Genomic DNA, 72,089 nt, shown 5'->3' on the forward strand with positions numbered 1-72,089 from the left:
TCAAGGAATCTGGGGCTCAAAGGGTGGATCCCACCTGGGAACTCACCATAGCCACTCCCCAGGCCTCTCCTGCACAACAGACTGTCTTGGGAAACACTTTCTTTCCCAAGCTGTGTGATTGACTCCCTGGCTTCCATCACAAGCCACTTGTGTGGATGAAATGACACTCCCCTCCAGGGACCAATGCAACAATTTGTTTTGGCTGCTTTCAAAGTCAGGCTCAGTGGTGGAGCCTGATTTCCCACCCTGGAGTGACTCAGTGCATCAGAAAAGAGATGAGAGACGTTTTGAAGAAGACACAGTGCCTAAGTCTACATATAGACGTGTCATGCCAGGATGTTTACCACTGTGTTTCCCGAGGGTAAGAACACAGAGACACCCCATGACTTTGACATAGGGGCTTCCCATCAGCCACTATTTTGCACCTATTTCAAAATATTTCTGTTCACTTATTCTCCCTTCTGTTTACTTATTTATTCAGCAAATATTTATTGACCCACTACCATGTACTGTGTATTTCATCTCCTTTCAACCTCAGGAGGACCTGTGAGAGAACCTCTGCTATTATCCCATTTTAAGAAAGACACTGAGCAAGATCTGTCAATACAGCAAAGAACAAGATGGCAGTGTCCCTGCTTTGGGGGGGCAGCCAGCCAATCAGAGCAATTGATGGGTAATTCCAACTTGCATGGGATTAGGGAAAATACAGGTGGCTGCCCCGTCAAGGGGCCTCCTAGCATGATTACAGGGTAAACGTTAATGATATGGGAAAACCCTTATGTGAAAACGCTAAGTGAAAGAACAGGCTACGGAATTTTGTATAAAGTGTAATTCCAACTTTATTATAAAAATATATGTGTTCCTGAATAAGGAAAAAGACCATGAAGAAATACATTAAAATGTCAACAGTGGTTATTGCTGAGTTGTGGAAATTAAATAGTCCTCTTTTTTTTTTAACCTTAATGCAAGGCTCAGGTTCCCAACCACAAGTAGGTATTCATTTCATTTTATAGGTTTATATATGTTTTAATTATAAAAGTAATTTATGCTCTTTGGAAAACTTGAAAGTACTTAACTCCCCGTTTCCCACTCCAAACTCTATTATTTAAAAGTTGGATGTGGCTTCAGGCATCACCCACAAGTATTATTTTGTCTCTGTTTTGATGGGTATTCTGCTTGTAATGTTGGTATGTTTCTTAAAGAAACGAAGGGCTGGGAGCAGTGGCTCATGCCTGTAATCCCCGCACTTTGGGAGGCCAAGGTGGGCAGATCGCCTGAGATCAGGAGTTCGAGACTAGCCTAGCCAACATAGTGAAACCCCCTCTCTATCAAAAGTACAAAAAATTAGCTGGACGTGGTGGTGGGCACCTGTAATCCTAGCTACTCGGGAGACTGAGACAGAAAAATTACTTGGACCCAGGAGGTGGAGGTTGCAGTGAGCCAAGATTGTGCCATTGACTCCCAGTCTGGGCAACAAGAGCAAAACTCCATCTCAAAAAAAGAGACACACACACACACACACACACATATATATACATATGTTTCATATATATGTTTTCCTAAATTATATGTATATACATATATGATTATATATGTGTCTATATATGTATATACACATACAATTGCTGCAACTTTCTCTTAATAACATATTTTGGACATTTTGTAACACTACATGGAAATCTCCTCCCATTCTTATTCACGGCTAAAAGGTATTCCAGAATATGGCAGCAGAAAATCTACTAAACCCCCCAAAAATGATGGGCATCCTTAAGTCAATATCTTTGCACACCTACACAAAGATCTTCCTTCTTTCCTTTTCATTTCTCTTTCTTTTTTCTCCTCCCTCTCTCGTTCCCCTTCTCTCTCCCTCTCCCTCTCTCTCTTTCTCCTTTGAGGAGTATTGCTCTATCACCCAGGCTAGCGTGTAATGGCACAGTCATGGTTCACTGCAGCCTCGAACCCCTGGGCTCAAGAGATCCTCCCAAGTAGCTGAGACTACAGGTGCATACCACTCACACCCAACTAAAGCACAAATATTTTAGAGGACAAGTTCTGCAGGCAAGCTTCCTGAGTGTGGCATATTTTCAATCAGTCATTAAATTAGCATTGAAATAACACCCATGATATTTGAGTTAGTGGCAGAACAGGGCTACAAACTCACAGGATTATTTTCTTGGTCCCATTAGCTCTTGGTCGAGGTCATGGGTGAGTAGGTGCCATGACCAAGTCTAGAATCCAAGACTAACTCTCATCGGGGCTCTGTTCTTTCCCCTGGGCCCCATCCAATACTCACCTCTGCTGGGACCCAAGAGACTTCTTTGAGTCTCTCCCTTCAGGCCAGTCTGCCTTTGACCATAGTCAGGTTATTGACTGCACTTTCAATGTGTGGCCTTGTGGGTGGAATTACTGTTCCTTAATTGAATTGAAAACAAAAGGAGATTGAATTTTATGGGGAGCAGGAGGCCATTGGAGGGAGGAAATCAAATGCAGAACAAGCATGAAAGGTTCTTGGAGGAAGATCAGCTGCAGGTGGGAGTGCAGGGCTGCCTGGGCTGTTTATGGGTCTAAGGAGGAAAGGGAGCTGCGCATTTAAGGTCAGTCCCTCCCTGCGGGCCCTCTGTTCTCTCACTCCCCTCGCTCCAACCCGATGCTGTCCTGATATGCATCCTGCAGACACAGAAGCACCCGGATTCCCACGCAGCCGGCTGAAATGGCACTGGCTTTTGGTGACTCTGGGATCTTGGATCTGGTTGTCCCAGGCAAGGGACGGAGGCCAGCTCCTCACTGCAGATGCCCATCCCGGGGAGAGAAAATGTTTGCATCATCAATTAACTCCATGCCTGTTCACAGCCCCTCCATAAGGAAGACAGAGCAGAGGGTGGGAAGAGTCCGGGGAGGTTCCACCACCAGGTAGGAGCCAGCAAGGACTTGGACCTAGGACTCCAACCTTCCAATCCTAGCCCTCCTCCCTCTCCGTCGCCCTCCATTCATCTCTCCATATGGTATGTCTTTCTGTGTCTGCAGACTGAGGCACGTGAAAGTTAAGCTTAGGGACTATAGATGATTTATTTCTGCTTCCCAGGCTTCAGCTCACTGCCTTCCACATCCTCAGTTCTTGGAAAGCTTTGCTTAATGAATATATTTGTGTTTATGGAAGTAGATAAATATTCATGGAGCTGAGGAGACCTTCCAGAGGGGTGGGATGAGGATGGACTAGTCTCTCTAAGGAGGCGTCTACTAACAGAAGAGAGCTTGGTGGACATAGAGGGAGGGGCATTTTGGGCAAAGGGATGGTGTGAGCAGAATCAAGGAGGCTGGAATCTCCGGGCTGTTGGAGGGGAAATAACAAAGAGCATCTGCTCAGTCAGAGAAGGATGGCGGGAGGTGAGAACGGAAGGGACGTCGAGGCTAGATTGGGAAGAGCCCTACACACCAAACCAAGGGCTAGCCTTTGACTGCAGATTTTGATGCTTAAACTGTTGCTGCAAGGGGCATGTGGCACACTTTTGTGAGAAGACGAATCCACTGATAAACACAGCTTCTCGTTCTGGTGTGTCAACTAATTTTTCAGGGTTAATTATTCTTACCTACAAGATCTTCATTCTTGCGGGTGGTTAAGCATGAAGCCCCTGGAGTGACTGCCTGGGTTCAAATCTTGATTACAAGGGCTGGCTGTGAGGCCTCGGGCAAGTCACTTCCCCTTGCTTGCCTCAGTTTCCTCATCTGCCAGGTGCAGATCATCACGGAAAACCTTTACATGAGTGTTCACAGCACTTTATCCACAACAGTCACAAACTGAAAACAACCAAATGTCCTTCGACAGGTGGGCAGATAAACCACGGGACATCTACACAGAGGAACACTGATCAGCAACAAGAAGCAATGGACTATGGATACCTGCAGCCACGTGGATGGACCTTAAGGGCATTATGCTGAGTGAAAAAGGTCAACCTTCAATGCTGCATACTGTATCATTCCATTTATATGACATTCTTAAAGTGACTAAATTATAGTGACAGTGAGCAGCTCAGTGATTTCCAGAGCTTAGGGTTGAAGGGAGCGTACTTTTATGACGGGGTAACCCAAAGGAATTTTATCATGGGGATGGAAACATTTTACATTCCGATGTGGTAATGGTTGGTCCCATCTAAACATGTGCTAAAATATCATAGGACTATTTTTTAAATGCATGCACACACTGAATAATACCTGCTTAAGGTGAGCGGCATTGGATAAAAGTCGATTTCCAGGCTTTGACTATGTCCTATAGCCATGTAGGATGTCATCGTTGGAGGATGCTGGGGGATGGGAACCTGAGAACCCTTTGTTCTGACTTTGAAACGTCTTGTGAGTCTTCGACCATTTCAAACTAAAACATTAGCTTTAAAGTGCAGACCATCACTGTCCCTGCTTCCCCGTGCAGATGACAGGAGGTGATTTGTAGAAGTATCTGGCACCCAGTAAGTTTTTGATAAATGTTAGCCAGTGTTACTGTTTGCTCTCAGAAAGGAGGAAGGACAGGATTCTGGGAGCACTGCTGAAACTGACAGCAATTCCTGATGGAAACTCTTAAGGCTGAAAGAGGATTCAGATTTAATCTCTCAGGAAAGAAAAAAGAAAAAGAAAAAGCGAGAAAGACAGGAAGGTACGACTCTGGTTTGTATATGAGCCTGTGCTGTTCTGTCGAGCAATGCCTCCCAATGCTTTGCAAGTTCCTTGCGCAACATCTGTTAATCCCGTGATGTCAAATCCCCAACTCACTGAGCCTGGGAAATCGCTGCTGTGTTTTACTGACTTCCCCACACTTGGCAGTTTCGCTTGGAATCGCAGTGTTAATCAGAAACACGCCGTCCCTTTTGTCAACACTTTGTTTAACCACTTCTATAAATTCAGCAGTACTGTTGGAGCGATCCTGAGTTGATGGATGAAATCGTCGGCGGCCCCAGACAGCCAAACCCCATAAAACAAAGTCCAGGGCACAAGGCGCTAAAGCAGGAGACACTTGACTTTCACTGAGACACGTGACGCGTGGATGACTCACCTCTGAGCTTGAAAGAGCTGTGGGTCCCAGAGGGGAACGATGGCTTCAGGAGCAGGGGATAAGTGAGAACACACGGGGTTCTCCTCGTGGGACTCTGCGGGGAGTCTGTCGAAGTCTCTGTCCCCATTGGATTCTCAAAGGAAGTCAGGGAACAAGTCAGAAGAAAGTATCCTCGAGGAAGAAGGGCGTCCTTGGGATGGAATGACTGGTCTTCTTCATATACCAGATAAAGCTCTTTCTTTTGAGGGACTTGGCCTCTTTTGGCTGGGACCAGCACATAATGAAGGTGGGTGGGATATATTTATCCCTGGAGTGTGGCTTTCTGCACAGTCTTAAGAAGTGCAGAACTCATTTCTATATGTCCGTCATCTGTCTGGTACCTGCCTGGTGTCCTGGGGTCCAGCAGGCCATATCCGAGCTCTGCCCTTGGGTTGAGGCACACATTGATGTGAGCCTTGCTTGGGAGGTGTTTCCATTCGCCCACTGAGCACCTTCTGTATATCAGGCCAGATGCCAGGAAACCACAGTGAATGAGAAGGATGTGGTTACTCTCCTCATGGACCTGAGAGTCAGCGAGAGAGGTAGACACTGGACAAGTAATTATAGAATTAACTTGTGAAATGTGCTCCAAGGAAATACAGAATGCTAGAACAACGTAGAACAATGGAGGCCCTGGCTCCATTTGGGAAATCAGGGAAGGCTTCCTGAGGAGGTGATATTCAAGTGGTGCCAGGAAGATGAGACAGAAGTAGGTTAGGAGCCAAGAGAAGGGTTCCAGACGGAGGGGAAGACCATGGGCTTTCAGGGGTCCAAGGGAAGGTCAGTGGGGTTGGAGCCCATGCATGGAAGGAGGAAGAGAGTGATGTGGAATGAACCTGGAGGGCCAAGAAAGGACTGGGTCACACAAAACATGCTCAAAGCTCTTGAGCCCAGTGGGGAAACTGAGGCACACAGTGAGTCAGCGATGTCTAGGCAGCACTCCATGAGAAGCAACCCTTAGCTCGGTTGGCCTAAAAGTCAACCAAGATGGTGTCTGTCTGCCTCTCCTCTGCCGTCATCCCTGCTCCAGGCAAAAGCCAAGTGGATGAAGCATACCCCTCAAGAGTGAGTCCACAGAGACTGCAGTCTGCTCTCCTCTTCTAGCAGCCTCTTCCCTTGCTCAGGGGTGACCAGGCTCCCAAGGCCCAGCTCAAGAAGAGACTGAGGAAAGGGTGCCGACCCTTCTCCCCACTGCCTCCTCCGTCCCCTCCCCCCGGGCCCACAGCTCTCCATTCCACATCCTGCCTGCCTCAGCCAACTCTTTCCAAGCGCCTGTTTTTCCAGAAACACGAGTTGAGCAAAACAGTCCCCCTCCCTGAACTTGAGTCTGAAAAAATAACCCCAAGAAACACACGCTTTCTTGGAAAACCCTTCAGAGCCTCCCGCTGCCTTTGGACACGTCAGCACTGGGTTTGTTAAAATAATAATCTTTAGGAACTAGAGTTTCTCTGCCGCCAAATGCCTTGCATAAGAGTATCACACACCACCCCTGTCCCTGACCCAGAAAACCGGGCCATGAGCTAACGTGGCCTGGTATCCAGGGTGAAGTCACTTGATTTCATTCTTTTTCTTTATTACTTTTCTATTATTATTATTATTTAAGGTATAGATGACTTCCTGAATCTTGCAAGATCTGGAGAAGCTGGGTGGTGTGTTTCAGAGATAGGCTGTTATGAACGGGGCTGTGGTTGAATGTGGGGGACTAGGCTGAAAGTTCTGGGAAGTGTGGAGTCCCTGGACCTGTTGTCCCTTGAGATACAAATGCCCTGTAGGAAAACAAAGAAGCATCCAGTCTAGCTGACTAGCTGTAACCAGGCAGGGCCAGGCGGTGACCCTCTGTCCAGGGCAACGAAGCTGTCTTCAGTATCTTCATCAGGTGTTTGGAAGAAATGTGCATTTCTTAGCTCAGGTGATGGTGGATGGGCTGTTGGGCTCCCGGGCTCCATCCTGGCCTCCTTTGCTTGCCAGCTGTTGTAACTTGAAGGAAGGATCTTGCCTCTCTGACCTCTACTTGTTCACCCGGAAAATGGCAAAGCTAAGAGATCTCGCTGAGGGGTTGAAGCTAAGACTCTGTAGGATAAAGCATGTAAGGTGCTTAGCACAGAACCAGCATGCTGTGTGGTGACAGCCCACTGGATGGAGCGACCCTGAGGAAGCTGTCTGCTGCCACGCTCCAGGCAGTGACTTGGAATTTCCTCTAAGCAACCTTGGAAGGAGGAGGAGGCTCCTGATGGGGGTTGCTAGAGAGGGCATGGAAGTCTGCAACTAGATTCGACTGGCCTCTTACATCGGCCCCGCGCAACAGCTGGGCTTGCACCACTGAAAGCTCATATATTTTCTACCTCTGAGAGCCTCCTGTGAATTATCAAACCCCCTAGAGTTGATGGAATATTTATGGCAGATCAGTGAGTTTCTCTAAAGCCTTGACGCCATTCAAATATTAGATCAACCCGGGGAAGAATGTACTACTTGTGTCCCCATTTTAGAGATAAGGAAACTGAGTCCCAGAGACGGCACATCGCTCGACTAAAGCCCTACAGCTAGTGAAAACTGAATGGCCGGGAAATAAAGCAGAAACTCTGATGCCAGATGGCCTGGGCTAACCACTGGCTTCCACTGCCTCCCAGTGCATCTCCAGACAACTTTTATTCCTGTAGCCTATGTTAGGGAGGCGACTACCAGCATAAGCGCGGGATTCAGTGCCGGGTCCTCAACCCGGCTCTGACCATTCTTCACTGTGTCCCTCTCTGAGCCTTCACTCCTTCATCTCTAAAATGGAAATAAAAATAATAACACCTATTCTTAGGTGGCTGGGTGGAGGGACAGCAGCAGGCTCTCCAGGTAAAGTGCCAGACATTTGGGAGGTGCTGTAAATAGTTATCTAAATAGTAATTCTCTTCTTTTTCCAGGTTAATAGATACACTCATAGCCCAACCACTTAGAGTGAGTATTTTTTGCTCAACCCGAAGGAATCTTCCTCCTCCCCCTCTTTCTTTTAAACCTCTACCCCGACGCTAAATCAAAGCTGAGTGCCGGTCCCTGACAGTACTCGCCTTCAGCCAGCCGCCAGCAGACGTCCAAAATGCTTTATGGGTCTTCTACCTTTGCAATTAGCACCACGGCCTCTGCGGGGTGCACAGGCCTGAAGGACAGGCAATGTCCTCCTCTCTCGGTGGCACCAGCTCCTAGAACCCACACAGTCACCCCATGCCCTTCCTGGAGAAGAAGGAAATCTGGGGTGCTTCTTTGGACAGCTGGTCACCCCATTGTCAGCCTTGGAGGAGAACAAGGGTCTGGGAGTCCCAAGGCGGGGTGGGGGCAGATCAGGTCCTTGGTTTTCAACCTGAATTATTATTATTGCTGTCAATGCCATTGTTGTTGTCGTCATTGTTATTATTTTAGCAGAAGGACGCTTTTTAACTGAAGCCTTCCAGGGATGCTGTAAAGATGTAGTGGGCACCCTGACCGTGTCTGCTTGTCCCTCACTCTTCCATGCCCACTGACCCTACTACTGCCTTTGCCCAGGGGCTTTCTCCGGCCCACTGAGTACACTGGGCATGTGCAAGGGATTAGGACAGAGATGTAGGGGAGCTGGAGGATAAATATCCCAACTCCCCCACCCCTGGGAGAGACAACTCCCAGCTGTGCCCCGTGCAGGTTCCCAGAGTCCCCAGCTGTATTGTGCTCCACGTGCCTGCAGCAGTCATCTGCTCATTCTCCCACCCTGTACTGGTGTCTCCCTTTCCTGTCTCCCTGGCTATTCCTCTACTGGGGCTTCCTGGGTTCACCTCCCAGAGGAACCACCTGCCCCAAAGTCATTATCTCAGGCTCCGTCCCTGAGGGAGCCCAAAGACAGATGCCTAAAAATGACCATAACTACTCATCTTTATTTCGCAGTTTCTGTGTGTTAGGAGGCTCTATGCTAAGTGCTTTTCAAGGATAGAGTCATTTAAAGACTACAACAGTCCTACCTAGAGAAAGGTATTTTTTTTTTCTCTCCCCCTGTATAGGCAAGGAGATGCAAGATCAGAGAGGTGGAGTACCTAGCTCAGAGTCACACAGCCAGGAAGTGTCAGAGCCTCTCTGTTGGAAACAGGAGTGGGTACCTGAACTCCACTGGCTGAACCTGATCTTGACCCTCTGAGTTGCTCCACTGCTCAGCTCTGGAACTCTGTGAACATTTGTCCTGACATCAACTCACTGCATACAGACATGGGAGTCTCAGCCCTCAACAGCAATGGGAATAATGGTGTGTTTGTTTACAGGGCTGCTGAGAGGGTTAAAAGAGGTGCGGCTGGTGATGTGCCCGTGTGCTGCTTGCCGTAACCTGGTAACCCTGTACTCTATTCTCAAGAGACACATGCCACAGTTACCCCCATTCCATCTATTTGTGTGGCTGACAAAGCAGTCTAGAGGAGGGTTGAAGCCAGACAGCCTGCTGCCTGGGTCTGAAGTCTTATTCAGCCATCGATGAACCTGTGTGACCTTGGGCCAGTCTTAGTCCTCAGTTTCCCCATTTGCAAACTAGAAATCGGAGTAATAGTTTAGCAATAGTGTCTACTCACAGGGTTGATGAGGTCATTTAAGGAGGCACCCCTTGCAAGGCACTCAGAATAGCATTCCTCTATCAGCAATCCAGGTCACAGCTCTAACCAGTGTTTAACCTGTGGAGTGCTGAGACTCTCAGAAGTAAAATGGGGACAATGACATCCCCACATTGAGTGATGTGATGACAATGAAGTCATGTGAAGGACCTGCCTGGAGCATAGTAGCTACTCAGTAAGTGATGAGTTCTAATATTCGTGTGGATTAATATTAATTAACTATATGAATAATCGTTAATAATATAGTGATTGATATTAACAAATGAAGGTTAGCATGTAATATCTGGTATTCCTGGTGTGGCACTAACAGAGATGGGACTCTGATCACTTTCCCTGGGGCGAAGCACACCATGAAGGATGTGTACACACCATTTCACTTTATTGTTACAACATTGAGGGTTGCCAGATCAAATATAGAATGCCCCATTAAATTTGAATTTCAGAGGAACAAAGAAAAATTTCTGGGATAACTGTGTCCCAAACATTGCACAAGCTATTCTTATACTAACAAATGCAATTCATTGTTTATCTGGCATCGACATCTCACTGAGCTTCCTGTGTTTTTATTTGCTGAATCTGGCAACCTTTACAACAACTCATGAAACAGAGGAGGAAGAAACAGATACTAGGAGCTGGAAAGCTTTCCCAAGGCTCAAAGAGTCAGACACTAGCTAGGTCTCTTAGGTCCACGCTCCCTGGGCTCATTCATTTTCCTGTGTTGGCTGCAGCTAGCAGGGAGATGTGTTCTCTTGGATGATGTTGCTATTTTGGTCAATTGCACTATCTCATTAGGTCATGATGGGGGTGCAGTCTGCTGGTGTTTTGAAAGGACTGCTCCCATTTTCTCCCTTCCCCCTCAAGACCCCAGGGCTCTCCAGCACTCACTGCTGTCTATGTACCCCACACCATCTCGCTGGCTCCCAGGTAGGCCATCTGTTCTACACACACCCTGGGTTAGGCTCTCTGAGTCCAGCTGTGCAGAGAACAAGACCAAATTCGGGGCTGGCTTGTGTCAGGCAACCCTGAAGGAAACAAACAAATGCAAGTGGAAAGGAAAAACAAATCCACCAATTACTTAATGGTTTGCTGGTGTCCAAATAGTTCGCCTTGTGTGAACTGAACGCTGAGACCTGGCTGGGAAAACCAGATGGGGCAGGGACCAGACCTTTTCTATGCAAATCCGGGGGGATAAAATAGCACTTTCAGATCCAGAGAGGTGGACTGGGTATCTCTCATCTGAAAACATCTTGAGGTGAACAACCAAGGTCAAGGACGGGAACTGGGACCACCTGGAAATGAAGGGCCCCTCAGGCTGCTCTCTCCAGCCCCAGCCTTAGCCTCCATTTCCTGCTCCAACCTGGCTCCCCTCCTGTTCCTCCGCCTGTATGGGTCCTGCTCTCCTTTCCTGGCCTGGAATGTTTTCCTCTTGACCCACGTGAGCTTATTTTCCCTGTGAAGGTGTTCCTGAGCATGCCCAGAGACCTAGACACTCACTATGGAATCTGGTTGCAGCCCCACTTTACAGAGGCAGAGGCTGAGCCCCAGAGAGGCAAACAGGGCACTTTGGAGATTCAGAGATTGAGGCCCAGAGAGGCAAACAGCGTTTCTCCAAGCTTCAAGCCAGGTCTCTGGGCCCCAAATTCAGGGCTCACTTCACTGCCAAATGCTGTCTTACTTGGACAACATAAATGACACCAACACTGGACTCTGCTTCTTTCCTGCTGGGGACCTCAGGGAAATTGCCTAACTTCTCTGAGCCTCATCCAGATAATGTTGTAAAAAGCACACTGGTGGGAAAGAATGAGACCCACGTTTTTATGCCAAAATTCATTCATTCATTCATTCACTATAGTCATTCATACAAAGATGCCTCTGAGTATCTCTCTGTGCTGTCATTACCCTACAGCCTAAGGGCATGGAGTGAATGGTGCCCACACCAAGTCTCCAAGGACTTTCTGGTCCATGGGGAGAAGCAAACATGCAAATAGACACAGACAACCTAGAGACAGACTTATCAGGGGTAAGGGGAGTCCAGAGGTCTCTAGGAACACAAAGAAGCCCCCTTCGCAACCCAGACAGAAGAGGCCTTCCTGGAACATGATCTGGGCTTAAGACCTGAAAGATGAGTAGAAATCTGGGTAAAAAGGGATCTGGGCAAAAAGGGATGAGTAAAGATCTGGACGAAAAGTGAGTGGAAGGGAATTTTAGGAATAAGTAGCAACATATGCGAAGGCCAGTGACAGCCAGTGTCATTCTGAGACTTTACAGAGTTCAGGATGACTTGAGAATGAAGAACGAGGTGAGGAAGGAGCGTGGGGCTGGTCCTGAGGGATCTCGCATGTCCACCAAGCTTCTCAGTCTCCACCCAGAGGACCCAACACTAGCCCCTCCACGTGGCTTCACTGAGTTTCTGGTCTCCTGATATGGTTGAGACCAGATGAGTCACCAGCCTGCAGGCCCCCCAGTCCAAGATCTCTGGACTAGACCAGCTCTAAGAACCTTGCGGTTCTAATGTTCTGATGGAAAAAGGGGTGGAGGGACGCCACTCACACTACATGCAGGGTGAAGATTAAACAGGATAAAGTGCAGAGCCTGCCTTGTAATCCACAGAGCTCTGTGGAAAGAACATCGTAAAGACATCGGTTGGGAGGAGGAATCCTCTATCTCCTTACATACCACAAAGACTGTGACTCAATAACTGAAAATTGCATCTGATTTTCCTTGACTTGTTCTGGGCAGAATCCTTCCTTCTCTCCCCTGCTGACTCATGTGCAGGCTCACAGCATCCTTCTTGAATGATAGCAGCCAATCTTTACTAGGCACCCACACTGCCCATGTGATGATCCCAACAACAACCTTGGAAGTATTTTTAAGCTCCACTTGATAGGTGAGGAAATGGAGGCTCAGAGAAGTGAAGCAATCTTCCTGGGATCACGAAGCATACAAAGAGCTCAGTGGAAATTAGAAGGCAGGTCTGTCTTATTCCAGGATCACCAGAGCCACAGTAGTTCTTGGTTAATAAACTTTGAAGATGCAGTTAACCTTGAGAATCGGCAGTTCTGGGATGGGGAGGATGGTGTTTAAAAATGTCTCATTCACTGCCCAGATGAAATTTAAATAATGATTATCTCTTTCTTGAGGAAGAAAGACTGCTAGCTCCCCAAGACACCCTGGGTTCACAATCAGCATCTTCAACCCTCCAGAGTGCACTTGGTTTGTTCACGGCTGCCAGGTGCTGTCTGGTGTACCAGCAAGAAGCCAAAGATGACCTGTGGTAGCAAGGGGAGCTGGTTCTCCAGTGGTGTGATGCCCGGCTGATAGGAAACTCAAAAGAAACCTTGTACAAGCACACACACACACACACACACACACACACACAATTATAGCACATTCTACAGTTTATAAAGCCACTGCATTACTGAGTTCACATGGAAGTCATTCAAGATGGTTTTACCAACATTGTCCCTGTTTCCCAGCAAAGAAAACTGAGGCTCATCTGGAAGTCTAAGATTCCAGTGGTAGAACCAGAACCAGGTGTCATGATCCAGCCCTGTCACATCATGAATCTCTAGAGAGCAGAAATTTTTTCTCAGTTCAGGATCTCCCATGAACAGCTCCTCACCTGAATTCCAGAAATTAGTGGGGTGAAGTGCATGCAGGTAGGAACCAGGTCCTAAGCCTCCACCTCCTAATTCCAGAGCCTAACATAGCACTTGGCACAAAGTAGTAAATACTTGTAAATACTCAGGGAGGTCTGAATTGAAGGTTTAGTGAATTAATGAATTTAAATATATAATAAATAGACACATGGTTAACTAAATAGATTCATTAATTCACATCAGGGCATTAGAATATTTGGATTAAATGAAAAGTATATCAATGGATAATGGATGAATGCAGGATGGGTGAATGGATGATGGATAAGTGGATAGATGGGTGGATGAAAGGATAGTTGAATGAATGGGTGAATGAATGGATAATGGATAAGTGGACAGATGAGTGGATAAATGGATGAGTGGATGGATGGATGGATGGATGGATGGATGACGAATGGATGGTGGATGGATGGGTGAATCAATGGATGATGGATAAGTGGATAGATGGGTAGATGGATGGGTTGGTGGATGAACAGATGGATGGACGGACAAAAGAATGGGTGGATGAATGGAAAGATGGGTGGATGGTGGGTGAATGGATGAATGATGGATAAATTTATAAATGGAGTATAAATGGATGGTAGATGGAGAGTGGATGGATGGATAAATAGTTGAGTGCATGGATGGATAAATGGATTAATTAATAAGTGTAAATATAGGATAGGTAATGAATTAAGAGATACACATTAGTAGATATAAATAGATAAGCTAATAATAAATAGAGAATTAATCAATAATTGACTGGGTGAAGGATGGATAAATGAATAAGTGAGTACAATTCGTGTGTGGATAAGTGATCAGACTGGGGCTGCTCAGAGAGAATAGAGCTGCCTCAGTCTTCAGCCACACAATATCTGCACTATTTTCATTCCTATTGCAAAAGAACAAGGTTTTTCTCTTTTTTGGACACAGCTTATTAGAGGAGAAAGCATACAGAGCCCTTCCTCCCACAGATGCCTCTTTAGCTGCATAAACCCACCCTCTGTCAGGCAGCCAGGAATAAGACTAAGCAGAAAGTACAAGAAACCAAATGCAGAAAGACAAAAAAAAAAAAAAAAAAAGTTAGGCAAACTTTACTGCTCTCTCTAGAGAGATCCATAGGAGGAGATTTCTTAGGCTGAGCCTGAAATGGCTGATCTCCATTTACACATGCCTGAGTTACTTAGTGAGCTCCATACACCAGGCTGTGAGGACACGGGGATGAACCACACAGGCATAGCCACTGCCGTTATGGAACTGAACACCTAGTGGGAGAGATGGAGGAAAAAATTAGCAAACAAATGTATAGTATGGCATCAGAAAAAAGTAACAGTGAGTGTATTGGTTATCTATGGCTGCATAACGAATTACCCAAAATGTAGTGGCACAATTTCTAAGGACAAAGAATCCATCTGCATGGCTCTGGCTTAGGGTCTCTTGTGAGGTTGCAGTCCAGATGGTGGCCAGGACTGCAGTCTCATCTGAAGGTTCAGCTGGGGCTGAGGGTTCCCCTTCCCAGGTGGCTCACAAACATGCTTGGCAAGTTAGTGCTGGCTGTTGGCAGGAGGCCTCAGTTTCTCTCCATACATACATGTCCAGAAAGCTCCTTGAGCACCCTCATGACATGGCATCTGTCTTCCTCTACTGTGAGTGATCCAGGAAATTGCTGGGGGAAGCTGAAATGCCACTTATGACCTAATCTCAGAGGTCACACACCATCTCTCTCCACCACATTCTATTCTTCAAGAGCAAGTCAAAAAGTCCAGCCCACACTCAAGGAGAGGGGAATGAATCACTGCCTTTCAAAGAGAGGAGTGTCAAAGAATGTAAGGGCATATTTTAAAACCACCACAAAGAGTCCCAGAAGGCTGGAATGATGTGACAAGTAGATACCATCAAAGTCTTTGGAAAGAGCCCCCCAGGGAGACGATCTGCAAGGACAAAGGCCTAGAGATGGGAGTGAGCTTGTGTTTAGAAACAAGGTGTGGATGAGGCTAGAGTGTGTGAAGAAAGCAGGGATCAAAGAAGACTTGGTTGGAGAAAGGCAGGAGGGGGGTTGTGGAGACCAAGGTATGCAGTGCGGATTCTAGCCCACTGGAGAGTTTATGGAGTGCTTGCCTGTGGCAGTTTTTCGACTCCCTGCAGAACTTCATGTGAGAAGTGCTATTGTTATTCCCACTGTATAAAGGAGGATGCTGAGGCCCAGAGAAGTTAAGGAAGGTCACACACCTACCTGTGAATCCAGAGCTCAGGTGTGCACCCAGGTGGGCCAGCCTCAAAGGCAACAGTGCTGATGTATTCCAGAGGAAATGCGGCAAGGAACATACAGAGACATTGGGGCAAAAATGCCTCTGAGGAAAAAAATAGGTAGAGGAAAACAGAGAAACTGAGGACGTGGACCTGAGATACCAAGAGATACAATGACAGAGAAAGACAGCAAGGGAGATACAGGAGGATTAAGCATGAGAAATCTTTAGGCAGGCAGGCAGGCACAAGGAGGTGGAGAGAAAAATAAAGTAAGAGACAGATCTGGAGACAGGGGAGGCAGGGGACGGAGGAGGTGAGCCGGCATGTGCATGGGGGGCGTGAGTGCAGTGCCTGTGCGCTGGGTGGAGCCAGGTCCCTGCTAACTCTGACCATCCATCGCTCCTGTCTCCCATCAGCAGGAGGGCCGGGGGAGGGAGGGAAAGCTGACAGGAGACAGTGTGATTCCAGTAATTCCAGATGAAATCACAGCCAGAATGCTTGCCAGGAAGTGGGGCGGGGTGGTCAGGGAGAGGGAGGGAACGTCCAGAGAAAGTTTAGCAAATAGCTTTACAATTCTCTCCTCCATATCCTCAAAGTGCCGCAGATACGGGGTGGGGAGGATGGCTCTGAGTTTCAGGCTGGAATCAAGGCTTCTGGGAGGAGAGCTTGTGCCCACTGACAAGGAGGACGTCTGCCTCCATCAATCCACGTGAGGATCCAAAGCAGGATCACACGTTTTCATGGTTGGTTTTCATGCCTCTTCCCTCTCCCTCGATCTAGAACAGCTCCTCGCCTTTTTCCTTCCCTTTTAATGGCATCGACAGTTTTGAAGAGTCTGGACCAATTGCGTTTTGAATGTCTCACAATCTGGGTTTCTCCAATGACATCCTCACCAAATGATTCAGGGTAAGCCTTTTGGGCAGTCATATCACAAAGGTATGTGTTTTCATTGCATCTCTTCGGGGAACACACGACGTCACTTGTTCCCATTACTGGATATGCTAAGTATTTGGTCAGTTGGTTAAGGTGGGACCCACTAGATATTCCTATTGTTAAACACTCTTTCCCTATGTAAATAATATAATCCATGGGATAGCACTGTAGCACTCTGGGAGTATGTAAGCACCCTTTTCTCTCGCAAACTTTCAATCCATAGTCTTGGGATTCATTAATGATCCTTGCCAGAGTCAGATATTTTACAGGGACGGTTGCAGCATGGACTTTTTAAAATTAATCATTTTGTTTTACACTGTTAACATTCTTTGGTAAAGAAGTGTTTTCTACTGGTCTCCTCTTATTTTCTATAGTATGCATGAGTGTTATTTTAATGCTCAAATTGTCCCAGGTTTAGCCGAGGGGACTCCCTGCAAGCTGGTCTTTGCATCCTTGTGCATATGCCTCCTTCGTTCTGTGAGAACGTCCTTACTTTCTGACACAATAGAATGTTCCAGACTCATCTTCTATTTTCCTTGCTCAAATCCTTAACTCATCCATTTCTCCAACATGACCCGATCCCCTTTCAGTGGAGAATGGCATTTAAAAGCCATGATATCAAGGCAGGAGAATCACTTGAGCCCAGGAGTTCCAGACTAGCCTGGGCAAAATGACAAAATCCCACCTCTACCAAGAAAAATACAAAAATTAGCCAGGCATGGTGGTGCGTGCATGTAGTCACAGCTACTCGGGAGGCTTGAGCCCAGGAGGTCAAGGCTACAGTGGGTGGAGATGGTGCCATTGCATTCCAGCCTGGGTGACAGAGTGAGATCCTGTCTCAACAACAAATACAATAAAAGCCAAAATATGTGTTCTGGGTATGCTTATTACTATAAGGGTATTGCTGTTTCTAGTTTCTTTCGGTAAACAGAAGACATACTTGAGTTCATTCTGATGCCTCCAAATGAAATCCAACATCACAAAGTTCTTTCATTCCATATCATATCTCTCTGATTTCACTGTGAGAACCCCTTTTTCCCCAATATCAAGATATTTGCACAATAGTTTCAGAATTACACCAATCCTGCTATCAACAACAATATATTCATTAAAGTTTAAGATTTCTTTGAAGTTCCTGTCCTTAGAACGTATTCAATGGAGAGCATAGTTAGGGAACTGTGTTCAAAGGTCACTTGAGCTGCTTTCCTTCCTACGTGGTTACAGCTGTATTATTATTGATTCATGCTTAACAAACTATCCCAGAACTTAGTGGCTTAAAGCAACATCTATCGTCTCCCAGTTTCTCTGGATCCAGGTGTGACTTACCTGGGTCCTGTATTTCAGGAGCTCTCCCAGGCTTCGGTCAAGGTGTCAGCAGGGCTGGGTGCTTCTGGGGGCTTGACCCGGGGGGATCTACTTCCACGCTTATGCACATGGCTGCTGTGGGATTTGATTCCTTGAGGGCTGCTGGATTGTGCGCCTCAGTTCCTCACTCAGTACATTGCCAGGTGACCTTCAGTTCCTTGCCAGGTGACTGTCTCTATCAAGCCCAGCACCTGAAAAACACCAGGAAGACAGGCTACCAACAAGACAGAAGCCATAGCCCGTTGGAACCTAACTGTCAGGAGTGACTCTCACCACTTTTTCCATATTTCATTCATTAGAAGTGAGTCATCAGCACCAGACAAGGTACAAGGGAAAAGGGTCATACAAAAGGTGGGAGTACCAGGAAGTGAGCGTCACTGGGAGCCACTTTAGGCGTCTGTTGGTAGCAGAGTTATCAACGTGATGTGTAGTTAGGCTTGTTTGTTTCTACTTGCATTCAATTTTAGGGTTTGATATCTTTTTCAACATCTTTAAGTTTCATCTTTGAATCTGTAAAATATTTATATGATTCAAAAGAATTCGTTATAGACAAAGAAGTCCCAAGAGAAGTCTCATTCTTATCTCCATGCTGCCATCCCATTTTCAATTCTCTTCCACAGTCGCTTCTGCTGATAAGTGAGTCCTGCCAGTGTTTACTTTATTATTATTCTTACACTTTAAGTTCTGGCATACACGTGCAGAATGTGCAGGTTTGCTACATAGGTATACACGTGCCTTGGTGGTTTGCTGGGCCCATCAACCCATCATCTACATTAGATATGTTTCCTAATACTATCCCTGCCCTAGCCCCCCACCCCTCAACAGGCCCCGGTGTGTGATGTTACCCTCCCCGTGTCCATGTGTTCTCATTGTTCAACTCCCACTTATGAGTGAGAACATGCAGTGTTTGGTTTTCTGTTCCTATGTTAGTTTGCTGAGAATGGTAGTTTCCAGCTTCATCCAAATCCCTGCGAAGGACATGAACTCATCCTTTTTATGGCTGCATAGTATTCCATGGTGTATATGTGCCACATTTTCTTTATCCAGTCTATCACTGATGGGCATTTGGGTTGGTTCGAAGTATGACTCTATATTCATGTATTTTTATTTTTCATATTTTCTAGATAAAAGAGAACATACCATAGTTACTCGCTTGCACTTTGCTTTTTCATTTAAAGCAAAAAAAGATTTAGAAGTAATTTTTGCTTGTAAAAATTGTCCTCATTTTTTGTAGCTGTTGAGTACTTCACTATCTGGAAGATGCCTAGATTGCTTAGCCGGCCTTCTATGAGTAGGCATTCAGGTTGTTTCTGATATTTCGCTACTATAAATAATATCATAATGAGTAACCACATGCATTTGTTGTTCTGAGTTTGCAGAAGAATATTTTTAAGTAAATTCTAAAGTGTACAACTGAAGGGCTAAAAGATAAATGCATATGTGATATTGTTATATATTTTCAAACACCCCATTTGCATTCCCACCAGCAGTGTATGAGATCATCTGTTTCCCCACATTGGTGCCATGTTCCAACAGACTGTGTGGTCAAGTTTTCACCTCTTGTTCATCTAAGAGGTAAGAAATACTATGTTTGGCTAGCTTTAATTTGCATTTTTCTTGTGCATGGCATTGAATGTCTTTTCACATTTTGAGGTCCATGCCTACACCTCTTTCAGTGAACCATCTATTCATGTCTTTTGCTTATTTTTAAAAACTGAGTTTTTTTGTCTTCATTCTTGATTTTTAAGAACTTTTTATTTTTTTATTTTTATTTTTTTTAAAAGATGGGATTTCACCGTGATGGCCAGGCTGGTCTTGAACTCCTGACCTCAGGTAAGACATCAACTACTTATCTGTGACATACATTAAAAATATTTTCTTCCAGCTTCTCTTTTGACTTTACTTTAGATGTGTGTTACAAAAAGGTTATGCATTCAAATTTACCAGTCTTCTTTATTACATTATGTTTTGAATCACCATTAGAATGGTTTCTCCCATACTTTAGTCATACAGGAATCTATCCACACTTTCTTCTAGTATTCACATGGTTTTGTTGTTATTTTTACATTTTTACTTTTAGATCTCTGGATAATTAATTTAAATCTGGTATAAAAAGACGATTCTCATTTTATAATGGAGAAAATCTCTCAAGCTCATAGGATTCATGTGAGTTTTTCAAGTTCACACAGACAGTAACAAAAGTATTTGTTTAATATCTCCTATAAACCAGGCACTAAAGCATGCATTTTAAATTTATTATCTTATTTAAATACACCTTGTATTTATTATCAATAATCTTTTAATCTTTACCAAAACTCTTTGATGTAGGTTGTGCTCCTAGCTTACATATAAAGTAACTGAGACGTAAAGACCTGAGGTGACATGTTCAAGTTCACAGGGCAGCAAAATGAAGTCAGGCAGAGAGAAAAGTACTATGCGCTAGTTGTCATTTAAGAAAGATTTGTAGGAGCTACAATGAAACATCTTAACTTACGTCCAATAGGACACGATGTAGTCATGTGACATAACTAGCTGCAAGGGAGTCTGGGAAATGTAGTCCTTATTCTGGGTGTTCATGTGTCCCACTAAATTCATGCAGGCTGTTACCATGGAAAGAAGGGAGAACAGATTTTACATTTCAGCAGGGGTTGGGTAATTGTATGATATCTTTGGTAAGCAACACATAATGGGACCTAGAAAATTAAGTGTTTATTGAATTTAGGGCTCAGATCCCAGTGCCCCTGAACTTTAACTCCACACACAGGTTCTGTTTATAGACTGTGGCTCATGGATCCAAGGTGTGTATGCTCAGAACCTGCTTCCAGGTCTTCACTCATGATGCCCATCCCTGCCTTATCCCTGGAGTTAACCCTCTGTCTCTTTCTGACTTGTATTTTGTAGGTGTTCATTCAAGATAGGGAAGTATACAAATCTGTTCATGTCCCAAGTTGAAAAGTCAAAGAATGGCCTGTTTCCTAAAGAAGAGAGATAGACCTAGTAACCTAGTGGAATAAACTCAAGCTTGTTTTTTGTGTGTTTGTTTTGTTTAGTATTTTGACCCAACTATAGTGAAAATAATTGTGGCTACTGATTTCCGAGTACCTGCTATATGCTAGTCCCTGTGCTGGACGTTTTACATGCATTACTTCTTATCTACAACCCAGTTTTACCAAAGAAGACAATGGGGCTCAGAGAATTTAAGTAAGGTGGCCATGATTTCAGAACTACAAAGTGCTAGAGGACAAAATTGAACCCACTTGTACCTGGCTACTCAGAGCCCTATTTCTGCATCTAAGCAGCCAGGAAACTTCTCATTATGCAGCTGATGTTCAACAGACTGAAATTTTGCTATATTCATTTATTTAAAAAATATATGTAAAAAGCACCTACTATGTGCCTGGAAATCTGCTGAACACTGGGGATACAGAGAAGAACAAGACACAATGTTGTATCTGATGCATTCTATTGATTAAAGTAAGTCATATGGCTAATGCAGATTCAAGGGATGGGAAATCAGATCTATCTCTTGATGGAGAAACTGCAAAGACACATTGCAAAGGCTGTGATGAGAGAAATGGAACGGGTAGAAAAGTGGACCTTAAACACGAGTGACTACCACATATGATTACCTTTCTAACAGGCCATGCTGAGGAACTGGATATCAATCTAAGTCAGGACTCTGCAAACGTTTTCCTGTAGAGGACCGGATAATGAAGATTTCAAGCTTTATGGGTTGTTCGGTCATATAGTCATATAGTCTCTATTGCAATGATTCAACTCTGCAATCTGTTGTCATGCATGAGCAGCCACATACAAATCGCAAACAAATGAGTGTAGCTGTGTTCTAATAAAACTTTATTTACAAAAAGAGGCAGCTGGCTGGATTTTATTCACAGTCCATAGTTGGCTGGCTCCTGTTCTAAGGGCATTGAGAAACTATTAAAAGGTTTTAGAAACAGGAGTGCTGAGAGCAAATTTGAAAAATTCTCCCAGGCTGGAGAATGGATTGAAGAGTGGAGACAATGGCAGAAGGAGGGAGAGCCCTCAGAAGTCTGCTATAGTGTCCGGGAGGGGGAGGACAATGGCCCTAGACAGATGGCAACAATAGATATGGGGGAAATTAGATACATTAAAAACGCATGCAGAGGTGAAAATTAGAAGTGCAGAAGAGTTGGATGTGGGTGATGCACAGTTGCAAAGTAGTGGGTGCAGGATAATGTCATTTACCTAGATAGGTAAGACTCGAGCATAGGTGGAGGACCAGAAAATGGCACTGAGAGTTCTTCTTTGTGTCAGAAAAAAAAAGGCAACAAATACTGGAGATTCATGGCAGGGTGAATGAATGGCCAAATGTCATTGGCCCACGGTGGTCAATGACATTTCCGAGGTCAGACAGTGATTGGCAGTGAACCCCCAACCTGGGACTCAGTCTGCAAAGCTTGTTCCCCTAGAAAGCGTGGTTGCTCTTCAGTTGCTATCTGTCACCCAACTCCTTAAAAAAAAAAAAAAAAAAAGGAGAAAAACCTCCTCGGAGGATTTGTAAGCAAGTGCGATGACTTGAGTGATAATTCGCCTCTACCAGGGCTGATGGGTATCTGGCTCAGCCCTGAATAGGGTCTTCAGTTTTTTGAAGCTTAAAAGAAAAGGAACTTTGAGCTCTGGGGCTTTAACATCACAAGGAAATAAAGTCCCTCACAGAATTAGAGGATCAGATAAGTTGAGACAAAAATAGAATTGCATAAAGTAAAAATATCTATCTGAAAAACTTCCCCCAACTGCTGGAAACAAGAAATAGCGAGTTGTGCTGGCAAGCCTTATTCTGATGAATCGTGTCTGCCTGCTCCTTCGGATTCCATGAGGCTCTTGATAAGAGAGAGGTTATTGGGGCGAGTGAAGAGGAATCTCCAAAACATAATTTCCCCTCCCCAGACTCCAGAATAGAGGCTCGCTGGATGACCAAAGAAAAGCCCCAGCTTCAGACAGAAGAGATTCTGACCATGCAGGGCATGTCTTATAAACACTCAAAACGGAACGCCTTTGCTCCTTGGCTGCTAACTTCTTTCTTTCTTGAATTTTCCAGTCTTAGAAACAAAAAGACTGTCTGGGATGGATAATGCATGCTGGCCTCTCACGCCCAAGTGCCAGCCTCTTTGCTGACAGCGGACAGGAGGCATCGGGAAGCATACATTCTGGGTTAACAGACTGGGTTCAAACTCTGCCTCTGTATGAGCTTGAGCAAGTGTCTGTGCCTCTCAAAGCTTCATTTTTCTTGATTGGACAATGGGGATGAGAATGGTGGGCACTCAGAAAGTTGCTGTGAGAATTCAGTGAGAGGAGTGGTGACACACTGCAGGTGCCAAATAAAGGACCACCTTAATAATTCTTTTTCCCAGATCTAGCAATCTGCAAAAAAAGAAGAAGAAGAAGATTGAAAGAATTGGGAAATAGCATTTACAAAGACCTTATAATGTGGTAGCCATTTCAAAAAACACATTTCAAGGGCTGGGCATGGTGGCTCACACCTGTAATTCCAGCACCTTGGCAGGCAGAGGAGGGAGGATCACTTGAGGTCAGGAGTTAAAGACCAGCCCAGGAAGCATAGTGAGACCCCATCTCTACAAAAAATTACAAAATTAAATGGGCATTGTGGAGTGTGCCTGTGGTCCCAGCTACTCGGGGGACTGAGGCAGAAGGATCATTTGAGCCCAGGAGTTCAAGGCTACAGTGAGCTGTGATTGCACCACTGCACTCCAGCCTGGGCAACAGAGTGTGACTCCCATGTCTTAAAAAATGATGTCCCAGGGATGAAGCCGTTTTGTTCGTGGTGGATAAGCTTTTTGATGTCCTGCCGGATTTGGTTTGCCAGTATTTTATTGAGGATTTTTGCATCGATGTTCATCAAGGAATTGGCCTGAAATTTTCTTTTGTTGTATCTCTGCCAGGTTTTGGTATCAGGATGATGCTGGTCTCATAAAATTAGTTAGGGAAGAGTCCCCCTTTTTCTATTGTTCGAAATAGTTTCAGAGGAAATGGGAAATGAGAAACAGGAACACTTTTACACTGTTAGTGGGAGTGTAAATTAGTTCAACCATCGTGGAAGACAGTTCAAGGATCTAGAACTAGAAATACCATTTGATCCAGCAATCCCATTACTGGGTATATACCCAAGGGATTATAAATCATTCCACTATGAAGACACAGGCACACGTATGTTTACTGTGGCACTGTTCACAATAGCAAAAAAGACTTGGAACCAACCCAAATGCCTATCAATGATAGACTGAATAGTGAAAATGTGGCATATATGCACCATGAAATACTATACAGCCATAAAAAAGTATGAGTTCATGTCCTTTGCAGGGACATGGGTGAAGCCGGAAACCATCATTATCAGCAAACTGACACAAGAACAGAAAACCAAACACCGCATGTTCTCACTCATAAGTGGGAGTTGAACAATGAGAACACATGGACACAGGGAGGGGAACATCACATACTGGGGCCTGTCATGTGGTGGGGGCTAGGGGAGGGAGAACATTAGGAGAAATATCTCATGTAGATGACAGCTTGATGGGTGCAGCCAACCACCATGGCACATGTATACCTATGTAACAAACTACATGCTCTACCCAGAGCTTAAAGTATAATTAAAAAAAAAACAATGTCATAAGGTTCTCATATGAATATTCCATGAGATGAGCATGTGTGCAGGAGAAAATGAAACAAAGATTTCTAAGTCCAATCAAAACTGCCAGTCTAGGACTATAGGCCCAAAGCATATAGATCAAAACCAGTGTATACGGGACTGTTCAAACTCAGAGTATCTCCCAGATTAGGTGTCAGCAAATTACGAGCCAAATCCAGCCTGCCGTCTGTTTTGTAAGCTTTTATTGGAACGCAATTGCTTTCATTCATTTGCATGTTGTCTGTGGCTCTCGGGCTAAGTAGCTTTCACCAAGACCCTCTGGCCTGAAAACGGAAAGTATTTATGAGCTGACCCTAATGCACAGGTAGTTTTCTGGATTCCTGGTCCAGAGTAATCATGATAATGGTCTCACTACTTATTGAAGGCTTACTGGGTGCCAGGAACAGTGCTGAACATCTTAGATGCCCTCCTAGCAGTCCCAAGAAGCAGGCACTGTTATTACTCCCCCTTAGGCATGTGGAAGCTGAGGCGCAGCGAGGTGAATAGGGATGGAGGCAGGAAGCCGCGCAAAGGCAAGGTTTGCACCCAGGTCCACTCTGGCTCTTCCACTTACCCCTTTGCAGGAGGAAGACACAGGTTTAGGGTCTGGTCTCAATCATATGAAAAGAGCTAAAGTGTTATTCTCAGCTTTGCCACGCATTAGAATCACCTAGGGAGCTTTAAAAACTAGGGTCCCGCCAGGCGCGGTGGCTCACGCCTGTAATCCCAGCACTTTGGGAGGCCGAGGCGGGTGGATCACGAGGTCAAGAGATCGAGACCATCCTGGTCAACGTGGTGAAAGCCCGTCTCTACTAAAAATACAAAAAATTAGCTGGGCATGGTGGCGTGTGCCTGTAGTCCCAGCTACTCAGGAAGCTGAGGCAGGAGAATTGCCTGAACCCAGGAGGCGGAGGTTGCGGTGAGCCGAGATTGCGCCATTGCACTCCAGCCTGGGTAACAAGAGAGAAACTCCGTCTCAAAAAAAAAAACAAAAACTGGGGTTCCCTTCTTTCCCATAACCAGAGAGTTTGACTTAATTGGTCTGGTATGGGGTAAAAATTTTTTTACAGATCCTCAGGTGTGCAGCAAAAGATGAGAGCCACTGGAGGAAAGAAGGAAACATAACCAGGGTCCCAAGTCCCAGCATAATGCAGAGACCACTGAGCTCAGGGCCCTTCTGCATGGTAGCATTGAGCGTTCACAGTCAGCCCCTGACTGTGGCTCGTGTCATGGAGGTAGGAATGGATGCACCAGTCCTGAGTCAGGCCCCATAACATCTTTGTCCCCTGATGAAGTGGCCCCAAGGTACACAAGCCAGTCTTGTGTGGGGTAGGGTTAGTTAGTATAAAGATACACCTAAAGGACTGTAGGGGAAAAAATCGTTTAGTTTTAGCCCAGCAGAATTCACCAACATGGTCTCCTATAGGGATCAAGAAACGCACTTCCCTTAGGAAACAAAGGCATTAACAGAGAAGTACACTAAATGCCCTCTGTCATTCTCAATCTTATTTAATCGTTGAAGCAACTCTATGATGGGGTTCTGTTATCAGCCATGTTTTACAGATGGAGAAACTGAGGCCCAGAGAAGAGAGGCAACGTGCCCAATTCTCCCATTTATAAATGACACCTCGGGGCTGGAACGTGGGTCTCCAGACTCCCAGCCCCAGAAAATTATTCGAGGAGGGGCGCTTCTGAAATGCCTCATGCATTGTCTCCTTGGCCCTGGAAGATCTTTGTTCTGGGAATGCGTGTTGAAAAATAATACAGCAGGCATTTCTTTCCCCCATTTATCGAGGCCCTCAGTGCTCTCCCGAGAGAACTAAGTGGTCAGGAAAAGGATACTCTGCAGCAGGCCCCCCTCGCTGCCATAGGTCTAATAAAACAAAACCCCAGCCAAATTAGGGGCATATTTTATCTAATAGGAGGAAATATATGTGGCATTTCTGCCTAGCGGTTGACCTGCCGCATTTATGCACAGAGAGAGGGTTCAATACATCACAGGGCAGTTATGCGCTTTTTAAGTGGCCTCTCGGGCGGCGGGGGCGGGGTGGGATGAGAAGAAAAATCTCAGGCCCTGGTCCCTGTCTTCTTGCAGTTCCACTGCCTCGCTCTTGCTCCAGCACTTCTGAGGAGTGTCTTGAGGTTTGGGCTTGGCAGCAAGACTCCGGGCAATCCCAAGACCTGGGTTAATTCCTCACAGAGCTGCTCACAAGCTCTGTGCCTTTGGACAGGCCACAGTTCCTCTCTGGGCCTCAGCTTCCTCATCTGTGAATGAAGAGGTGGAGCATCAGTGTCTTCAAACTGGACTCAGTGAGGATGCAGCATCTGGGGGGAGAGGGCTGATTGCTAATACCACCTTGGGGAGCAAATCACATCTAAGACTTACATCCACTAGAATCGCGCTGATCGTGTCTGTTTAACTCAGAGGTGTCCAGACTATTTGAGTCACACCCTCACAAATACAAACATCTGCCCAGATACATACAAACATACATACATAAATACACAAGCCTATAAATCTTGACCATGCACTACTGTGTTCATAAAGTATCATAAAAAATAGACACAAAGATGAAAGTTTGTAAAGAAAGAACTAAACTATATGTAGAAGTTCTATTTAAAAAAAGAATTTTTATTTTTTTGAGATGACGTTTCATTCTTGTCACCCAGGCTGGAATGCAATGGTGCAATCTCGACTCACTGCAACCTCCGCCTCCCCGGTTCAAGCAATTCTCCTGCCTCAGCCTCCTGAGTAGCTGAGACTACAGGGACCCTCCACCATGCCCGACTAATTTTTGTATTTTTAGTAGAAGCAGGGTTTCGCCATGTTGGCCAGGTTGTTTTCAAACTTCTGACCTCAGATGATCCACCTGCCTCGGCCTCCCAAAGTGCAGGGAATACAGGCATGAGCCACCATGCCAGGCCAAGTTCTATTAAAAGTCTAACACCTCCTCCAGCCCCTGGGACACCCAATCTCCTTTATCCTCCTCTACTTGTTTCTTTCCAATAAAATGATCACCCTCCAACATATCCTATAGCTTGTTATTTATCATTTTTGCATTCCATGGGGCTGTGAAATCAGGCTGGAGGGAAAGAAAGACCGGGTATTGAACCTCTGCAACTGGAGGTTCCTCCTCTTAACCCACATACTTCCCCAGAAGCGGGTCTCAGACAAGTTCCTGTAACTGGGAAACCAATCCAAGTGCACCAGGAGAATGTGCTCCAGCCACCTGGGGAATAATCTGAAGACAGTAACCCAGAAGCAGATTCCATCCAAAGCTGTATACGGGTAATTGCCTTGATCTTACAGAGCAAGCTCTAGAGCTCCGGAGTCTATATTCAATGAGACAGAAGCAATGTGCTAGCCAGACCTATTAGGTGCAGCCACATCCATTGTCTTATTCAATCCTCACGACTGCTCAAGGAAGTGGGTCTTGTTAATAATGTTCCCGTTTTAGAGAGGAGAAAACTGAGGGGAGTCACTAAGTCTGGTGGTCTGAATTCAAACCCATACCTGTCTGACGCCGAGCCATGTCCCTGCTGCAACATCTCTCAGCTGACAGGAGCGAGGCCCCATGGCTGTGCTGGGAGCTGGGAGGGTCTGTGTGTGGGAGGCTGACATGTTACAGTCTGGGCTTCTGGGCTTGGGCGTTGGCTGGGGTCCAGGCTCTGTGTCGGCTGCAGCTGGAGGAGGAAGAGTCCACTGATTTAGGGCGCATCTGGATGGACAGCCGACAGGAACCGAGCTGCTCCAGACGCTGGGGAGGGTGATAAGCACGGCCCCTGGGTGCCCCTGCATTCCTGGCCAGTGATGCTTGGGGGCAGGCGGCTCTGTGGAATACCTCAGCAGGTTTTCCTCTCCCCCGGGCCCTCCATGCTGGCTGTGGCCTCCCGAGGCCCCAGGAATCATCAGTAACCCTTTGCTCCAGAGAGCTCTGACCTCACCCCACCCCAGGCTATAAAAGCGAGGGACCTGGAGGATGGGCTTGGGGGTGGGGGAGCTGCTCATTAGAGACAACCTGAGCTTAGGGACACGGCCCCCTGCCCGGGAATATGAAACAACATCCCCGCACCCCTGCAGGAGACATTCCTCAGCCACTTTCTGCTTATTTCATGAAAGACAGGGCCACTCCCAAGTTTATTCTTCTCTCTATGCTGCAGAAAGTCTTTCCAGACCCTCATCTGACTGTGTCCCTTCTCTGCCTACAGCCTTCCATAGCTCCCTGCTGCCCTCAAGTTAAGTCCAAACTCTTTTCTCCTTTGGCCAGATGATCTGGCCCCGGTTGACCTCCATGCCTCCTTCCTCTATGACCTTCCAGTCCCCACTCCTTTCAGGACCCCCGCCCCCATGCTCTTCAGTTCTATGAAGACCCATCTGGTCATCAAACACTCCTGTGGTCTGTCCACCACCAGGCTTTCACACATGCTGATCCCACCGCCTGCGACCCTGCTTCTTCTCATCATCTTCTTCTAAGTCTCACCTATTCTCTGAGAAGTCCACCTGGATCACATCCCACACCCTGCTGGCACTGGGGCCTCCTGGGGGCTTCCCTCAGCAGCCCTGATCACTACAGGTGGAACTGTCAATTTCCTCATCCATCTCCCCACTAGGCTGGGGATCCATGAGACAGGGATGGTGCCTGCCTGCTTTGTCACTATTTTACCCTCAGTGCCTAGCATAGGGTCTGGCACACAGTGGGTGTCCAGTAAACACCCATACTCAATATGCATACTCAATACACATACTCAATACACCAGTCCATGTGCAAACCCGTGCGCCTTCACTGTCAGCCTGGTTCCTATTGGCTGTCCATCCAGATGGGCCCTAAATCAGTGGACTCTTCCTCCTCCAGCTGCAGCCGACACAGAGCCTGGACTGAGGGATCTGTGGGGATTGCTCCCGTGTGAGGCCCCTAGGAAACGGGCCTCGCCATATGGTGAGCTTGAGCCCGGACACAGATCCCCGGTTGGGGGAGTCGAGCTGAGGGAAAGCAGGAACCGAGAGAGGGACTATGCTATTCAAAATAATTAACAGACATTACTTTATGGATATGAGGACTTGGGAGGCATTGTGTCCACTTTTGGCTCCTTATGTTTTATTGCTTGATTGTGTTCATTTTGGACCCTTGTTACCTCCATTGTAAAATATTAATTTAAGTATTTACACTTGGTAACTTACTTACCATAACTTACTGGGTGTAACTGTAACTTGCTTACCTTGTGACTTAACTTAAGTATTTACAATTGTTAAGTACTTACTGGGTGTAACTTACTTGCTGGGTGTAACTTACTGGGCATAACTGACCACTGGGCTTAACTTACTTACTGGGTGTAACTTAGTGGGCGTAACTTGCTTACTGTAACTTAAGTATGTTGATCTGGGGTAAACAACATTAACTTCAGAAAAGTATATAATGGAACATATTGCAAAAATAAAATTGTTGCTTGGACATAGCCTAAGCCAGCCCTCCAGACTCCGCTTTTCTCTTTTCTTTCACTTCTGCACACTCTCTCCCTCAGGTTGAACGAGACATCTACGTTGGCGGTCTTGGGGACTCTCGCAGGTCGGTAGCCCCCCCGGCAGACGTGCCAGACCCCAACACTGGACCCCAGCCAACGCCCACGTGAAGGACATTGTGGTTGGCAATGGTAGCACAGACCTCATCCATGGTTACAGCTCCAGTTTGCAGCACACCCTTGCTCCAGGGATAGAAGCAGCAGTAGCCGTAGTAATCATCACTTACAGTGAGCTCTAGGATGTACAGGCATTTTTCTAAGCACTTTAAATAGTCACTACTTTCATTTCCACCCAATGAGGCAAGTACTATTATTAGTCCCAGTTTACAGATGAGGAAAGTAAAGCCCAGAGAGGTCAAGTTACTTGTCCAGGGTCACACAGCTGTCAAAATGTAGATTTAGGCTGGCAGATTGCAGAAGCCCTGCTGTCACCACTCACAACAAGACCAAGGAGCTGGGACAAGCTCAAGCTCTTGGCAATGAAAAGACATGGCATGGGGACTAGACTGCAATGAGCAAGCTGAGCATCAGGAATCAGGCGGTGGGCGGGGGAGGGGGTGTCTAACTTCGTGCCCAGCCTAGGTGGCTGCCAGAATATCAGCCTGGAGTGTGATTACTGATCGCCAGCCACTGTCCTGGGCTGTGAGATCCCCCAGAGTCTATCCACCCTGTGAGTACTTAGCTCATGGCCTGGCCACACTGAAAGAAGCTGGACTGCATTCTCACTGGGAAAGCCACGTGGATAGCAGGTAAAAAGTTGGATTGTGGTTCAAACTCCAGCTTCGCCACTAACCGGCTCTCTTCATTCGTTCTGTGCTGCCATAATCAAATATCCCAGACTGCGTAATTAATTTATTAAGAAAAGAAATGTATTGCCAGGAACGGTGGCTCACACCTGTAATCCTAGCACTTTGGGAGGCCAAGGTGGGTGGATCACCTGAGGTCAGGAGTTCAAGACCAGCCTGGCCATCATGGTGAAATCCTGTCTTTAAAAAAAAAAAAAAAGAAATGTATTTCTCCCAGTTCTGGAGGCTGGGAAGTCCAATAGCAAGATGCTGTTATCTGGTGAGGGCCTTCATGCTGCATCATCCCATGGCAGAAGGTGGAAGGGTGAGAGAAGGTGAGACAGAAAAAGGGTTGAACTCATACTTTTTAAATCAGGAACCCACTCCCAGGGTAACTACCACCACTCCTGTGATGTAATAACAGCATTAATTCATTCATGAGGATTGAGTCCTTGTGGCCTAATCACCTCTTAATTGTCCCACCTCTTACTACTGTCACAATGGCAACTAAACTTCAACCTGAGTTTTGGAGAAGACATTCAAACCATAGCGCTGGCTGTGTGACCTTGGGCTAGTTATTTACCCTCTCTGAGCTTCAGAGTCTTCCATTGTCAATGGGGATACTAACAGTGTCCTAGTAGGACTTGGGCGAGGATTAAATGAGTTCATCCTTATGTTAATTTAGAGTTAGACTTTTTGAGAGTGCTAGAAATGGCTAAGTTATCTAATTTTTGTCCTCTGCCCTTACAACGGCTGGTCCTATCACGTATTCCAATTACTCTCTGGGCAAATGGATGCCCATTTCTCCTAGGAGGACAAACACATGGGCACGTGGGTCTGCATCCCCACCCTGTCCCATCTAGCTGTTTGTCCTTATCTCAGTAGCTTGCTGTGTCTGGGTCACAGTTGCCCTAACTCTACAAGGAGAAGGGAACCAATGCTGTTTGAGATCCTCGTAGCTCTGACCGGAACCCCTGCCTCTCCCATGAAGACCACATGGTCTGTAAGGCAGGGAGGAGATGATCTCTGTGGAGACGGGTCAGATATGAGCACTGTGCAGGAAGAGGAGGGCACCGGGAGCAGCGATTGGCAAGGCTCCTTTGTCTATCAAAGTCCTGGGCTCTTTTGGTCTCAGCCGGCGCTGAGCCAAGGCCAGGGGCAGACAGCCCAGGGCTCCAGCTGCCTCCTGCCTGCTGCCCTGTGCTTGGCTTTATGAGGCCTGTCCAGCTCCCTCTGGGGCTCATTAGCTGGGCAGCCAGCTGGGGCCCAGGCAGCTCTGTTCCCACTGGGTCCTGGGGTAAAGTGCCACTCAGCACCTTCTCTACCCCAGGAGGGACAGTGCCATTAAATCTGTCCTTCCCCAAGGGTAGGGGGTCAGGCAGGCCTGGGAGGGGCCCTGGGAAAGGCTGCATGTCCCCAGCCTGTTTCTTATCCCTCTAACCTTTCTCCCGTCGGCTCTGCTTTGCTGGCAGCGTGAGATCGGGCATGGGGTCACACAGAGCCAGACTCATTCCTGGCTCTGCCCCTGGCAAGCCACAGCTCCCTAAGTGAGTTCCGGCTTCTCTCTGAGCCCCAGTTCCCTCATCTGTAAAATGGGCACCATCACTGCTCTCTTGGAGGTTTTCCTGGAGGGTTGAAAGAGATGGCAGTGAAGGCGCAGGGGTTTGCACGCAGACTGGCATATTAAGTATGCTGGAAAGATGGCTCTTCTTCCCCCTCCACTCTTTTGTGGCTTCTCCCTTTGTTCTTGCCTCATTATTCCAGGTCCCTACGACCACTAATCTTTCCCCAGGGACAGAGGGGTCAGCCGCTGCTTGCTTTGACCTAGAAAAGTTCTCCTTCACCTTCCTCTGGGTCTTTACTTTCTTTCTTATTTCTCTCTCTGTCTCTCTCTCTCTCATTGCTTGTTAATTTCCCAACAATCTGTCCAACACTGGTTGCACCCTTCTTTTCTTGGTTTATTGGTGAATTCATAGCTTCTAGTTACCTAGGGAATTTTTCCTTCTGTTTCAGCACCCCCCACCCCCCCGCGCCAACACACACCCACAATAATGCCTGTCACCGTGGGGCACTTGGAGTTACTTCCTGAAACCAATAGGTGGTCATCTGCAGGAGAAGGGACAGGGACAGGGCTTCTCGCAAAAGCAAGACGTTTGCTGTGCTCCGAGGGCTTCTTGCACACAGTGAAGCTGATGTTGTCAGCCATCAGACTCTGCCCCACTCCCTCAGGGTAGAAGACGCAGTGCAATTCCTGGGAGGGCATTGCTTCTTATCTATTACTTCATTCATATATAAATAAGACATGTTTGCACTTCCAAGGTGCATCCCCGCCTCAAGGAAGAGGGATGCTGGCGTGTAGTAGACACCACCCACTCCCTTGCAGAGCAGCTGGGGAGGGCGAGACACAGGCATGCAGAGAGAGAGCTGCTTTAGGGCTGAAAAGGAGGGAGGGGATCAGCAAAGGCTTCTGGGATGGTGGGTGCAAGCTGGGACATGAAGCCACCCCATGTCCCAAAGGGAGGAGGGGGGCAAACATGGCAGCACGGGTCATGCCAGGGGGAAGGGTGGTGCACTGTGTGGCTATGGAGCAGTGTGACTGTGGCTGCAGGGCAAGACGTATTCACAGAGGGACGTGAGAGGGACAAAGCAGTTGTCTGGAAGTTATAGGTCGTTCTGGGGAAGAGCTGGAAAGCCAGGTTAAGGTTCCTGCCTTGGCAAAAATGCTCCTAAATATCCCCACGTCATTTCACCCCTTCTGGACTCAGGGGCCTGGGAAAGTTCTGGTACAGATGTTTCTCTGATAACCTTCTGCAGATAGTCACTCCAGCAAGCCTTTATCCTCAGCAAACCAACGCAGGAGCAGAAAACCAAACAGCACGTTCTCACTCCCAAGTGGGAGCTGAACAAGGCAAACACATGGACACAGGGAGGGGAACAGCATGCTGGGGCTGTCATGGGTGCGGAGAGGGAGAGCATCAGGAAAAACAGCTAAGGCATGCTGGGCTTAATACTCAGGTGACGGGGTGCTGGGTGCAGCAAACCACCATGGCACATGCATCTTATGTAACAAAGCTGTACATCCTTCATGTGTACCCCAGAACCTAAAATTTGAAAACAAAAAAAAAAAGAAAAAAAATGTTTAAAAAAGAACGTCACTCCAGGTATTCAAGCCTCAATGTCCCCACCTGCAAAATGAGAATACTACTAACAATAATATGTATTAATATGAGTTCTCCAGAGAAACAGAATACATCTAAATACAGGCTGTGTGCCGTGGCTTATGCCTGTAATCCCAGCACTTTGGGAGGCCGAGGTGGGAGGATCACGAGGTCAGATCAAGATCATCCTGGCTAATATGGTGAAACCCTATCTCTACCAAAAATACAAAAAAAAAAAAAAAATAGCCAGCCATGGTGGCAGGCCCCTGTAGTCCCAGCTACTAGGAAGGCTGAGGCAGAAGAATCACTTGAACCTGAGAAGTGGAGGTTGCAGTGAGTCAAGATCATGCTGCTGCACTCCAGCCTGGGTGACAGAGGGAGACTCTGTCTCAAATATATATATATATGAAGAGATTTATTATAAATAATTGATTCATGTGACTATGGAAGCTGGGAAGTCTCAGATCTGCAGCTGGCAAGCTGGAGACCAGGAAAGAGTCAATGGTTTAGCTCCAGACTAAGTCCAAGTTCAAAGGCAGGAGAAGACTGAGTCTCGATGGGAAGACAGTGAGGAAAAAAGCAATGATTCTTCCTTACTCAGCCTATTATTCTATTCAAGCCTCCGATGGATTAGATGAAGCCCACCCAGGGGAAGGCAACCTGCTTTACCCAGTCCACCAATTCGAATGTTAATCTCACCCAGAAGTGCCCTCACAGACACACTGAGAAATAATGTTTCGCCAAATATCTGGGCACTCTGTGGCCCAGTCAAGTTGACACAGAAAATAACCATAGCATCATATGTGCCAAGAGAATTACACAGTACCAGGGAGATGAGCATTGTATTCCCAGGACTCAGAGGCTGAAAAGTTCTGCCATTTGTGCACCATGGGGGCTTGGACAGGTCACAGAGGCCGAAGATTGGCAAACAATGGCCCTCAGGCCAAATCTTGCCCTGATCCTGTTTTTGTAAATAAAGTTTTATTGAGTCACGGCTGCACTCATTCATCTACGTATTGTCTGTGACTGCTTTCACGCTGAAACAACAGAGTCCAATGGTTGCGATTGAGCCCATATGGGCTGCAAAGCCTGAAATATTTACTAGCCGGTTCTGTACAGAAAAAGTTTGCCCATTCCTGACTTAGACACGTGCCATGGTGGTTTGCTGCGCCTATCAACCCACCACCCAAGTATTAAGCCCAGCGTGCATGAGCTATGCCTCAGTTTTCTCATGAGGAAAATGGATAGAGCCATAATACCTTCCTAGTAGTCATCAGAAGAACCAGTGGGGCTGGTGAAGAACATGGCATGTAATGGATGCTCAACGACTGGTAAAGTTGTGGAGGGGGGTTGTGACTGTGTTTTTGGGTGCTAGGGTGACTCCTAGTCACAGGGATCAGATGAAACAATATGAAGGTTGAGGTCTGCCTCCAGCTCTCTGAGAATGGACCCTGCTGAGGAGGGTGAGGTGACCAGCCCCAGGCCCGGCTGGGATTTTTTCCAATACATAAGAGCCATTGCTGGGCATCAGACATAAAAGCCTGACCGGGAAGTCAGGCCAAGCGTCCATAATCGCCTGTAATTTGGACTCAGCCTCTTGAGGCAAAAGGATTTTGTCAAAGGCTTTTCACGGTCCAGTACCCCTATAACCCAAGGTCACATGGATCGAGTCCTCTCTGACACATATTTATTATCAGGTGGAAATGGCACTTGGGTTTCTCCCAAGCTGTGTGCAGATGCTGTCTCGGGCCATTGCCGAGCTCCCCAGCCGGCAGCCTTGGCAGAAATGTCACTGAGTGAGGAGCTGGCAGTGGGGAAGGGTTGTAAGTGAATGGCCATGTCCTGGGAAAGCGCAGGCAGGGGCTGTCCCACTTGGCAGCTGTGCAATTTACCTTCAGGCCAGGATTTAACCTGAGCCTCAGTTTCCCCATCTGTATAACATAGATGATAAATACCTATCAAATGTTTCACACTGCGCCTGGCCCATGGTAAGCTCCTGCTATCTCGCGGTTGCTGCGCTTTATGTTTTATTAACGACTTGCTCCTCACATCTGGACCCACACGTGAAACCACAGCACAGTGGGTAAGAGATTGGGCTCGGGAATCAGCCAGAACTCAGTTCCAATGCCTGACCTTTTGCTTAGTAACTGTGTGACCTTGAGCAATCTACCCAACCCGAGACTTGGTCTCAACTGCAGAACAAGTTAATAACAGCATCACCCTCACTAGGAGGCGGAGAGCATTAAACAAAGCGCAGGCTTCAAAGTGGCCACCACACAGTGGGGGCTCCAGAACTGCCTCTTGCCCAGGTCAAGGAAACCATGTTGAGTATAATTCCAAAAGGAATCAAAGAGACCAGAATGGGCAAAAACCACAGAAACAAGAATGTGCCCAGAAGGCACTAGTTTTCCCTAAGAAAGAGAGATGCATTCTTGTACTTTCTCTGAGGGGGCTGCTGTGAGTCATGGTAAGTCCATGTCTCAGGGGAACCCAGATGCCACAGGGTGGGGAATGGCCTGGGCACTAAGTTCGATGGATTTGAGTTCTAATCCTGTCTGGGAGAAACGAAGCAAATGGCTTCACTTTCTGAGACTCTGCTTCCCCTTTCACTTGTTTATTTCTCATTTTACCCAGTGTTTTCTTCTTTATTATTATTGTACTTTAATTTCTGGGGTACGTGTGCAGATCGTGCAGGATTGTTACATAGGTATACACATGCCATGGTGGTTTGCTGCATCCATCCCCCACCCTGGTCATTTACATTAGGTGTTTCTCCTAATATTAGCCCTTCCCAATCCTTCCACCCCCTGCTATCCCTCCCCTAGCTCTCCCAACCCCCAACAGGCCCCAGTGCATGATGTTCCCTTCTCTGTTTCCACACGTTCTCAGTGTTCAACACCCACCTATGAGTAAGAACATGCAGTGCTTGGTTTTCTATTCTTGTGTTAATTTGTTGAGAATGATGGTTTCCAGCTTCATCTGTGCTCCTGCAAAGGACATGAACTCATCCTTTTTTATGGCTGCATAGTATTCCATGGTGTATATATGCCACATTTTCTGAACAGACACTTTTCAAATAAGACATTTATGTAGCCAACAAACATATGAAAACATGCTCCTCATCACTGGCCATTACAGAATTGCAAATCAAAACCACATAGAGATACCATCTCACACCAGTTAGAATGGCAATCGTTAAAAACCCAGTGTTTTCTTGAAGGCCTCCTGTGTACCAGGAATCACCCTAGCTACAGGAAATATAGGAGGGAACAAGATCGACAAAGTCTCTGCCCACTTAACGCGTAAGTCAGATAGCAAATAAGTAAATGAATAAATACTGAGGATAACATGCCAATGTTAAGGAAAGAAAAAGCAGAGTATGGGGACAGAAAGGGAAATACGTACTGCTTTAGAGTCCGTGGTCAGGGGAGATCTCTTTGCAGAAGTAGCAATTGAGAAAAACAGGGATAATAATGGCACTAACTTCAGGACATTGTCAGACTTTAACAGGTAAGTAGATAAAACTCTTACCACATTGCCTCGCACATACTGGGTACTACATGCATGTATGGGTTGGTTAAAAGATGGATGGGTCATGGATAGATGGATGGATGATGGATGAATAGATGAACGATGGATGAATGGATGGATCTATTGATGGGTAGATGGTAGTTGAATGGATGGTTGAGTGGATGGATGGATGGATGGATAGCTGGATGGATACATGAACTGGTGGATGATAGACAGATGAGTGAATGGGTGGATAGATGCATAAATAGATGGCATATCTGTCAGAGATGCAGTGGGAAATACATGGTCTCAAAGGGTTTCACTGAAAAGATGTTAATGAAAGAACTACGTACAGAGGTATGGACAGAATTTAGGGACCTAACGGGAGATGTTCAGACACACAGGCACTGGCAAAAGAGCAACATGTTAGCACTCCTAGTCTGGAAGGAAAGAGAGTGGGAGAAACGTTCCTGGAACCTGCACCAGGATCTTATAGGAGTTATGACTACAGGTAGAAAATCCCAGTCACGGCTGAAACAAAGGCCCAGAATGGAGGAAGGCAGGCAACAGAAACTATAGTCTCACTCTCCTCCACACCCTCATCTCTTCTTGGTGACCTCCACTGACCCAGCTCACCTGGAAACCATGAGGAGGGACCCTGGGTCGTGCAGCCCACAGAGGAGTGAAATACAGCAGAGCAAAGAAGAGTAGAGAGATCTGGAAAACTAAAGGAAAATAATCAGAAAACGAGTAGATGAATAAATGAGCAAATTAGTCTGGAGGCTGCTAAATCAGCAGAGAGGGCTCGGTGACAAGCGGATGTTCCAACCCAGGTCACAAGCCTCCTCATAAATTTCTGATGAGTTAAAAAAAAGAGAGCATAATTTCAATTTTAAAAGTAGCGCTGGACACGGTGGCTCACGCCTGTAATCCCAGCACTTTGGGAGGCCGAGGCGGGTGGATCACGAGGTCAAGAGATCGAAACCATCCTGGTCAAGAAGGTGAAACCCCGTCTCTACTAAAAATACAAAAAATTAGCTGGGCATGATGGCGTGTGCCTGTAATCCCAGCTACTCAGGAGGCTGAGGCAGGAGAATTGCCTGAACCCAGGAAGCGGAGGTTGCGGTGAGCCAGTATTGTGCCATTGCATTCCAGCCTGGGTAACAAGAGCGAAACTTCGTCTCAAAAAAGAAAAAAAAATAGCTAAGTATTAATAACTGATCACAGCAAATGTCTGTTTCTCCGTTATTTAACCTTCTGATGCGAGTCAGGGCTGTTCTGTCAGAGACAACCCAAGCAATCATCCCCTCCCTGGCTAGAGACTCCACTGTCTTTAATCTAGGAGATGCATCCTGGCTTTTAATGTGCCTCAACCTGAAAGTGATCCGTCACTTCCTCTCACATTCTACCAGCCAGAAGTAGCCACATGACCCTGCCTAGAAGCCTTTTGTGCCCAAGAAGTAGAATCCGGTTTGGAGAAAGCGGCTAGCCTATCTGCTCCTTGTTTTTTCAGGACTCACAGCTGCCTGATACAGAGAAAATCCAGTCTGCTCTGACCTCAGATGATAAGATTTAGGAAAGTGGATAAAAGCCTAAATTTTGGAGTCACAACGACCTGGGCTTGAATCCAGTTCAGCTCCTTGCCAGTTAACTGAAACTAGACGTCATTCCAATTAGTTTCAGTGTCTCTAAAGTGGAAAATAATCAAGGCATTGACAATTGTCTAGCACAGCACGTGGCACAGAATATGTACTCAAAGTTTTATTGAGTGAGTTTCCAAATGGACTCAGAAGGATTGCAGATGGTGAGGCAGGTGAAGTGCCTAACGCTGGAGAACACATCCCGTGTTCTCCACCAACGTGAGTGTCATCCCATAAGCCACTGTTTCCCTGGGTCCAGGGTCTTCCTGCTTCCAGGGAGAAGCTGATAATAGCCCTGGAGCGGAGGGGGACTGCTTGCAGAGACCACATTTTATGATGCAAAAATAAGGATGAGGGCTATTTCCCTGATTTGTGAATTTCTTTATGTGCAACATCTTACATAGGTATAAAACTGACATTGCATTTAGTTATTCATTTCTCAAATGGCCTTTAGTGTGAAGAATATCGCTGTGTGGAAGTCTGGGAAAAGCAGATTCCACTTGCTGCTGTGGATGGAGATCCCAGCACAGGCGCCTCCAGGATGCAAGCCCCCTAGCCAAGGCTGCATCCAGAAGGACTCACCTGGATGCAGGCTTGGCCAGGGGCGTCGTGTCCTGGAGGCACCTGTGATGGGATTCCTACCCCCAGATAAAGACACTCAAGGGTGGGCTAGAGGCTGTGGTCTAGTGGAAAGCAAGGACTATGGGTTCTGACCCATGCCCCCATTCCTCAGCTGTGTGGTCTCAGACATGTTGCTGAACCTCTCTGTGCCTCAGTGTTCATTGTGAGAATTACATTGCGTTTGTATATACCAGTATTCTAATATGGGGCCCGGAAGATAGGAAGTGCTCGAAAGAAAGTGTGTTTAGAGAAGGGTGAGTCCTTTTGAACAGACCTGAACTGAACACCCACAGGGTGCTGCTTACCAGGGTGAAGAAGACAGATGCGATCCCTGAGTATGCAATCCGGACACAGGGATGGACGTGTGAGGAACAATTCCTCTGATGCATCTTTAACTGCAACTCCAAGGAAATGTCTGGTGCGATTTGGCTAGTGTCCTGACGGGCCCCAGATGGCTTTCAGGATCATGGATCCAAAGGCTCATTGTCAGAGCCAGCAGGGACATTTCAGGAGGCAGTGTCCCTGGCCAGTGTAAGCTTGTGACATAAGAGCAGAGACCCCAGGCATCAAGGCCACAGAATCACAAGCTGGGAGATGCATGGCCAAGCAGCAGAGGTTGAGATGGAAAGGACTGAACAGTGGCTTAGCACACCAGCTGTAAATCAAGACCTGCTTTCTCCATTCAATAGGCTCCCACCCAGCTGAGGCCCTGCTATGGCCTGTCTCCATCTCTCCAAGTGCAATGACTCTCAAGGGAGCTTCAGGACTCCAGGATATAGGAGAAGATGTTCTAGGCACATCGGTGCCCTGCAGGCTAGAGAGGGGAGGAGGCAAAATAGAGAAACTGAGTTGGGAGTCAAAGACCAGAGCTCGCGTCCCAGATTCCCTGCTTGCTATGCAATCTTTGAGAAGCAATTTCTCTGGGTGCTCAGTTTCCCTATTCATACAGTGGAAGTAACCATTGTGGGGGTGAATGAAACAAACCATCTGAACGGACCTTTTGTCAAAGGCAGCCGAGCATCTCATTAAGAGGCAGAACCAGGCTCAACAGTGAGCTGGGCCAGATTCTAAACCCAGGGCCACTAGTTACCCACCATATGACACTGGGTAAATCACCGGTACCTAACCTCTCTGGGCCTCGGTTTCTCCATCTGTAAAAACGGAAGAATGAAAGCAATACCTGCATCCTTGATCTGTTGAGGGGTTTAAAAGAAACCCTAGATCAAAAACACATAGCAGAGCGCCTGGCAGAGATCCAGGGCTCTGTGAGTGGTAACTAATATAGAACCAACAGTCAACAAATAGTTTTTGAGCACCTACTAAGGGCTGGTCATCTTTACAGGCACTTAAGGCAGAGCAGGAGACAAAACAGCTCCCAAAGAGCTTCTAATCAAATGAGAGAGGTCAACACAGACAAGACAGAAAAAAACGATACAATAAGGCAAATGAAAGTAAGTGCTTTGGGGAAAAATAAAACAGGTGAAAGGGAAGCTTGGTTGGAATCTTGGCGGAGTGGCCAGGAAAGACCTCTACAAGAAAGTGACTTTTTTTTTTTTTTTTTTTTTTTTTGAGACTGAGTCTCACTCTGCCCACCAGGCTGGAGTGCAGTGGCGCGATCTCGGCTGACTTCAACCTCTGCCTCCTGGGTTCAAGCAATTCTCTTGCCTCAACCTCCCGAGTAGCTGAGACTACGGGTGCCCACCACCACATCTGGCTAATTTTTTGTATTTTTGGTAGAGACGGGGTTTCACTGTGTTAGCCAGGCTCAAACTCCTGACTTTGTGATCCACCCGCCTCGGCTTCCAAAAGTGCTGGGATTACAGGCGTGAGCCAACACACCCGGCAGAGAAGGTGACATTTAAGTAAAGAACTGAGAGCAGTGAGCAACCAAGGCATGAAACCACCTGGAGTAAGAGCAGTCCAGGCAGAGGTACAGCCAGTGCAAAGGCCCTGGGGTGCATTTCAGGGGCCAGGAAACAGAGAAGAAGCAAGGAATGGGGTCAGGGAGGTGATGGGGCAGATTAGGCTGGACTTTGCAGTCCATCAGAAAGGCTTTGGCCTTTATTCTGAGTGAGGTGGGAGCCACCGAAGGATTTAGAGCATGGCAAGTAGTATGAGTTGATATATTCTGAAAAGATCTCTCCAGCTGATGTGTTGAGCACAGGCTAAGGGTGCAAGGCTGGACACAGGGACACCATTAGGAGGCCATGATCTAGCAAGAGGTGCTAGTGATAACTGTTGTGGGGTAACTGTTATCATTTCAGGGCTTCCCAAGCATTGTGCTCATGTCAGCACACACCTGGCTCACAGTAGGCACTTCTTCCCAATAGATGGGAGCTTGATGGCTAATCCTGCTGAAGCAGCTGACCTCCACCCCTTCCCCTGACAGAGTTGCATCTCCCATCTCCCCACCCCGACATTTTTCAGCCACCTCCTTCACTGCAGCCCAGCCAAGCTGAGGCGTCAGCACCTTTAATCATCCTTGGAGCTGATCTTCCACTTCCCCTTAATCATGGAAGCTAGCTTGCCCTGGCCCCATTCCAAAATGTCTACATCTGTCTGAGACTGAGGGGCTCAGAGTGAAATCCAAATGCTCTCCAGATAACCACAGAATTGTCCCAGCTTGAAGGAGCCTCAGAAAGCCCCATGTTCAATACCATTTCAGATACAGATGAGGAATGGTGTGGGCAAGCGAGCACCTGGCTCACTGGTTAATTGCCTGTTGATCAGTTGCAGAGCTGCCATTGGTCCCAACTTGGCATTGTCCAGCTCCAACTGGAATGTCTCCCACAATTTGAATCATTTTTTCGCCTTCTCCAGTGGAAGCCCTCATCTCTCTGTTACACAAGCCAATGACCCTTCCTCAGCAACCCAGATACCTGCTGGGTTGTAAGCACATTGGGTGGTGACATGGGGTCCACTCTCATCCCCCGATTTGCTTATATCAGTTGGCTGTTGTCTTAGTTCAGATCGGTGGCCGGAATTGTCTTAGTTCGGATCTACCAGTGCAGGAAGAAGGAACGCCAAGGAAGCAAGATGGAATCCAGGGAACTCCAGCAGGGGCCGGCACTGGAACGTGGGAGAGAGGCTGGGACCTGCCCTGCACTTTCTGTTACTTCCTGGGGCTGGCACTGCATGACACTTGCTGTCCAGAAAGCCAGAACTCTGTTCCCTGCACCCCTCACTAACATGATGTCACCTTTGCCTAGATAACAGGCAAAACCAGGACTTCTGGTGTACTTCCAGTTCACATTTCTCTTACTGGAAGTGAAGCTGAGCAACTTTTCACTGATTTCAGAAACATTTTCTTCTTAGTTCGTACTACTGTTTTATCAAGTAAAAAAGATAGACCTCTTTCTGTAATACAAACTTAAAGTGTTTTCCTGCGTTCGTCTTTTTTATTTCACACAGATTTTACAATGTAGGTCTTTTAATTTAGGTGGATTTATAAACATCTGCTTCCAATATTCCTGGATTATCTTTTTATACCATCATTTATTCATTCATTCATTTAAAAATATGTAACGTACACCCCTTGTTTGCAGGACTACTGAAATAAACAAGACAGACAAGGCCCTCCTCTCATGGAGCTCGGAATCTAGTAGGGAAGACAGAAGAGGAGCAAGTAAACTCATATTTACACAAGACACTTTCAGAGAGTGACAAATGCAATGAAGAAAACAATAAAAGGTGACACGAAGGAAGGTGAGGGTTGAGAGAGGACCTGGACTCTGTTATGTTAGTTATCTATTGCCACGTAACAAACGCCATAAATTCAGCAGCTTGACAACAACACACATTTATTGTGCAATGGTTTCTGTGGGTTAAGCACCTGGCTCTGACTTGCTGGCGTCTCTCCTCAAGGCTGCATGAAGATGCTGGCGGGGCTGTGCTTTCATCCTGCGGCTCAGCTGGGGAGCAATCTGCCTCCCAGTTCACTCAGGTTATTGACAGAATGCATTTCCCTGTGGCTGTTTGATTGAGGGCCCAAGCCTTTTGCTAGATATCAGCTGGGGACTTCCCTCTGGTCTCAGAGGCTACCTGCTGTTCCTTGCCCTGTCAAGCCAGCAAGAAGTGTTTCTTCCCAGGTCCCCCTTCTAAGGGATTTTACCTGATTAATTCAGGTCCACTCAGAATACCTCCACCTTGGCTACACAGCATAACCTAACCACAACAGTGACATCTCTCTGCCTCTGCCATCTTGATTGGTTGGGAGCAAGTCAGTCACAGATTCCATCCCCACTCAAAGGGAAGAATGACAAAGCTTGCATGCCAGGAAGAGGAGAATTACTGTAGGCACTCTAGGCTCTGTCCGCCACATAGATGGTGGCAAAGAAGGTCTTTCTGAAGAGATGACAAGCTGAAACCTTAACAATCCGAAGGAGACAGCTATGCAAAGACACAGGGAAATGGATTCCTGGCAAGAGGGCACAGCAAGTGCAAAGATCCTGAGGTTTATGAGTTTGCAGAAAATTGAGAAGTTGGATATGACTGGGGGACACTGGAGAGGGAGACGATAGGATAACATGATGAATGCAATACAATGCAATACAATTACGTAAAATCAAATGAAAGTGGAGAGAATTACAGACAGGACTGTCGAGCTAGAAACCAGAAGCCTGGACCTCAAGTCCCAGATACGCAAGCCTGACCTGCAAAGCCCCTAAGTTGCAGAGTGAACCCAGGCTGCTCTCCTCCTTAACCTGATCTTCCTCCTCTGTGGACTGAAGGAAACTGAGGCTAATAACCCTGCAGACCTTTCTAGCATGAGCAACCCCAGAGTCTCTGATTAACTAAATGGCAACTCCAGCTAATTAGCCAATAGTGCCAAATTAATTAAGGCCTGGGAAAGTGATTATGTCAACCTCGGGCTTTCTCATGCTTCTTGGATATTATTGGAGGGAAAGCGGGGACTATGCGACAACAAAGAATGCAAGAAACACCCAGGGGAACAGAGGCGGGGACCTTCAATCTCCTGGAATCAATGCACAGTATTCCTGACTCTCGCTGGAATACCGTGGGTCTGCACAAATCGTTAAGCCCTCCTCTGTTAGCAGAATACTCGGTCCAAGGTCCAGCTTTCCTCTCTGGAAATCCACACGGGGTTGGTTTGGCCCCATGAAGCATGGGGATTAGATTTCTCTCTCCTCCTTGTCATGGAAAAGCAGAAATGTGGTGGCAATTGGGAGTTTAGGGTTTTTGGGGATTTATTATTTTTTGTTTGTTTGTATTTTTGGTCAGTTTTGGAAAAGTCATTGACTTTCAGCAGACCAGAAGTGAAGGCTCTGGATGGAAGAACAGGGTGGGCTCCAGTCAAAGTGGGAATTTATCCAAATTTCTTTGCATCTCTTTCAGGGAGAATATAAGCTATACCCTGTTGAGACAGGGACAGAAGGGAGGGACTTTTCATTACCGCACCGTTGGTCCTGTTGTGTGGTCACCTTGAAGGTTCACAGTTCAAAAGGAGCCTGAGTGAATGGGAGGTGCTGAGAGAGAATGCTAAGAATCGAGTTAAGAAGAGAGAGTTGGGCCTTGGGCTGGGGTGCTGTCCAGACACAGGGCTGATGGTCCCACCAGCCCTTCACTGCAGCAGATGGGGTGTTGGCTACAGAAAGAGTTATCGTATGTGCCTGGGTGCAGTGGCTCACGCCTGTAATCCCAGCACTTTGGGAGGCTGAGGCGGGTGGATCACAAGGTCAGGAGATTGAGACCACCCTGGCAAACACAGTGAAACCCCATCTCTACTGATAATAGAAAAAATAAGCCAGGCATGGTGGCACGTGCTTGTAATCCCAGCTACTCGGGAGGCTAAGGCAGGAGAATCACTTAAACCCAGGAGGCAGAGGTTGCAGAGAGCCGAGATCGCAACATTGCACTCCATCTTGGGCGACAGAGCGAGACTCCGTCTCCAAACAAACAAACAAACAAACAACAAAAGAGTTCCTGTGTGGGATGACAATTGATATTGTTTCTGGAAATAGATTTATTTATTTAGTTTGTAAAATTGATGCTTTCCAATTGTATAAGGAAACAGAAAGGAGGAGAGATGAAGATAGGGAGAAAAGACAGCATTTAAAAGTATAAGGATGAAAGGAAAGCCATCCCTTAGTGCCTCTGGTCTAGCTAGTCCTCCTAGACTACAGCCCCTTGAGTAGTGGAACTGTATTGTCCCATAAGTACCTCCAGGTTCTCTGCTAAGGAGAAAGGATACTCCTACAGGGAAAAACATGTGCACTGGAGGACTCTCTTGGGAGGACCATCAATCCCCCTGCTCTGTGCATATCCAATTGGTTGAAACAATTTACAGTATAGGCGAGACCTGGCGTTCCCACCTTGCCACACCTCCAGGCCTAGTACTATGTCCTATAAGTGGTGGGCTCTGCAATTGTGCCTGTGTCTACTTCCCATAGTCTTGGAGCTCCAAGGGAAGGAGAAAACAGGCAGAGTGTGGTTTCACAGAGTGGGATTCACAGAAGAAAGTGCCAGGAGACTGGGGAAGGGCTGTGGGGGTGTGTCACCAGGATTTGGTTTTCAATCATGCTCTGGGCAAGCTGGTACCACCTTTTTCAAGTACTTAGAAGGCAAGTGGCATCCAGATGCCCAAATGGGGAATAATTTTCTCCTCACTGTTTTTGTCTCTGCTGAAAATCTCCTAATTAGAATCGGAGCCATTCAATTAGACGGAGCCAGAGTGTCCAGTGGCAGAATACTCCTCCTAGGCATGTTCAAATAGCCTGAGGGTTTATCCTTCCTTGTTTTCAAAACTGAAGCCCTGGGAGTTGAAGTGACCTCCCCAGAGTCCCAGGGTAACTCAGTGGCAGAGAAAGAATAAGTATGCAGACTTCTCCACATCTGGCCTTAGTTCTTCCCTCTCCAGCTTCATTTCCTACCACTCTTTCCCAAGGGCTTTGTTCAGCACCAGTGTTGAACCAGGCATGCCTCACACCCTATACTTCCTCATCTTCATGCTGTTACCCATGTTATTTCTTCCCTTTGGAAGTTATTTTTCCTTTCTGGCAAGTTCCAACTTGTATTTGTAGACCTAGTTCAGATGTTCTCTGGCTGTCAAGATCTCAGAGTGAAATAACTCCTCCCCTGTTATTGCACTGGATTTGTGCCATTTACATTTATTGTTGTAATCTCCTAGTGTGTCTCCCCAACTACACTGGCATGATTGCAGACAGTAGCCATGTCCTATTCAGCAGTGCTTCCCAAGAGAGTCACACAGGTAAATATTTGCAAAATGAATGAATGAATACATAAATGGATTGGATTTGTAAATACTCTCGTAACTCCTTGCTAAAACGGCAACCATCATATTAAGCTGTCTCATTTAGTATCAGGCACAGACACAGAGACACTTGGGTGCCTGATGTCTGATGTCTAATCACAATGGTGCTCAGCCGAAGGATCCCAGATGACAATGCTCTTTATGTTGTTCCAGTGCCATGTAATCCCCCATTAAGCAGAGGGAAAGGGCCTGCCTCACTCTCCTGTTTCCAGGAAAGTGATGTGCCCTCTCTTCCTTGGGTTGTCACTAGCAACATGATAAAGTAGATCACTTTTGGATGATACCTTTTATAATTGAAATATTAATTATAAATATTTCTCCTAATTTTCTAATGAAATGTCCTTGTCTCGAAGTCTATCAACCTTAGAATCAGGAGGAGATTTAGATGATAAATGGCCAAGAATCTCTAGAAATTGCTTTGATAATTCAAGGTGGCTTCCTAGATCTTGGTCCTATGCCAGGACACCTTGGCACTTGTCTTCAGTCAGTGACTTGCTGTATGACCTTGGACACATCAATTACCTCTTCTGAGCCTCCATCTCTCCACCTGTAACAGGGAAATAAACATATTGTCTACCTTAAATGGCTGCTATGGAGAGCTCCAGGCAGGGTCAGGCGTGAACCAAATGATAGCAGTTATTGTTGCTGTTACAGCAGCTGCAGCCTGACTGCCTAGATTTCACTCCTGGTCTTACTTCTTCACCATCTTGGTGACCTTAGACAAGTAACCTGATGTTTCAGAGTTTACTATCTCTGTTGTGATAAGGAGTAATGTTAATTTCCACCTCACAGGATTGTTGTAAAGACTAGATGAGATATTATAGATATTATATGTAAACTAGTACGTGGGGTAGTGACAAATTCATAGGGAGTGCTCAGTAAATCATAGCTCTTATAAGAGTTGAAAAATTGACTATTTGTTGGAGACTCAGCATTAAAATTCTAAAATCTTAGAATTAGAAGAAGTCATGGGAGGATACTTTTCCCATTTCTCAACTGAGTAAACTGAGGCCTAGAGCAGTTAGGTCATTTGCTGGAGGACAAAAGTAAAGGTTTCCTGGCCCCCCGCCTCCCTCTTTGAACCCATGATGGGAGGTGGCTGGAGGCAGAGTTGACAAATATCTAAGTAGAGCTGCTGGGATCTTTCTCTTATACCTGGAGCCATGGCTGTCATCTGGGAAGGAGCCACTCCTTCCTTCCATGTCATCATTGTCTTTCCTTATCACAGAATCCCAGGGCCCCAGAAATGAGGAATGGATGGAGATCTTGGAGGAGCATTTCCAACTGCTTTGAGGGTGCCTTTGCCTCTAGAAGGAAATTCAAGAAACAAGAAAGAACTGAGTGCATTCCAAAAGTTAAATGCACTATTGGAAATCTTCAACAGGCCACTCGACCGTGAGCCAGGCAGGGCCCTTGCCCTCCCAGAAAGGGCATCCTATTTCGGAGCTGGCAACAAACAAACCAGCATTAAGAGCATGATGAACTAGACAGAACTGAGTACCGAGCCCTTTTGATGAGAAGACCAGAGAAAGCTCTGCTATTAGCCCTTACACACATGGCCTTAGGACCCCATTCAATCCCCAAATTGATTTTTTCCCAGGAGTCCTTTGGGTTCATATGCAAATTAACTCCTGGTGGCTTGCCCAGATATCCAAGAATTCCCAAGGTGAGCTTGTAGACCAGGTCTCTGACTTCCTTGGAAAATGCTTCAACATTTCTTCTTGCCTTTCCATGAGTTGCAACAGTGAGGAGTTTAGGCTGATTCCAAGCTCATTATGTCCACCATCAAATTGAGGATCCTCCACTCATCTCTGCATTGTGACTTCGGACAACTTACTTAACCTCTCTGAACCTCAGCTTCCTTGTCACTAATACAAGGTGGTTACAATAATAAAATCTATCTGGAGGCTGAGGCAGGAGAATTGCTTGAACCAGGGAGGCAGAAGTTGCAGTGAGCCGAGATTGTGCCACTGCACTACAGCCTAGCACCTGGTGACAAAGTGAGACTCTCTCAAAATAAATAAATAAATAAATAATAGTAATAATAATAAAATCTATCTGTAAAGTTGTTAGGATAACTTGATGAGATCCTATATTTAAAAAGTACATAGCAATGGCTTGGAAATGTTCATCATTATTGTTTCTTTTTCTTTATCCTTTCACCTTCATCTCTGTCCACTCCTCTATACCCTCCTTCTCCTCTCTTCATTCCACCCTCCCATCTTATACTTCTTTCTCTGCTACCTACTTCTCATCCCCCTCCTGGTAAATATCCAGATAGATTTTATCCTACCAGGGCCAAGAACACAAATGCCCTCAAACCATCTCCCAGTGGCCAAAGCAAGAACACATTCTGCCCAGATGAGCAAAACCAGAAAGTTTGTCTGAGTGACACTGTGGATCAGCCTCTTCACTCCTTTTTCTGGGCACTGAGGTTATGGCTGAATCTGCCTTCCCACAGCCCATACACGCCTCCCTATCTTCCAACAATGTGGAGGACACCATATTGTAGAGATGTGGGGTGGGGCTTCCTCGCCAGCTCCTGAAACAAAGGCATACTCTAACTTATTTTAGCAGTTTTCAGTAATATAATTTTCAGTTCATTTGGTTATCAAAAACATAGTTTTTTTCCATTTTCTTCTTACCAGAAAGGCTGAGTAGATCTAGGCTGTTCTGGGGGTGCTGGTGACTTGCTATTCTTACATATACACACACACACACACACACACACACACACACACACACACACACACATATATATGTCTCCTCACTAATTTCTCCATGCTGTGGAGAATTTGTCACATGCACAGGTCTGTTTGATTTCATTAAACAGAATATTTAAGCATAAAAATTGTTTAATCGCCTTGTGTCATTATGAGATGAATTTCATTTTGCATACATTTGCATATTTCATCAGAATTAAGGCTGCTAATATGCAAATGAGAGACAGGTTGTGGCTGAGGTGTTTATTGTAATAGCTGCAGGCTGTTCCACTTGGACAGCTTTCTAGGTGGTGGGGAAGGAGGGGGGAAGGAGAACTCGGGGTGGCTCAGAACACTTCGGGAAACTGAAGAGTCTCTGGGGCTTCAGCCGAGGCAAAGCAGAGATGGGTGGGCGTGGTGCACCTTGCTGCCCTACAAGACTGGCCAATCAGAGCAGGCTGGGCTGGGGAGGCGGGAGGAAGCCCAGCTGTCTGCCCCAAAGGCTCCTGGGAGCCCATGGGTACCAGGGATGGAGTGAGGGACCTGGGCAAGGCTGGGGGCATGCTGTTTGCCCAGGTCTCCCCCTCAGCATGAGCAGATGACATTCTGGAGGCCTCCCCAGCCTTCTCTCTTTTCTCTGTGCTGCTTCTTCCTCTGCTTGCTGTTCTTTTCCCTTACCCTTTGTTTCCTCCTTGGCTTTGTTTCAGCCCCTGTTTAGTTCTGTGTTAGCCTTTCTCTCTTCCTCTTCTTTGTTTTCCTTTGCCTGTTTCCTCCTGTGCATTCCTCCACCCCACGGGCTGGCATGCTTGTCTATCGGCTTTCCTGCCCTCTGATGCCTGCCTGCTTTGTTTTCTTCCCCACCCTGCCTTCCTCCTGCCTTCCTCCTGCCTCAGCTTTCAATTTCCTCCTTCCTTTGGCTGTTTGCCCCCTTTCCTCCTGCCTGTTGTCACTCCCTCAGCCTGGAGGGCATCTGCAGCAGCCAGAGATGGCTTGAGGTGAGGACAGACTCAGACGTGCCCCCCACCCACCACTGCCTCTTTATACAGCCTCGCTGCCCCTCCATCTAAATCCTTGATTAATTCCTGTCCTCATTTGAAGGTCAGAGATTAGATACATATCATTTTCCTCTCCAGGACCAGAGCTGCTCGTCCCCAGGAGAGCCAGTTCTGAGTTACCCCCCAGGCACAGACAGAGGAGCAGAGAACTTGGTGTGTAATGAGCCAGCTTCGAGGTCGAGAGGGTGCTTAATACAGACGTAGATTTCAAAAGAAAGCAGCAAGGAGCTTCTTGCTCCTCTCCTGGGCAGCCCTCCCACAACAAGAGGTGAGGATGCTTTGGAAAAGGACAGTTCCCATGGAGCAAAGTTGAAAGGCAGCTTGAGTCAGGCACTGGCCTGAACAAACCAAGCCCCTCCCTTCTCTGGGCCTCAGTTTCTCTCATTTATATCTTGCAACTCTTTGGAGACTTCAGCGGCAGTTTCAGGCAGGAGGTGACTAGAACAGGGTGGAATGTGTTTATTGAATAGATCACTATTTATTGAACACCTACTATATGCCAGGCAGTGGGTGGGCACTGGCTACAGCTCTGAATCAGAAAGGCAGCTGATATCAACAAGATCATGTCAGAAAGTGATAAATTCCACAGTGCCCCAGTGGACTAAGACTAGATGCACCCCCTTCTACTTCTCTTTTTTGCTCTTGCTGGTGGCCATGTCTTGGGTCCATTTCCTGAGCCACACCTTCAATGGCCAGAGGCCTCTCCCCTCCAGGATGCCCAAGGGCCATGCAGAGAATCATTGTTTTTTTTCTGACTCTCTGAGTATCTCCCAAGAGCTGGTAGGGCAGCATCTGCCAGGCTAACCACCACCCCCACACGCACACTGCCAGATTAGCTGTTCAGGCCTGCATTTTAGAGCCTGAGCAATTAAGGCAGAATTAATTGGCTGGTAGGCAATCACCTTCCAATCGGAGCGGGGAGGGAGCGGGCGGGCCTGTTTTGCTGAGTCGACAAACTGAGCACAGTGCTCATCGACCAGGGGCAGTGGGGAGGGGGTGGCAAGGCAAGCTGGTGGGAATTAGAGACATCCCCCTCCCCTAGCCAAACGCAACAGCCAGCCGTCGGGATCTGAGCATCTCTGTGGGGACTCTAGCTTCGCTGGTGCAGAACTTTCTGGAATAGAACTTTGACTTTGCAACTTTGAAACATCCAATCCAAGGATGTTTTTCAATTTGATTTAATTTTCATATCTTTATTCTCTTCCCAATCACCAAAGCAATACATTTTCTATTGATTTTTAAAAATCAAATATTGAAAATATGTATGGCTTAGAAAGCCCCATAAAATTATACATCTGCATATATATTAGCATTCGACGGCAGAAAAATCTGCAAGAATATACACAAAACTGTCAACAGAAGCTAGCTCTGGTGTATGCATGGAGAGCGGGAATTGAAAGAAGCTTGGTTGTTTGCAATATATTTAAAGGAAAATTTAACAGGCATCAAGATGTACAGCGGTGTTTGTTTGTGCTGTTCTTGTGGTTTTGGATGATGTTGGTTGGGTTTTTTTTTGTTTTTTGTTTGTTTAGTATTATAAAAATCAAGCATGTTCATGGTGAAGGAAAAAAAATGCAGACATATGTAAAAGACCCCTGGACTCCGGCCTCCCATCCCCACCCGTAAGTGGTAACCCAATTGTGGGAAGCTCCAGCAGGGAAGAGTATGGCTCTCAGCTGGAATTGAGGCTCTTTTGCTTGCTGGCTGTATGACTGTCTCCAGGTTACTTGCCTACTCTGGGCCTCTGTTTCTTCATCTGTAAAATGGGAGGAGACAGAGTATTTTCCTCCATCTCCTAGGAGAATTGTAGGTAGAGAACTTTGCACAGTGCCTAGCACACAATGAGCACTTCACAAATGGTGGCCATTGATCTTGGTTACTGCCAACCTTTTCTAGCAAGGTACCAGCACATAGGTTATTTTGTTTTTTTTGAGATGGAGTCTTGCTCTGCTGCCCAGGCTGGAGTGCAGTGGTGCAGTGGCATGATCTCGGCTCACTGCAATCTCCACCTCCTGGGCTCAAGTGATTCTCCTGCCTCAGCCTCCTGAGTAGTGGGATTACAGGCACCTACCACCAAGCCTGGCTAATTTTTGTATTTTTAGTAGAGACGGGGTTTCACCATCTTGGCCAGGCTGGTCTTGGACTCCTGACCTCGTGATCCCCCCGCCTCAGCCTCCCAAAGTGCTGGGATTACAGGTGTGATTCAGCACACCCAGCCCAGCACATAGGTTTTTAAAAGGATGGACACATGGCATCAAAACCACCTAGGATGCAAGGGCCACAAATAATCTTCCTCCCTCATTTCCTTGTACCCAAGTAAGATACTCAAAATAAGAGAGTTTTACTCTCAGAATACCTAATTTCCCTGCATCTCAAGACACTCAGAAAGAGTTGTTGAAAAATTGTACACAGGCTAGAGATGGTGGCTCATGCCTGCACTTTGGGAGGCTGAAGCAGGATGATTGTTTGAGGCTGGGAGTTCAGGACCATGCTGGGGAACATAGTAAGATCCCCATCTCTACAAAAAAATATTAGAAATTAGCCAGGCATAATACCTATAGTTCTAACTACTCAGGACGCTGACGTGCAAGATTCGCTTGACCCCATGAGATCTGGGTTACAGTGAACCACGACTGTGTCACTGCACTCAAGCTTGGATGACAAAGCAAGATCCTGTCTCGAAAAAGAAACAATAATAATAAAATAAAATCACTTTTTGAAGGTAGCATATATGGCCCAGAACCCAGAATAGGAGAGGAATGAGAGAACAGAGGCTGAGTGACGTCAAAGCTGAGATGACAAGGTGACCGCAATTCCTCATGAGCTTGGGTTCACCCCTTTCCCTCTTGAGGGCCCCAGTTTCCCCCTCTGAGACATGGAACAAGGACAAATAGCTAATCTACCATGTGTTCACTGATGAAAAAACATTTTAAATTTGCATCATCTTTTTTCTTGTAATAAACTTGCATGCCCAGGAGTCAGCGTCCGAGGGAGCAAGTGAGGGAGAGATAGCCATGATGGGAATGCAGGCCGGCTACATTTGGGTGCCAGAGTGATGAACGGGGGCTCGCAGAACCGTGGACAGAGGACCGTGTTGTAGGGCATCGAAGCTCCCTTCTGGAAGCTGGAGGCTGCGTCTAAGGCAAGGAAACGAGTCAGGAAGTCCTGGGCCTGGAGGTAAGTGTTTGTGTAAGAAGCAGGGGCGGGAGCGAGGAGGGGGAGCTGCACTGATTGCACCGAGGAGGCCTGGAAACCTGAGCACATCCTGCAGGCAGTCAGACGGGGTCAACAAATCCAGACTAAATAGTCTGGCAGGCCGGGCTCAGGGCTGTCTGGAAAACGATCCTGGGATGGAAGGAGTAAGTCAGGGAGGGGGCTGGGAGGAGACCGTGGTCAGCAGCACAGAGGTGTATCAGTGGCCACTCGGAGGAGGCTGCCACCCCAAGGAGGAGCTGAATTGTGAATGAGACAGCGTTTCTGTTCTGTTCTGTTTTGTTTCCTCCATTTCACTGTCTACTTCTTGATGAGAGAGGAGGAGGTGGAGAGAGGCTGAAGCTCCTTCAGCCCCGTCACCCTCAGGCCCTCTGCTCACCTGTGCGAGGTTCTCAGCTACACACCTTGCTCTGCTCTTCAGGCCTGGAGCCAGGTCCTCACACTCAAAGGGGTCTCAAGACCGCTATGTGGCCTTGGGCTGGTTAATTGGCCTCTCTGTGCCTTACCAGACCACATAAGCCAAGCAGGGATAAGCCCGTGCATCTGTGTTGATTGAGGCCGGAGCCACACCAGCACCTATGAGCCTTTGTGGAGAAGGAACAAAGGTGGCCCCTCCAGACAGATGCCGCCCCTGGATTCAGATTGGCAAGTCGAGTACCTGGACCAGGTGTTGCTGAACAGTGAACAACACAGCAGTCCTGGGCCGGAGAGTGAAATGAGTAAGGCTGACCTAGTACGTCACTGAGCATCTCCTCTGCCGGTCACTGCCTCTAAACCTCGTATCAGCATGAGGAGATGGGTGTTTTCTCCCTCTTCTTAGGGATGAGGAAATTGAGGCTCAGAGAAGTCAAGTGACTTACCCGAGGTCACCCAGCTGGTAAGTAGCACTGCCAATATTTGAACCCAGGTCTAATCCTAAAGCCTTTCCCAGGACACCTCCTTGCCTTATTACCATGAATGTTAACACCCCCTTTAATGCATTAGGCTTCTGTTTAAACACCTTTGCCAAAAAGTGGCAACAACCCAACTGTCCATCAGTGGATGAATGGTGAAACCAAATGTGGCCTATATATACAATGGAATATTATTGAGCCTTAGAAAGGAGTGGCATTCAGATACGTGCTACAACATGGATGAACCTTGAGGACATAGTGCTAAATGAAATAAGCCAGGCACAAAGATAACTATTGGGTGATTCCACTTAGACAACTGTTTTGCTCGAGGGGGCTGAAAGGTAGGGAGCGATCTTGAGAGGTTTCATGAAGGAGATACTTTGTAAGCCGAATCTCTCAGTATGAGTTTGCTTGTTTATAGTCCAAAGAGGAGAAAGAAAGTCAGGCATCAAGAATAGCATGTCCAGGCCGGGCACAGTGGCTCACGCCTGTAATCCCAGCACTTTGGGAGGCCGAGTCAGGCAGATCACAAGGTCAGGAGTTCGAAACCAGCCTGCCACTATGGTGAAACCCTGTCTCTACCAGAAATACAAAAATTAGCTTGGAATGGCAGTGCACACCTGTACTTCCAGCTCCTCAGGAGACTGAGGCAGGAGAATCACTTGAACCTGGGAGGTGGAGGTTGCAGTGAGCCAAAATCATGTCACTGCACTCCAACCTGGATGACAGAGTGAGATTCTGTCTCAAAAAAAAAGAATAGCATGTCCAAAGGCCCAGAGGCATGAAAGTACATGGGTTTGAGTGAGTTACCTAAAGTAGTTAAACTCATAGAGACAGAAGGTGGGGTGGTGCATACCAGGGGCTGAGAGATAAGAGCTGTGGAAGAGAGGAAAGAGAAGCCCCAGCAGCCGATATAATCAGAATGCTCAACCTAGTCTGGGGAGGCCCTGGAAGGCTGCTCTGAGCCTCTTCCTATGATCACCTTGGATAACCAGGCTGAAGTCTGATCATGTGGAGGGGGCAGAGAACTTCCCAAGCAGAGGAAACAGCATGTGAAAGGTGGCATGGTGGACCAAGGTGTGAATCCCAGAAAGAAAGTCAGTGTGACCAGAGCCAGGGAAGGGGAACCACAGAAAGAAGGCAGGTGGAGGGAGGGGCATTCATTCATTGCCCTGCAGGAGGGACTCTGTTCTACAGCCTGGGGACAAGAGGAAGTCTGGAAGGGGCTCAGCAGGTGGGATGTGATTGAAGGTGTGTGTGAAAAGATCACATGTATTGCTGAGTGTGCAGTGGATTTGGGGAAGCTGTGAGGCAGAAGGGAGATGTGTTAAGAGGCCATTGCAGATATCCCGGTGAGAGATGGTGGTGTTGGCAGTGGGGAGGCAGCAGGAGATAGGAGGGAGAAAATGTCAGATTCAAGAGAGATTTAGGCAGAAAAATCTCCAGCATCTGCTAAATGTGATGGGGACCCTGGGAGAAGAGCAGGCATGGGGTGGGGAGAGAGGAGATGAATCTACAGTCACAGAAATGCTCTTGGCAGCCAGCAATCCCCGCCCTGTTAGTTTATAGATGGGAAGCTGAGCTGCTTAAAAGCAATGTCTTTCCCAAGATAGAACGTTGAGGCCATGACCACACCAGGACAAAATTCAGGTCCCATGTGAGTGACTACGAGGCATAAGCTAGAATCCAGCCAAAACAGAAAACTTCTTTCATTCATTTATTGGTTCATTCATTCAATAAGCATTTTCTGATTGGATAAATATGTCCCAGTTCCTGGCCTCCAGGAGTTTTTGGTGGGGAGACAGACACATCCACCTGCCCTAGTAACCCAGAGTGGGTACATGTCCCAGGACGGGTCACCACAGCTGCAGAAGTACAGAGAAAGGAGCACAAATTGTGCTTAAGAGGGTTGAAAGGTAGGGGAGGATCTCGAGAGACTTCACAAAGGATATGCTTTGTGAGTTGAATCTGTGAGTTTGTTCGTTGTCCGAAGGGGAGAAATAAAATCAGGCATCAGGAATAGCATGTGCAAAGGCCCACGGGCCTGAAAGTACATTGGACATATTCAGGAATCAAAGTCTTGGTTGGAATGGAGTAAGTTTCAGGAAGCAGGAGAGGCCTGAGAGTCCAGGTCAGATTACACGCTATGGAGAGTGGACCTCAGTTCTCAGGAAAGCCTGAGACCAAGCACATACAACCCCAGCAACAGCTCTGTAGGTGATGGCTTTTTGCTGTTGCGGCTGCTGCTGTCGCTGCTGTTAGCTGGAAGCCTCCTTCTGCACAGCAAAATACTAACATCCCCGTAATATGAAAACATGTGATGCTCAATAGTTTTACCCACATGCTAACTGTTAAGTAGCCTTGTTTAACCAAGAGGCAGCGTAGGTTCCTGGGTAACAAGGGTGCTCTGGAGCAAGCCTCCCTAGGTGCAAACCCTAACTCCATGTGACCCTACGTGACTCCCCCCACTCTCTCTTGGTTTCCTCTTCCCTAAAATAGGATTAGTCTGGGACTGGGAAAATCAACATATACAAAGTGCATAGAAGGGTACCCGGCACATAGTAGGTACTCATCAAATATGAGCCACCCTTATTGATTGCATACCCACCTTATAAGAAAGATGTGATTATTATTATCATCTCCATGTTAAAGATGAGTGATCTGAGGCTTTACATAGGATGAACAGGACCAAGGCTTCACAGATAGAAGTTGGAAGTCGGTGGAACCCAGGTCCTGAACTCTTCACTGCTCTGCTACATTACACCTGATCTCAACCTCAAGGTCAAGGCTACACATGGTGATTCCAGACCGGAGAATCCGGTTTCAAGCTGGAAATGATCTAATCACTTCCACCAAAGCGAGGCTGTCATTGAGAGGCACATCAAGGGAGGCCAGCTGTGTGTGTGAACCATGGCAGTTATCCTTCTGAGCTGGGCACTGCTGTGTCAGAAACACAAGATCTGGAGACCCACAGCCATAGGTTTGAGTCCTAGCTCCTGACTGGGGGACCTTGGCCAAGGCACTGATGATCCAAATCCTCGGCTGACCCATCTATGCAGAGACATATTTGGCTAGCTCAAGTCAAAGGAATCATCCAGCACTGCTGTGACCTTTTAACTAATCAGAGTCTGTGAAGCTAGCCCAGAAAAAGAAAGTGCTATCTCCCTGAGCCTCCTCTGATGCTCTCCGTGGACACCTAACCTCTCTGAGACTCAGTATACTCACCTAATAAATATGCAGAATACAAACAAGAGGTTGTTTGACTGCTTTCAGAGTTACTGTGCGTGCAAAGACTGCGGCTTTGGAGGTCAGAATTCCTGATGTTGATTCCCAGATCTGTTCTTCCCAGCAGATGGCTTTGGGTAAGTCTGAGGCTCAGAGCCCTCCTCTGTAATACAGAAACAGGAATTGCAATTTTGCAGGCTCATTTAAAGATGTAACAGTAACATGCACTTAGGATCTGGCATATAGTAGGCATGCAGTTAGTAGTAATTAATGATAATGACACTGACAAGGGCTAGAGTGTCTTCTTTTTTTTAGACAGAGTCTTACTCTGTTGCCCAGGCTGGAGTGCAGTGGCACAATCTCAGCTCCCTGCCACCTCCATCTACCAAGTTCAAGAGATTCTCCTGCCTCAGCCTCCCAAGTAGCTGGGATTACAGGTGCCCACCACCATGCCTGGCTAGTTTTTGTATTTGTAGTAAAGATGGGATTTTGCCATGTTGGCCAAGCTGGTCATAAACTTCAGACCTCATGTGATCTGCCCACCTTGGTCTCCCAAAGTGCTGGGATTGCAAGTGTGAGCCATGCACATGGCAGACATTGCTAATCAATCACAGGATTCTTTATTTCAAAGCCCTGGGGCCTCCAGGCAGACATGAGCAATTGACAAGAGGTAGCACCAAGATGATGAGTTAATGGGTCCTCACTCCCGAGTGTCATTAACTACAGGCTTTAGATAAATGGGCTCCAGAAGCTTATCTTCATGTGCCCAGCCACTAGGGTGTCTTCTTTAGGTCAGGCAGGGTGCTGGCGTTATGCATTCTGAGCTTGTAGCATAACTAAGATAATTCACATGAAGGGGCTTTCTATAAACTGCAAAGTACAGTGCACACATACATGACCCCAGCAGAGGGGTCATCAGATATCCCCAGGGGCCTCCTTAGGAACAGAGACCCCGTACAAGGAGGCCTCAGAGTAACCACAGGAGGCTGGGTGCATACCTCCCATCTTAAAAGTTTCCATGTATTATAATTTGAGACATTCACAACTCAGCAAAGGCATCTGAGGCTGATGACAGAGCCCCAGCCCAACCACTCCAGCAAGGTAGAGACGAAGCACCGTTGAGTTCTTTTCAAGTTCCAATGGCACGTAATGATGTCCTTTTCCTCCACTCAGAAACCACACATGGAATTCATGGCACCAGTATCACACCAGAGCAGGCTGGGTTTATTCACCAGAAACAATGAGACGTGAAGAAAGCCAGGGCAGGAGAGCCACAGAAGGCTTTAACAAGCTTCTAGGTGGGGTGTTTATTCCCCCCTCCCTTTCCACTTTATTGAATCTGGTCCTTGCTGATTTGGTTACAGCCTGTGATTTCAGTTTATGATTCAATAACCCATTTGAAAGCTTGTAAATAGCACGGTTCTGCTATCTGCTCCCTCCTCCCCAAGGGGGCTGCCACTGAGGAAAGAGTGGGAGCTTGGTCCTTCTCACAGCTGGTCTCAGAGGGACATTCTGAGGATTGGGTCTCTGAGCATTCGCTAATTGGTCTGAGGATCTTTTATCTTTGACCCTGCGTATCTGTGCAATTGATCACTGGGGTATCATTTTGTGATTTGGAAATGATCTCAATGAGTTTGTGGTTTGGGTTTCCTGGGCTCTGGGCTCTGTTCCCTGGAGGCCACAGGGTGGGGCACGAAAAGCAAGATCCCAGAAAGCTCCGGGGGTGTTTCTCTGTACATCTGATCAGTTCTCTCCACTTCTGAGATTCCACACTTGACAAATATTTTTTCAGCACCTAGTATTTGCCAGGCTCTGTGCCCAGAGGAAGAGATGCTTAAGTAAATGACATTGTCATGCCCTTGAGAGCCACCATGTCTGATGGCCAAGGCATCCATGAAGACAAGCTTCTGGAGCCCATTTATCTAAAGCCTGTAGTTATAATGACACTTTTGAGTGAGGAGGACCCATTAAGGCATCATCTTGGTGCTGCCTCTTGTCAATTGCTCATATCTGCCTGGAGGCCCCAGGGTGTTGAAATAAAGAATCCTATGATTGATTAGCAATGTCTGGCATGTGCATGGCTAGAAGAGTCTAGCCTGTGTGCCAATTATCTGCCACCCTGCTAGAGCAAATGCCACTTACTAGATGTGGGCCTGGCCAGTCAATAGGGATAAAGAGAGCCATAAACAGTAAGAATCTCTCCAATCCTGATCTGCACCTGAGCAATACACCTCAGAGGAAGGAGGGATTTTTTCTCCTAGGAGGATATAGAAGGCTTCCCCCTAGGGCTGAAGAGGGAGCTGAGCTTGATGGATAAGTAAGAGTTCAACACTGACATGTGGAGCCTAATGACATATATTGAGCACCTACTGTATTCCATCTATTTTCCAGGTGGAGAAGATGGCCAGGAGGTCCCTCCAGGCAGCCAGATCAGTCAAAGCAAAGCTGTAAGGGACATCACCAAAGGAGGTCTTCAACACAGCATGACAAGGGTAAGCAGAGAAAGGAGGGTGAGGAGAACGGAGTTGTCGGGGGGTAGCTTATGAAGGTTCTGGGGTTTGGACTTGGACTTTCCTCCACAGACCCTGTGAGCAATGGGGACCTTGTACTTGAGAATAATTTCCCTGGCTCCTTGCAGAGGGACACCAGCAAGGAGGCAGCTGCAGGGCTGAGGAATCTTCTCCCTGATTGTTCTCGGCCGGGAGAACCGAGCTCCTGCAGCCGTGAGGACACGCTGCTATTTTAAGCAACCTGCCAACAGCCTGCCTGCCTCCCCCGCTGCTGCCTTGACATGCTGCTCCTGACAGCAAGCCCGGTGTCACCCCAGCAGACAGCGCTGGGCGGCTGGATGCAGACACACTCCCAGGCAGGTGACAGCTGTGGGCACCCTGAGCTCCTGTCCCACCCTTGGCATCCAGCCTCCTTGACACGCCAGCCTCCAGGAAGCAGAAGGGGACCCCACCATCCCTCACAGCTTAGGCACTGGGCAGGCAGATTGGGTCCCCTGTCTGGTATTGCCTCCACATGCAACCGTGGTAAGATGTCCCTCTTCTCAGAGCCACAGTTACTCGTCTGTAAAATGGGTATGATGTAATAACGCAGCCTACCTCACAGGGTGGCTGAGCTCTCTTCGTGAGATCAAATATGTAAAGCGATTTGCATATAGTGGACACCTGATGAAAGTGAGAACATCTACACTAACCACTGAACCCCACGATCACCCTCCTCCCCTTGTCCTGCTTTTTTTCTCAACACCTGACATCATATGAAATATGTGTTGGACCCAGACAGCGAGGACTTTGAATCCCCGGCATCTCCAACAGCACCTGGCACATACTAGGTGCTCAGTAAGAGTTACTAAGTTAGGGGGATGATCCTCATAAAATTGGTCAAGTTCTCTCTGCCTCAGTTTCTCATCTCGAAACTGAGATCAAACAGATGAGCATTCACTCATTCATTCATTCAGGCAGTCATGAGTCACTGAGTCTCTACTACAGGCCAAATACCATGTGAGGCTCCAAGAATGCAGCACTGTGCAACGCCCACAGAACCTCTGCTTGGAGCCTCCAGACTGGACCCGGATTCTCTGGTTAAGGATTGCATTCTTAATTTTAAAAGTGGACCAAATAATGGACTATTTGACCTCCAAACAGGCCAATTTTTACCTGGTCTCATTGACTTCTATAAAACAAGAGTCTGCTTTATTTCTGTTGCTGACCACCACCAGATTGTGGTCAACCAGTCCAAGTGCAGCCAAGGCAGCTTTTGGTGGTATCATTCCCGGAGACACCTGTGTCCACCCAGCCTGTTGGCAGGAGGGCGTCAACTGTACCGGCAGCTTCCAGAACATGAAATTCAGTGCCTGGGATCAGACTATAACCTGACAACTCAGGTTGACCCAGAAAGAGCAAGAAAGAGAGATGTGAAACTCTGCCCACAGGGTGGGAATGAGTGAGCATGACTCTTCTCAAACACGTCTGGACCTTCAGAGGCTGGTTAGCCCCGGACCAAATACCACCCTAATCCTGCCCAAGTATATTTCTCAAAGTCGACTAAAGTCTAACATCTCAAATAGATCATCTAGCTCCAAAATTTAAACTTCTGCATTACCATTTAGTTTTACCTAGGGTGGTTCGGGAACAGCCTGGGTTCAAATCCTGACACTACCCGTAACCAGCTGTGTGGCCTCAGGCAAATTACCTTACCTCTCTCTTCCTGGTTTTTTTCCTTCTTCTGTGAAACAGGGATAATAATAGTACCTACTTTACTGGGTTATTAGGAGGACAAAATGAGTCAGTATATGTAAAGCTCGTAGACGTACCTGGTCCCGTAGACTCTAGTTAAGAATTTGCCATTTCGTTTTTTATTATCATTTGATACATTGGCTTCTCATGTTGTTTAACAAGGAGCCCCATCTGGAGACCAGAGGGTACATATCATCTTGCAAAACTGGTATTTCCTTGGGGCGGGGGGGGAGATTTCACGATCCCTGAAATGGATTGCACTACAGTCTTCTTCTTGGGACCTAACTCTTTCCTCTCCTCTAGCATAATAGACATCTACAAGGTTTCCCTGGAGTTACGGCGGGCAACGCTCACATCCCCACCCATTGACGCTGGATTTGGCCATGTGGTTTGTTTGGCCAGTGAGCTATTAGCAGATACGATGCAGACAGAAGCTGGAAATGCACTTGCCCTTCTGCCATCAGGTAGCTCTTCCCCTCCAGCCCAGACCACAGAATGAGACATGTGGAACAGACGTGACCCACACCTGCAGCCTGCAGCCAAGCCCCACTGAACACAGCTGAGATCAGCACAAGACTGACCCACCTGCAGACCCCTGAACGAGAAAATAAAGGTGTGTTATCACTGGTTGCTGAAATGCCGAGGCTATTTGTTATGTGGTATTATCATGGTAACAGCTAACTGACATGTCCACCAATGCATTGCCATCAAGGGGTTCTCGTGATGATTAGAAGACATTATACATGCAACGTGTTAGATACACTGCTGGGCACATAGTGAGCCTTCAGCTAGCCTTAACTACTGGAAAGTAGTTATTATTATTATTAATATCCTTATTATTATTCTCATCATCATTATCACACCCCCTCCTCACAGCTGAGCCAAGATTTTCCCCTCCTAACTTGAGGTCAAGTGCCCTCCAAGGACCAGGCACACATCCTCACCTGCTTTCCACCCTGCCTCTCCTTGATGTTCTGAAGAAATGAGAAAGAAGTGTTAAATTTGTTCTTGGCTACTTTTCCTTGCAACTCCCAGAGGCCCTGCTTACAAACTGAATCAGTTATCAGCTAGTTAGGCTGGCGGTCCCCGGAGGTGCCGCTTGAATACAGATAGGGACCCATGCATTATTCAGTGCGAAGACGGGGAGAAATGAGCAATGCGTCCAAAGCCAGAACAGCAGTGGCAGTAAGGGAATAATTAGCGAGCTGTCACTTGTCCCTGTCACTGTTTCCTCCCTTAACACATGAGGGAAAATAAAAAAATATTTTTTTTTTTTTTGTAAAAAAAAAAAAAAAGGAAGAAGAAAAAAGTCAGGGAAGATCATCTTGCTTCTCAAGGCAGCTGGTAGGTTAAAATGAGACACTAAAGAAGCTCGAAGCCAGGGCTCTGGTTCAGCCCACAAAAGCCACGGCCTGAGGACGCCCCCCTCTCCCATCAATATTGTATCGAACTCCCCTTCCTGCCTGATGATTCATGAGTGCAGTCCCAGCCTTCCATTCAGATTTTCTGCACGTTTCCATAGCATTGGGAATTAATTTCTTCCCCCTGAGGAGGAGGTAGGGCCTGGGAGGGGCAAGGAAGGAGTAAATGTGAGGGACACAGCCACCAGGTCTGCAAAGGTTGGAGGTGACCTTCCAGGAGGAAACTGGGATGAAGTTGACAAGAGCTGCGCTTGGCTCGTTTGGGGACCGTGCAATTTGATTATTCATGAGTTTACGCACACAGAAAGAAATCATTTTGTTCCGTGACTCCTCATCGTTTCTTGTGGAAGCTATTTTTATTTATCTATTAATGTCTTGTTAGAATTTGTGTGTGTGTGTCGGGGGGGAGGGTATGTGCTGGTTTGTCACTTGGGAGGTTGAGCCAGATGTGTGAAGGTCTGGGATGTGCTGAAGGTGAGGCCAGATTTCTCAAAGGCGTCCCCTCCCTTGGGAAAAAATAACAAAGACGGAGTGGGGGCCTGGTGTGGGAAAGCCTTAGGAATCTTTGCTTGTTTGATTCATGCCTCTGCCTCCCATTGGAAATGAGCAGGTTACCTTTGGGTAGGACAGTTGCTTTTGGCGGTTCCGAGTGCTGTGAAACTCAACTCGGTGGGATGGGGAAAAGAAAGCATTGCAGACAAAGAGTCAGAAAGAGGTCGCAGGAGGAAGCAGGGCTTGTTGCAAAGGAGCACGAAGCTAGATGGCACTGAGGAGGGGTCTCCAGAATCCGGGCCCAAATGGGAGGCAAGGTTATCCTTGTCTGATTCCCAACTGTTAAACAAATCACCCCTCTTTATAAAAATAACTCAGCTTCCTTACTGCACAATGTAGGTCACTTAGGGATATATTTCCCTCTGAAAACTCAGAGATAATGAGGATACTTTCATAAAGCCACCAGCCAAGACTTCGCAAGTCCGTGGCAAACATACCACTACCCCTTTACCCATTGCCCAAGCAGACATTGCTAGTCAATTTCAGAACACTCAACTCCCATACAGCCACCTAAGTCTCCCAGGCAACCACTAGCCTACAGTCAGAGTTGCCACTGGAATTGTAGCAAGGAGGACTCTTAAACTCCTGGCTATGGGAGTGTCAGAGGGCGAATTCTTAAGGGGGGAAGTCATCATGGCAAAACTTACGGAGTCAAACTGTACAGTGAAAATAACATGACTTCTGGATTAGAGAAGCAAAGATTGTGGACCCCAGTGGGCATCTCAGTGGCTGCATGACCTCAGGGAAATATCTCCATGGGTGAGGCCTCAGTTTTGACATCTAGGAAATGGGTCTAATAATACTAACTCATTGGCCAGCTAAGAGGATCCAGTGAAATGCAGCAAACACACACAGAGCTGTATGCCACATGAAGCCCCTCAACCTACCTCCGTTTCAGCCTCTCGACCCTCTTCATACTTGTTGCTCCTTTAGCCTGGAATCTCCCGTGGCTAATACCTACCCAGGCCAAATGCTGCCTCCTCCTTGGAGCCTTCAGAGGCTCACCTCTCAATTTCCTGCAGGGTAAATTACTCTCCTCCCAGGCCTCCTCTCTTCCCTGTTTTCACATTTGCTACATATGTTCAGGAACAAATGGCCAGTGAAATTCGCTGTGTCCTCCTCACTAGTTTACAAATACAGGGGATAGGTAACTTCTTTGTCTCCAGCAGCCAGCACAGAGGTTGGCACATAGAAGGGCATCCAGTAAAGGTTTGTCAAATGAATAAATGAATTGCTGTGTGTCTCCAGGCAAATCAGGTCCCTCTCTGGGCCTGATGCCTGGCATTCAGCCCAAGCTTAAACTTAGAGGTGACCAGGCTTTGTTTAGGAGGATTACAGATGGGCACAAGTTGGGGGATGTCACCCTTCAGCCTCCTCCTTGGCTCTGTTACCAGCTCCCCGGCTTACAAAGCCCATACTGAGAGGGGAAAACAGAGTCAAGGTGATGCCGGAGAATGGTCTTTTTCTGCAGTTATCAACCCAGGGAGGTCCAGGATCTGCAGTCAGGAGGCAAAGGCAGGCAAGGCAGAATGGAACTCCTGAGGCTGATGATTCCAGATAACAGCCCTCAAGTCATGTCATAGCATCTGGATCGGAAGCTCTCCAAAACTTACGTTGAAATTTGATCCCAAGGGTGGGAGGTGAGCCTGATGGGAGGCGTTTGTGTCCTCACAGTGTTGAGTGACTTCTCTATTTGTTTCCCAGAGATCTGATTTTTTTTTAAAAAAAGTCTGTTACCTCCCCTCACTCTCTGTGTTGGTCCCTCTCTTACCAAGCTCGCCAGTATCCCTTCCCCTTCTGCTATGACTAGAAGCTTCCTGAGGCCCTCACCAGCAACAGATTCTAGTGCCATGCTTCTTGTGCAGCCTGCGGAAGCATGAGCCAAATAAACCTATTTTCTTTATAAATTATGCAGCCTCAAATATATATGTTGTGTGTGTGTGTATATATATATATATATACAAAGTGTATATATATATATAATGTGTATATATGTATATAATGTGTGTGTGTATATATATATATTTATATAATTTTATTTATTTATTTTTGAGATGGAGTCTAGCTCTGTCACCAGGCTGGAGTACAGTGGCACAACCTCAGCTCACTGCAACCTCCATCTCCCGGGTTCAAACAATTCTCCTGTCTCAGCCTCCTAAGTAGCTGGAACTATAGGCACACACCAACTTGCCTGGCTAATTTTTGTATTTTTAGTAGAGACAGCATTTTGCCATGTTGGCCAGGATGCTCTTGAACTTCTGCTCTCAGGTGATCGGCCCGTCTTGGCCTCCCAGAGTGCTGGGATTACAGGCGTGAGCCAGATATTTCTTTATAGCAACATGAGACAGACTAAGACATCATGTATAGTCTGAAATATGTCTATCCCCCAGACATAGCAAGTCTTACCTCTAGAACCTGAAAGTGTTATTTTATAAATAAAAAGTTCTCTGAGATGTGATTAAGCTAAAAGTTCTCTGAGATGTGATGGGGAGATTATCCTGGACGATCCAAGTGTGCCCTAAATATAATCACAAGTGTCCCGATAAGAGAAGGACAGTGGAAGACCACATGCAGAGAAGGCCACGTGACCACAGAGGCAGAGATTGGAATGGTGCAGCCACAAGCCAAAGAATGTCTGCAACCCCCAGAAGCTGGAAAAGACAAGAATAGATTCTCACTGCTGGAGGGAGGGCAGTCCTATCGATATCTTGATTTCCACCCCATGGCACTAACTTCAGACTTCTGGCCGCCAGAACCGAGGAAGAATACATAGCTACTGGTTTTAGCCACCAAGTTAGTGGTAAGTTTCTATAGCCTGTAATTAACACAGGCTGAAAATAGACTGATGATGGAGGAAAAATGGGGCGGGGAGGAGGACCTTGGCTTGTCTAGAGACTAGCCTCTTCTTCCCTGGATGTAAGCACCCACTGGATCAATGTCATAACACCACAGGTGGCATTGTCCCTTCCACATCCCCATGTCCCTCAGTGGAGAGGGCGGCAACACGAACATTAGGAGCACAAGTTAAGAACTACTCAGAAGTCAGGTTTTCTGGGTTCAAATCCTGGCTTTGCCTCTTTCTTTCTTTCTTTCTTTCTTTCTTTCTTTCTTTCTTTCTTTCTTCTTTTTTTTTTTTTGAGACAGAGTCTTGCACTGTGCCTGGGGTAGAGTTCAATGCATGATCTCGGCTCACCGCAACCTCTGCCTCCCAGGTTCAAGCAATTCTCCTGCCTCAGCCTCCCAAGTAGCTGCAATTACAGGCACCCACCACCATGCCCAGCTAATTTTTATATTTTTAGTAGAGATGGGGTTTCACTGTGTTGGCCAGGCTAGTCTTGAATGCCTGACCTCGTGATCCACCTACCTCAGCCTCCCAAAGTGCTGGGATTACAGGCGTGGGCCACCATGCTCAGCTGCCACTTTCTAATTGCATGATTGTGAACAGGTCATTTAACCTCAGTTTCCTCATCTGTAAAATGTGGATAATAAAGTGCAACTATCTCATATAAATGACCCTTGTATGAGGAGGTGACTGGCACCTACTAGGGGCTTGGTGAAATGCTAACTATTGTTACTACTAATGATTACTTATTGCACATCCATTTATTTAGCAAGTACTAGGTGCCAGGGATTCAACTAGGTCCTGGGGAAATAACTGTGAATAGAAATTTAGAGAAAGGGACAGGGGCAGAGACCGCATCCTTGGAGATAACCCCTTTTCTGCCCCCATATGGCATTTTGCACTTGTCTTTGTTTGCCTTGGATTCTGCCCCAAATGGTGTCTTGTTTGATATTTCCACCAGGGTGGTTTGCCTACAAGGGGAATTTAGAGTCCTGGACTGGGAGACTCATTTGTTTTCCTCAGTCTTTTATTAGTTTATTTAATCTGGACAATTGTCCAATGAGTTGAGCTTTGCCATGTCTCTAAAATCTGTGACCTCCATCCTCATGACATCTACCAGGTAGATATTTTTATTCTCATTTTGGAAATGGGAAAAGAGAGGTTTCAAAGGCATAGAATGCTTTCACCAGGGTAGAGGGGTGCCACTCGGATCCATCACAGTGTCATTAAATGTATCTGGGACCTTGAGCAGAGGACCTCATCTCTCCAAGTCTTGGCTTTCCCATCTGTAAAATGGGGAGATTGATAAAGCTGGGGCAACCCTGCCAGGTCATTTCCTCCCTCTAGTCTGCCTGTCCTGAGGCCGAACAGTCTAAGTGAGGGTACAAGACCTGCTGGTCATCCCTCCTGCCACATTCAGTGCCCCTGGGGACATTGGAAGGTCCTGAACTTGGGGAGGACCCATCCCATATATACTTTAGAGATGACTTCCTGAGAGTTGGTTTGAATGAAAGTTCTCTAGTTAACATAATGTTACATTTTATAAACAGTTGGTTAAACATTTCTTCATTTTAACTTTGCACTTGTCTTAAAATTTTGTAGCTAATGAATTTCGCAGGGGGAGTGGTCTCAGATATTTTTGGAAATCTTTAAAAAGCTGTAGGCAAGAGGTTATAGATTAGAGAAAATCTCTGCCCTGTCTCTTTCCTCGTATCACTCTCTGGCTCTTCTTCCTTCCTCTTTCTGTCATTGCCACCTTTTATTTGTGTCTCCCTGTCTCCCTATTTCTCTCTGTCTCGCTATTTCTCTCTCACACACATTCTGTCTCTCTCTTTCACAGTCTCTCTCGCGTGCTCTCTCTCTCTCTCACATGTGCTTGCATGCACCCCCAAGACTTCAAGGTTGAATGGTGAAGATGCCTTTCCTACCCCCTCCCTCCCACCATCTCTTCTCAGAACCTTCTCCCTCTTTCAGGCCACTCCTCCCTCCTGGGACACACATGCATCGGAATCACATTTTCTCCACTGTCTTCCCCTTGCCCTTCTAGCCACTGGGCTCCATGAAGAAGAGAATTTCCCTCAAGTACCAGGGTCTGCTTAGGAATCAGTATGTGGCCAAAACAAATCTCAAAAGGGAGCCACCAGATTATGTAGCAAGAGAGGGAGGGCGGGACAGAGCAAGCAGGAGCCCGGATGATGAAGGAAGCAGCAAGGTTGCTGGCAGCTGATAAGTCAAGAAGTTGGCTATTAACTGGCAGAGCCTTGGCACAGAAGACCCAGCAACCAGGGCTCAGTGCATATAGCCTGGCCCTCTCCATGGAGCCTGAGATGGCTCCAGAAGTGGCTGATTCTCCCACAGGGCATTAGTCCTGGGGCCACCACCCGCCCCGCTCAACTGGCATTTCCCAAGAGCATCCTCTGTGCCTGGCCTTTTGTGGAGAGCTGTGCTTCCCAGAGTGTGGCACAATTCCATGTGGCCTTATGACTCACTTAATCCTTCAAAACCTTTTTGTAATAGACTTCTTTACTGAGGTGTAACTTAAATGTGATAAAGTATACCAATATGAAGTGAACAACTCAATTTAGGTTTGCATATGCGTACCTACCAGCCAGGCCAAGATGACACCCATTTCCAGGTCCCCAGGTGGCTTCCTCATTCCTTCCCTGTTCAAACCTGTCCCACTGTAACAACTCTCCTGACTCCTACCACTTCTATTCCATTTTTGAACCTCATATAAATAGATTTATCTAGTATATACTTCTTGGTATCAAACTTTCACTTAATGTTGTATCTTTGTTATATTGTTGCATATATCAGTGGTTTGCATGTGTGCTTGTTTTAATTGCTGGGTAGTATTTCATTGCATGCATATATCATAATCTATTTATCCATCGCACTACTGATGGACATTTGAGTTGTCCAAATAAAGAGCTGGTATGAAATTTTATCTTGTGTCTTTTGATGGTTACAAGCATTTTTTTTTCTACAGTTTATATATCCAGAACTGGAATTGCTGGGCTAAAGCATGTAAGCATATAGCATAAATGTATGTTTAGCTCTGGTAGTGGTGCCATATGTTTTTTTGGAATATATATATATATATATATATATATATATATATGGTGGTTCCAGGCATATTTTGTTGCTTAGAATGAGGATATATTTTTTTCAAAGCAATTCTGTCTACAATTAAGTTAAACAAAACTATTAAGTAAATAGTGATACCAGTGACAAGGTGACATGGGGCTTGGCAAAACCACCGAGGTAGTGTGCAAAATGGCTGAGGTTTAGGGACAACGCAAGCTCTAACTCATTCATTCAGCATGTTATTCAAATCATTATTCAATACATACTTCATTGTTTCAGCTCCCTCAACTGTAAAATAGGGTTGATGAAACAGCCCCTCCTGAGGTTTCGTGTGTATTAAATGCATTGATTCATATAAAGCTCTTAGAACAGCACGTGGCATAGTAAGTACGAAATAATGTGAGCTATTATTGCTGTTTACTGAGCATCTGCTAGGCGCCAGACACTACGAACTCTGTGTATGTGAGCTCACTCACTGAATCTATGCAGACACCCTATGGAAGCCTCGTGACCACCACTACTTTACAAATGAGGCAACTGGAGCTCAGAGAGGCTGAGTGCTTTGTCTGAAGTCATACAGCTGGCAAGCGGTGAAATGGGAAGTGGGGTCTACACAGGTCCAGTGCTCGGATTTTCCTTATTACTCCTTGATGACAGCTACCTCTTGGTCACCAGTATAGCAATCAGTTTCTGCAGTGTTAGGGAGAGTTGCATGTAATCATATATCCACGTATAAATGGCACAAACAAGCATGATAGAAATTATCTTTTCCTCATGTAAGTCAGAAAGATGGCAGCTCCATGATGCCATCAGGTACCCAAGTTCTCTCTGTTATATATAAACTTTTTAACCGTGACCTGCATTCCAATACTCTCAAAATGATTGCCAGAGCTCCAACCATCACACCCCCGATTCAGACTGGAAGAAAATGTGATTCTAGTAATAAAGACATGAGTGTCAGCTCAGACTGCCTCCTTTATAAAGGAGCTTTTCTGGAAGATGCACCCAACACCTTCCACGTACAAGTTATTAGACAGAACAGTCCCACATGTAAGTAAGGCCGAGAAAGGTACATTTTAAAAAGTGTTTAGAACATTGTTACTCCCTCTCTCCCCCGAGAAATAAATGTTCTCTAGGTAAGAAGAGTTCAATGGAAATGTATGGCCAGTAGACCCAGACCACGACACTAACCCGGGGATCCAAGATGCCCCCTCAATTGTGCATGGAGAAGGGTAATAACTACCCAAGTCCCAACAATTCCATGGTCCTGTATTCCTGATATATGCGGAGGTATATCTGTATTATAACCAACCAGGTTAGATCAGGGAGTATTATTCAAAGTGTAAACCTGAGAGAACCAGGGAGAAGGAGGGGAATATTGAGCAACACAGAGCATGTGACAAACCCAGGACTCGGACCTGTATCTGGAATCCAAGTCCAGTGCTCTTTCAAGGATCCTGGGCTGGATTTTCTTTTTTCTCCCAGATTCAGTCTTTTCCTTCCACTTCTATCTCAGCTTTTAGCCTTGCATCCTACGTAATCATTAGTGCAGATCACCAAATATTTCTGGTTTCTTTCCTTCCAGAACACATTGGGTTGTATTTCCTATACCTGCGTATTCTATATGGGGGAATTATGTGAATCGTTCTGGCCAATAAGTTGGAGGCAGACACAGTATGTAGATTTCTGAGTAGATTTCATAACTAATGCAAGGTCCTTGACAGTTCAGTTTTCCATCCGGCTCTTTGAGCAGCAACTTCCAAGAGGGAGCTAGTCCATTAGCT

General features: G+C 46.6%; 2 long non-coding RNA genes across 10 annotated transcripts; both read left to right on the top strand.

Annotated features, from left to right (window-relative positions):
- Nucleotides 1-15,071: 15,071 nt before the first annotated feature.
- On the top strand, nucleotides 15,072-21,734 carry LOC108594036 (uncharacterized). Of its 9 annotated transcripts, XR_013527340.1 has the most exons (7): nucleotides 15,072-15,145; nucleotides 16,347-16,472; nucleotides 18,030-18,188; nucleotides 19,352-19,439; nucleotides 19,649-19,697; nucleotides 19,945-20,030; nucleotides 20,766-21,498. It is a non-coding gene; the product is annotated as an uncharacterized LOC108594036 (long non-coding RNA). The 9 variants fall into 9 exon arrangements; XR_013527343.1 differs by lacking the exons at nucleotides 19,945-20,030; nucleotides 20,766-21,498 and adding an exon at nucleotides 21,505-21,734; XR_004731994.2 differs by lacking the exon at nucleotides 19,945-20,030.
- Nucleotides 21,735-53,811: 32,077 nt separating this feature from the next.
- Nucleotides 53,812-63,030, top strand: LOC118152027 (uncharacterized). Its single transcript, XR_004740387.3, has 4 exons — nucleotides 53,812-54,005; nucleotides 58,208-58,296; nucleotides 60,551-60,651; nucleotides 62,707-63,030. It is a non-coding gene; the product is annotated as an uncharacterized LOC118152027 (long non-coding RNA).
- Nucleotides 63,031-72,089: the final 9,059 nt, after the last annotated feature.

Source organism: Callithrix jacchus, chromosome 1, assembly GCF_049354715.1.
Source record: "Callithrix jacchus isolate 240 chromosome 1, calJac240_pri, whole genome shotgun sequence".
In the NCBI taxonomy this organism is placed as follows: Eukaryota; Metazoa; Chordata; class Mammalia; order Primates; family Cebidae; genus Callithrix; species Callithrix jacchus.